General features: G+C 38.1%; 2 protein-coding genes and 1 long non-coding RNA gene across 5 annotated transcripts; 1 reads left to right on the top strand and 2 right to left on the bottom strand.

Annotated features, from left to right (window-relative positions):
* Positions 1 to 25,923: 25,923 nt before the first annotated feature.
* LOC113529530 (glucoside xylosyltransferase 1) lies at positions 25,924 to 36,174 on the bottom strand. 3 transcript variants are annotated; one of them, XM_034307700.2, is made up of 8 exons: positions 35,854 to 36,174; positions 34,690 to 34,806; positions 34,236 to 34,431; positions 33,076 to 33,207; positions 32,554 to 32,805; positions 31,931 to 32,054; positions 31,421 to 31,593; positions 25,924 to 28,188 (listed from the first exon to the last, which is right to left on the bottom strand). In XM_034307700.2, the coding sequence occupies exons 1-8, from the start codon at positions 36,024 to 36,026 to the stop codon at positions 28,027 to 28,029; spliced, it is 1,329 nt and encodes a 442-aa protein (XP_034163591.1). In that variant the 5' UTR covers positions 36,027 to 36,174; the 3' UTR covers positions 25,924 to 28,026. The 3 variants fall into 3 exon arrangements, with proteins under 3 accessions (XP_034163591.1, XP_034163592.1, XP_034163593.1); XM_034307701.2 differs by having other exon boundaries at positions 34,690 to 34,782; XM_034307702.2 differs by lacking the exon at positions 34,690 to 34,806.
* Positions 36,175 to 36,250: 76 nt separating this feature from the next.
* yaf2 (YY1 associated factor 2) lies at positions 36,251 to 43,257 on the bottom strand. The gene is made up of 4 exons (XM_026919811.3): positions 43,107 to 43,257; positions 42,724 to 42,849; positions 39,076 to 39,228; positions 36,251 to 38,711 (listed from the first exon to the last, which is right to left on the bottom strand). Exons 1-4 carry the CDS (start codon positions 43,130 to 43,132, stop codon positions 38,456 to 38,458), a joined length of 561 nt encoding a protein of 186 aa, XP_026775612.1. The 5' UTR covers positions 43,133 to 43,257; the 3' UTR covers positions 36,251 to 38,455.
* On the top strand, positions 42,308 to 51,913 carry LOC113530007 (uncharacterized). Its single transcript, XR_003403102.3, has 5 exons — positions 42,308 to 42,431; positions 46,216 to 46,254; positions 46,800 to 46,967; positions 47,429 to 47,490; positions 49,043 to 51,913. It is a non-coding gene; the product is annotated as an uncharacterized LOC113530007 (long non-coding RNA).
* Positions 51,914 to 72,089: the final 20,176 nt, after the last annotated feature.

The following is a 72,089-nucleotide window of genomic DNA, read 5'->3' as shown; positions in this document are numbered from 1 at the left end:
TTTCACTAGCCTTCCTTTATTAAGATTTGTATTTGTAAAAATATAGAAACTTGCTAACACCCACATAAAAGGTCAGGACTGATTTACTGACGGAATGGAGAAAAACATTTTTCCGAAAATTAGTTCACGAAGGTGGATTGAGTGTGTAAATTGAAGCAACTTAAAATGGCTTCCACATAATTACTTCCTTAAGAAACAAAAAACCGTTTATTAAGTCTTAATCATATGTATGTTTCTTGAAATTATTACTCAAAATAATAAAGATGTTTTTCAAAATTATGACTCTTTTTATTACCCTAATATAGTTATGTTAAACTGCATCTAGATGTGAGTGAATGTGTGTGTGTGCATGGTGCCTGATGATGGGCCGGTGTCCCACCCAGGATGTATTCTCACCTCGTACCCAGTGTTCCCAGGATCCACTGAGAGGTTGCTGAATCTGGATGACTGAATGAATTACCACAATACACTTGGCTTGTGTTTGATATTCGCCACATGTCCACACCTCTGGTGGCAACAGCATTTATTCAGTGAAAGCCTGTGAAATCCTCAAGAACAGAACACACTCATGTTTACACCCTTGCGTTCACGCTGTATTTTGAACAATGCTCTTGGTTTGTTACATCATCTCTAATCAGAATTATGTAATTATTATTATTATTGTGTGTGTGCGCGCGCGTGTGTGTAGCAAGTTTTGTTTTTAATCTCCTGGGAGATCTGACCTTGCCACAGTTATAAAGAACATACACGCAAACCATTTTTATTAACCATTTTTCACGTGACGTTATTTATGGAAATATTCTTTGAAAATCATCTGCAGGTCATCAACTAACTCTATGCAATTTATCAGACTGCACTCACCAACAAGTAGTATTTATTTGGGATCATAGTAAATCAAGTCCTGCAAATAAATGGTGTAATTATTGCTTTTGTGCTATAATGTCCTGTGAATCGTCCCCAAAATCATGTGAGTAATGCTACAGTATAACTCATAGTCTGAGTCTGATTGTTTTTTCAGCAGCACTGGTAACTGCTTCTTGTGTTGGTCCTACTCAAAATCAAGCCTACTTGGGATTTCATATTGCCTCCATGTCATTGTGCTAGCTGTGAGTAGCTGAGACTTTTCATCAAGCCCAGAGCAGTGGAACTGGGAATATTGCCTAGGCCCACAGATGGCCCAATCCTCACAAATCTCTTTGATGCTGTGAAAAAACTGCCTGAGGTAAATGAGAATGAATGTCCAGGTCCTCTTATCTTGATTGATCTCCAGACTTTCATCAATACCACAAATATAAGAGGCAAGCCTTGATTAATTTAGAGCAGCTTTGCAGTCTGTTGCAGTGTGAAACATGTCCGATTCAGTGATCACTACTAGACAGGAGTCCATTCACATTCAGCGTGGTAGTGGCACTCAGTGACTCCACTAATTTAGTTTAATGAAACAACACTTCCAGTGTATTGGTACGGCTTCTCAATTAAAAGAAGAATAGGAATTTTATAGTTTTCACAAGCAAGCATCTTACACTGATCCCAGCTTAGGTGGGGCTTGTCTGTATATCAGTAATTTAAAATACTGCTATAATTGATTTTTTCCTTTGTTGTTATTAATGCAGTTAATGGGATTTGTCACACTCTTGCCTACTTCAAATGGAGTCAATGTAGCACCTCTAGCGCCAATGAACATTTGTATTGTTTAAATGGGTGTTGTGCATCACTATTACAATTACAAAATAGTCCAGGAACCCTGCTGAGATCAAATGCCATGAAACAGGTTCATTTATCAAAGAGGCGTTTATACCTATTGCCATTCTTGCAACTTTCATAATCTAAAAAGTTCATTTCTATCATTTGGAATATTATAGATGTACTTCCTCTAATGAGTTAAGATGAACTGTCACATCAAAACAACCCTCCCATCACTGTAATCAATATACGTGTAGCAGACAGTACAAAACAAATGAGGATCATCAGTCATTATAGGGAATCTATCATAGACACCAGTGTTTACCAAATGAACAAACACAAATTAGTCATTTCTTTGTAGTGCATTGCATACAAGGGGTGAACGTTGGCAATGTCAGATTCACAGTACATTTGTAGAAAATGAGGAGAAACATATCTTTAGGTTTTAAACAGATCTGTTTATACTGACTGTGTGAATTATTAGGATTTGCATAGAAACATCTCCCTGCTTATTTACCAGGGTCATGTGGTGTACCAGTCCAACGCTATCTATAATCCTGTTTTTATTGACTACAGCTGGGAAAACCCAGATGAATATTTTTTTGGATTCTCATATATGAATGGATGCCTGCAACTTGAATATCCCCAGACTTCACATTCTCTTATGAGTTTTTTTTTTTTTTTTTTTATAAAAGCCCTGGCAGAAGACATGAGTATATCTATTAATGAGTTGATAGGAGTGGACACAGGAACGTTGCAAAGCCCAGATTCCATAGTGAACATATAATCTAAATGCAAATGGAGCATTCGGCTCATCTCTCCCCTCTGCAGTGTCCTTAGGCAGCAACATTTTAGCATAATAACCTGCATGTTGTTATTAGGCTGTTGGAATTGGATAATGATGAGCCATGATCAAATATTTTAAACTGCATTACGACAGAGCGTCACATCAAGCAGAAGCACACTAGGAAGCCACACGCTGGGTAGTATCATTTTGGTGGGTGGCACAAACACTGAAGGAATGTATTCATGTATTTGTTTGACCATTCATTGTTTCATGGGATTGCAAGAAAATCTGCTAGAGCTGTATGTAACCTCGACTTTGTATGTTGTTATTTATTTATCGCATGTGTATATGTGGGCTGCACCATGGTGGGTAGAGTTGCTGCCTTACAGCTTAAGGGTCACTAATCTGACTCGGTGTTCAGGTTACTGTCTGTGCAGAGTTTTTCATGGTCTCCCCGTGTCCATATTGGTTTCCTCCAGGTGCTCAGATTTCCTCCCACCTCAGAAAAACATGAGGTGGACTGGCTAGGCTAAATTGTCCCTAGGTGTGAATGTGTGTGTGCGTCCTGCCTGCAATGAACTGGTGTCCCATCCAAGGTGTATTCCCACCTCACACCAAGTGTTGCCTAGGATAGGCTCCGGATCCACCACAACCCTGACCAGGATAAAGCTGATACTGCAGATGAATGACTGAAATAAATATATATGTATTTCTTCCATTCATCTTCAGTAACAGCTTCATTCTGGCATATGCACTCACTGGACACTATATTAAGAACACCATACTAATACTAGGTAGATCCCCCACTCTTCTCCCAGAACAGCTTCAGTTCTTCATGGCATGGATTACACAAGGTGTTGAAAACATTCCTTTGAGATTCTCGTCCATGATGATATCAGATTTGTCAGCTGCACATTCATGTTGCAAATCTCCCATTCTACCACATTCCAAAGGTGGATTTAGATGTGGTGACCGGGCAAGCCATTGAAGTATACTGAAATCATTGTTGTGTTCATGGACCCAGTTTGAGACAACTTGCGCTTTTGCAACGTCACAATATCATGCTGGAAATAATCATTATGAGATGGGTAAATTGTGGCCACAACATGGTCAGCAACAATATTCAGATAGATAGTATTTAAATAATACTAAATTGGAATTAAGCAGCCCATGTGTGCCATGTAAACATTCCCCACATCATTACACTACCACCACCAGCATGAACTTTGGACACAGGGCAGGTTGTGTCCATGGGTTCATGCTGTTGGCGCAAAATTCTGACCACATTCTTTCACAGCAGAAATCGAGATTTCAGGCCTGGCAACATTTTTCCAATTCTCAACTATCCAGTTTTGGTGAACCTGTGCCCATTGTAGCCTCATATTCCTGTTCTTGGATGACAAAAGTGGAACCTGATGTGGTCCTCTGCTGCTGTACCCCATCAATCTCAAGCGTTCGTCATGTAGAGCATTCTGAGATGCTTTTCTCCTCACCACATTTGTCAAGAGTGGTTATTTGAGTCGCCATAGCAGTCTGGCCACTCTTCTCTGTCCTCTCTCATTAGCAAGGTGTTTCCATCAGCAGAACTGCGGTCAGTGGATATTTTTTGTTTCTGTATAAACAATAGAGATTGTTGAATTTGAAAATCTGAAGTTATTCAAGTCATAAGCCATGGAGATCACATTTTTCCCATTCGGATGTTTGATGTGAACATTAACTGAAGCTCATATACTGTATATATTGTATAGTATACCAATCATGTGCCAGCAGCACAATGCATAAAATAATCCAGATGCAAGGCTTGTTTTTTTTTTTTTAAATGATTTTTGATACCCAGTGCCACAGTAACTTCAAACTTAACACAATGTCATTCCTGTTGTTTTTCATATTCAGCTTTGTTACAGTCATTCTACAAACTCCCCGTATTTAACAGGCACTCAAGATAAAAAGCACACATCAGGGACTACAGATGGCAAAAACCTGCTAGTTGGGATTACACTAAATAGACACTTTATCAGATAATAAACAAGACTGAAATAACAGGAAAATTACTACTACATCTTGCTCAGTGAAAGAGCCTCAAATGTAACCACAACCCCACTGTCTGTGCACATCATATTTTCTCCAAATAAAGCACTTAGGACTGATTTAAAAGAAAACAAAAAAAGAAAATATGTGGAAAAGAACATGTGAGGACCATATGAGGAGAAATAAATGTTCCCTGATTCCTGTAAAAATGAAAAGATTTTCTTTTAGAAGATCCATGGGAGAGAAGATCTCGAGAGATCAGACTGTGAAAGTGTTCCAGTTACCGAGTCGTGGAACACTTTGAAAAGATGTTCAACTTTGAAATCCCATGCAGAAACGTGTAGTCTGGGGAGTAAGACTGAGAGCAGGAACTACTTCTTTCTGTTTTGCATAACTTTTAAGAAGGAATCACATTATAAACAGTATGCTTATTACCTGTAGTCTATTGATCTCAGTAGAACAGACAATCAGCTCCCTTCAATTTTTTTAGGTAGCTTCTATCTTCATCCAAAAATATATATAAAAAGGAAGAAGCATGTAAGATACAATTCATACCTTATAAAACCCAAATACAGGTGTCACTCTCTTCTTCTGTTTTGTATTTTCTCTGTACTCAGTGAATTAAACTAATGCCTCAGTTGACAATTGATGAAGACGTTATTGAAAACCAGTGCCTTCTCTCCACCAAGCCATTAAAACAGTAGTTAAAAATGGCAGTTTCTCAGCAGTGCCAAAGAGCCTGTACAATTCTTTAGTGGTGCTTTTGTTTATAATGATTTGTTTGCCTGCTTTAAAATGCTGCTCATTAGTGTAGCTTTTGTAGCTTGGCAGCAATTACTTTTCTAATCAATATGAGCATTTGACCTGTGGCTGCACATAGCAGTGATTTTCTCCTCTATTCTTATGAGGTCAACAAAGGCTTATCACAGATAGTAGTTAATGATTTTTTCATGAGAAGAATTCAGTAGTGTTACCACCAAACTGTAACTGCAGATGAAATGACTGTAAGTTAGACTCAACTCAAACTCAGCAGCTTAAGAAATGCTATGATCTTTCACCATCAATTTCAATTAGTCTTATACAATGGATATAAAATATGGCAGGTTTTTGTGAAGTAAAAGAAAGACAATAGGATAAATCATGTCAGATATTTTTCCACCTTTAATGTGCAATTGCAAAGTGTACAAATAAAGTGAAAAACAATCAGAAACCTTTATATTAAAAAAAAGAAAAAGAAAAAACTTACATTAACCTAGTTGCATAAGTATGCACACTCCTAAACTAACACTTTGTTGAAGGACCTTTTGATTTTATTACACCACTCAGTCTGTTTGAGTAAGAGTCTACCAGCGTGGCACATCTTGACTCACTCTTTCTTGCAAAAACAATCTAGATCTGTCATATTGTAAGGGCATCTCCTGTGCACAGCCTGGTTCAGGTCACCCCACAGAGTTTTAGTTGGATTCAGGTCTGGGCTCTGGCTAGGACATTCAAAAACATTGATCTTCTTTTGGTTAAGCCATTCCTTTGTTGATTAGGTTGTATGCTTTGCCTCACTGCCGTACTGAAAGGTGAAATTCCTTTACATCTTCAGCTTAATAGCAGATGTCTGAAGGTTTTGCACTAAAATCTACTGGTATTTGTAGCTATTTATGATTCCCTCCACCCTGATAAAACTTTCAGTTCTGGATAAAGAAAAGCAGGCCTAAAGCGTGATGCTGCCACCACCATGCTTCACCATGGGTATGATGTTCTTTTGTTGATGTGCTTTTTTTTTTTTTTAATTTTGGAGGGACGTCCTGTTCTTGGTGATGTCACTGTGCTGCCCCATTTTCTTCACTTGTTGATGATAGCCTTCACTGTGTTCCATGGTACATCTAATGTTTTGGAAAAATTTTTATACCTCTCTCCTGATCAATTCCTTTCGACAGTGAGACCCTGTACAGACTTTGTAAGCTCTCTGCAGTCCATGGCTTCAGCAGTCAGATGAAACCAAGAAGATGTCAAGAAAATCCTACAGAAACAGCTGGTCTTCATTTGGGGTTAATCATAATAATTTCATTGATGACAGCTGTATGATAATTGCTTTTGAGATTGAATGTGATTAGTTCATTCTGAATACAGCCACATCCCAAATTATAAAAGGGTGTGCACACTTATTTTTCCCTAAAATGTTTGATTGTTTTTCACTTCATTTTTATGCATTGTAATTTCACATTGAGGGTGGGAAAAGTTCTGACATGATTTATCTTAATTTCTTCATCACAAAAACTCCACTGTAAATACTTACGTACTCCTTTTGTCTTCATATATACACTACTTTAATTGCCCCAAGATGTGTTTTCCAAATACAAAGCATTATTCCTGACGACATACAGTTTTCTCAGTTATTTTGTAATCACCTACAGTACTGCACATCATCCTAGACATTAAATTTTCTAAAAAAAAAAAAAAAAATTCCCTACAACATGATTTGAAAGAAGTAGTGTAGTTGTATAGATGCTCTTATAGCTGTATTAAGTTATAAGTTTTATGCTGGTGTAACCCAGGTCACCAATAGTCAACTGAGCTGGGAGTAGTTATTTTAATGAGTTGTGAAGCTGCCAATAAGAGTATTTTGTCTATTGAAGAACTGGCCAATCACAAGTGAGAATGTTGTATAGCGCATTTTTTTCCTTTCTGGAATTCGCGCGCGGTTAGCACGTGCTCTCTCTCTTGCTTCGGCGGGACAGAAGTGAGTGGACGTATTTCAGGTCTCTCCGAATAAAATGTAAGAATTTGATTAAACAGGTAGAAATATTTGATTAAAAACCTAATGATATTCGCCCAGAGACGTTGTATCGAGACTAGAAGCAAAGGTTGATGTAAAAAGAGACTTAAATTGGTTTGGTAGCACGCGATTGCTGAGAGGACGTTTGTTTAACACATATGGCGTGTTAGCCGATAATTAAAAGTGTTTCACACACAAGCAAAAGACATTTTCGATTGGAGATTAATTTCATGAAGTTAGGAGTGAAAGACCGAGTGGAAACTGAGTTCTTTGGAGCTACAAGGGATTAAAACGGTCAAGTTAATCTTTAGTTTTGGTGAGTTAGCAATGTTATTTTATGTGTTAATCTTGTCGTTAACTGAATTCAGCCACATTCACAAGGTTGTGAATAAATCTCAAGTACTGAATTACAAGACTCTTGAAAACTGAGCTTTGAATTCACAATTGTTTGTTTCTTCCTTCCTAATTGTGGTTTGCTTCTGATTCAGTCAAGTGTATTTGTTTTCCCTTTTTTTATTTTTTTTATTTTTTACAAATTCGAGACAAGAAAGAAAAATGTATTAAATAAGGGTTGAATTTTATAATCTTCTGGAATCAAGCTTTCACAAAAACAAAAAAGGGGGGATGAACACACTGAGTTATTGATGCAGGTTTAAATTTTTTTTTTAAATTTTCTTTAAAGTGTGAACAAAGGCTACAACCCTTATTTTATTTTATATTATTTTATTTTTCTCCAGAGTGAACAAAGAAATAAGAGTTATTTAGAAAAAAAGAAAGAGTTATTGTCAAAACAACTTGCACTGAAATAGTTTTTTCCCTTTTCTTTGTTTCTTTGTTACCTATTGTATTGTATTTTTTTTTCCTCATTCCTCTGATTTGGTGCATTTCAATTGGTAAGTCAAACATTTGCTTTTGACGAATAACACTGAGTTGAACATCTTACCGTGTCTGAGTGATTCATTGTTGTTGAGCTCCTTATTCTCCGTAGCTGAACTTCTGACAAAGCTGGTCCATCTTCAGAACCCATCGTGTCTGCAGTACGTGGTGCAGCGGGTTACACTAGCATTGTATTTAAATCATTTTATGTAAGGATCTGCAACAATAATAGCAGATTTGTTGAAACCATAGATTCCCACCTTTTAAGCGATGATGCCAAGCACTTTACATATTTGTGATCCTTTTTTAGGCACTGCAAATATGTGTACACCAGCTAATTCAACATGGCATAGTGTAGGCAGCTAGGTTATTGGTAGTTTGATTATGCTTGTGCTTTATGATGTTTCATGACTAGGAGTGTCCTACCTTCAGATATATAGAATGAGGTGTCAGCCAAACCATATTTGGGGTTTTATTAAATGTAAACCTTCAGAAGTAATTAGATAGACAAATTTTTGGAGTTTGTTGACACCTGACCATCACACCCGTATGTGCTTGCTGAACATCCCATTCCAGATTTATTCCCCTTTGCTGTTATAATAACCTCCACTCTTCTGGGAAGGCTTTCCACTAGATTTTGGAGTGTGGCTGTGGGGATTTGTTCCCATTCAGCCACAAGAGTGTTAGTGAGGTCAGGCACTGATGTAGGGCGGGGAGGCTTGAGGTGCAGTCAGCGTTCCAGTTCATCCCAAAGGTATTCAGTGGGGTTGATATCAGGGCTCAGTGCAGGTCACTTCTTCCACTCCAACCTTGGCAAACCATGTCTTCATGGAGCTCGCTTTGTGCACAGGGGCACTGTCATGCTGGAACAGGTTTGGGCCTCTTAGTTCCAGTGAAGGGAAATTGTAATGCTGCATCATACAAACACATTCTATAAAATTGTGTGCTTCCAGCTTTGTGGCAAGATCCACATATGGGTGTGATGGTCCCTTAAGGGAAATTCAACTTTTTCCATAGGCTTACAGATGTAGAGGGCAAGACATTATTTAAAACCAGCAATAACCATTGAGTAAAAAAGATACAGAAATAAAATACAATAAAAAGACATGAATAAAATCAAGGCAAAACCATATGACAGCATATCCACCTTATTTTCAGCATTCAAATGGACTCAGTCTGATTGAAGGTTTATGTGTAAGACTGCCAATTAATGTCTCGTAGTTAATGTTAATAGTTATGTAAAGTGACAGTACGGTTGCTCTTTTCACTTTATGGACATAAGGTCTACAGAGGAGCATATGCATACAAAAGTGTTTGGGTTCCGATGCTCCAGTGAAAACTCTGAGATGGCATCAATAAACTTCTAAGAGATTATGCCAATTATTTTGTTACCTTTTTTTATGATGATCATGTCCTAACATCTACATGTCAGACTGCCCAACAAAATGTTAAAAAATCTTAATTAAAAGCTAATGGAGGGCTGATCATTATTTTTATACACAGGCATCCATATGAGATTCCTGTGATAAGCACTACATAAAAATCAGTTCACAAAACCCACTTTGTATGGTTTTATTGATTAATGTAGTGATGCATGAACTGACTTTAAATATGATTTGATTTTTACTAGAATTACCTTACTGTCATTTGCTGTATTTCAGTGTTTTCTAATCTTTGCAAGAGTGTAGGATACTCTTTTACTTAAGCATGTGTACATTCATCCCTGCAGTGCACTGGCAAACAATTCAGGCTGTATTCCTGCTTTTGGCCCAGTGTTCCTGGCATTGGCTTCAGATCCACCATGACCCTGACCGGGATAAATCTTAGTGAAGAGGATTGAATGAATGAACTGATGGATGAATGAATGTGTGCATTCATAAGGTGCTATTTATAGCAGCCTGTTAGCATAATGAGCTGCCCTGCAATGTGATGGGAATAATAATTTGAACAGTTGTGGCCTTTCAGATAAGGTCATATACATTTACATTTACTTATTTAGCAGACATGTTTTAATCCAAGTAGATTTACAATTGAGCTGAGCATTTGAGAGTTAAGGGTCTCATCTTCTAGACTGGTGGTATTATTATGCAAAAGGAAAGAGACTGAATTGATGACTATCTTTGCTCAAATAGCTAAGTGGTAAAATATAGTAAAATATGAAAGAGTTGGTAATAAACTGCAGACTGGTTCACAAAGTTTGTTATTAAAAGTTTTATATGTCCTTAATAATAATAATCTGCTCTTCCATGCACAATCTCTGCATTAATTACTAACGCACACTGCAGTTACTCCCCAGTAACTTTTTTTTAAGTATCTCTAAATAATATTGTTTTCCAATATTACAGGCTTGATTCATTTAGCCATATAGCAAGCTGACATATCTATTATTGATTGTTTTCTTCCTAGTGCTTTAGATACAAACTCTAACTGCACAGGTCATATAACACTAATTGTGTATAGACACAGAGACAAGTGATCAATCTTCTACTGGAGTGTGTATTGTTTACACAGCAGTCAGGGATTAATTAGCCTCCAGACTTTGTGGTAGCAGATGATTCAGATTTTATTGTAAGTACAAAAATGGATATATTTCAAATATGGTAGATTATTTTCGATATTTGCATGTGTAATTAAATGCAAAATGTTTAACTAAAAAAGACAGGAGAATAATAGTGAGATTAAAATGAGATTTCAATATATTTAAAAGACATAAATGTTTATTAAATGCATTTAGTAAACATTACAAGGTGTCGATTCATTTTCCATAACAGCAGCTCTGACATTTGTGCCAGCTGCAAGACAAATCACAGGCTTTTATGAATATGTGTGTGTTCAAATATGCGATTCTTTCTACAGTAACAGCTCATTCACAGGGACTTGTATGGTGGACGCTTCAAAAATAATCTAAGGCTACTAATAAATGGATTTTTAAAAATGTGCAGTTAATTAACCAAGGAAAATGTTTGCTCATTGATATAGTGAAGCTTTTTGTAAGGAGGTGTTTATTTAACGTTTATAGAAGTAGTCTCTAGTGCCAGCACTTTGTAACCAGCAGTAAGTTTTCTGCAACGCTTGAGTCTTCAGGACAGAGGAGTTTGTGGTTTTCTGTGTTTTTGTGTCTCATTAACTTCAACAGAGAGAGCGAGAGAGGCTGGTGAGGGAACAACTGCCTCTAACTGCTATAACATAAGTGATAACATTAACTAATTTGTTCTGTGGATGTTCCACAACATTAAGTGTGAATAGAGTAAGAGCTAAGGAGTACATGTTGTTCATTTAAAAAATTAATAACTGCAATCAACAAGTGGGCAGAGCCACATCACACCACCTTGTTGTTGACTATTTTCCAATAACAGCATGAAGTGTTTTATTCCTTTCTTCTTCCATTTTGTCCTTAAAACACCATGTTACGCCATTCCATAATATACTACAAGAACTAAATTATGACTGAAATAAGAAGTTCCTCAATGCCTTATAGCCTTCATTAAGAAGCTCTGAACTCAACAAAACTATAATATCCAACAAATTTAACATTCGTGAAACAGAATTATTCAGATCTCTGCATAGGCATTTCATACTTGGCTTTCATGCAGTTATATGCATGTCTTTCTTACTGTTTTATCAATATTAAATTTCTTGCTGTCCTATTTAAACCTGAACTTCACGGCAGGTATTATCTCATTTCCACACGCTTAAATGTGTTCCATTATATCCAGAAAAATCTTCCATGATATCCCCAGTCCTCCTGACATTACTTACAATGCATAGAGAGACATTGTTTTGTGTCTTCACAAGGGTTTCGCCGCCATCAGTTGAAGTGAATTCTGCATTTCTTCTGCTGATATGATGCGCTAAGGCTTTTATTGTTGAATGTCTAGACATCAAATAAATCTCTGCGTTCCGTGAATATATGCTGAATGGTGGTTCATTCATTTCCTGTCCATTGCCTTCCTCTTCTGGATGAAATGAGTAGGCGTGGAATATATTACTGATTTCCCTTGATAAAAGGGAGGAAAGAATAACAGATGGCTATTACTAATGCAAAGGTAAGTGTAGAATTGTACGCCCAGTCACAGAAACACTCATCTCAGGCTCTCAGTGGACTACCACAACCATTGACTCCAGCAGGATGCTTCACATTGCCTGTGAAATTCTCAGTGGACGGTGTTTGCAGTCATGGCTTTGAATTCTACCTATAGCAGATCCCTGAAGGGGACAGCAAAACAGATTCTGGACAGTGTTTAAATAGCCAAACATTCCAACAAACCGGGATGTTTTTAACCCTTGGATATGATGTCTTAAGGGACTTTGGGACTTTAAGGAACAAACATGTACTCATGATTTCTCATGGGGCACTGAATGAGGAAATGTAGGTTTAAAGCTCAACCAGATTTAATATCATATGATATTAGATTCACTTGGATCAATCTAATGAAATGTCACAAAGAAAAAACATTGTGTATGAAGTGTGTAATAGAGAGAAACAGTGGGTGATTTCTCAAGAGATGCTTCTCAAATGCACCAGAGGGTCCAGATCAGAATTGATGAGAACCTTCAGGTTAGCTGAGATAATATTGTGGGGTGGCTTTTAAGAGATAATCTTTAAAAAAAAATACAGATGGGTGACAAAGGAAAAACTAGTGGCTCTGTTATGCTGTAAGGGGCATTTTACTGGAATGGTTCTGGGTTTCCTTGTACCCCCCAGAGGGAAGTGTTACTGCAAATCAATACAAAGTTCTTCTGACTGATCACCTTTATCCTCTGCAGGGGTGGAAATATTACACTTAAAAATTATACTTAAGTGAAAGTATACATTATATGTTAGAATCTTTTTAAAAGTGGAAGCATCCAGCCAGAAAAGTCAAAGTAAAAATTTGCTAATATACTCAAGTCTTAAAAAATGAATGTTTTCAACTGATGAAATTAAGTAAATGTCATGTTTTTACGTTTCAAGTAACTATCAAAAACTGGTAATGATTTTCGTTTTAAAACATCTATGCTGTTTTGCCTGTAAATATTCAATATCTGTAAGTTTGCTGGTCATATACATGACAAATGCTACACAGTTTGCTAATTAATTAATCACAGATATAATATATTATAAATAACCAATATTAATCACTAGCTACAATTTGATTTTCCTCCTAGTCAGTTTGTGTTAGCTGCTGGAATAGATGTTAGACTAACCTGGCATTAACGATGCAACAGGTTTTAGCTTAATCAATAATCACCAGTTGCTGTTAGCAAAATAGCAAAACGTACATCAACAAGCTTTTTAAGTTAAGGAGGTAAAGACACCACATTTCAGCATATTGAAACATATTACTGAGGTAGGGCTGAAGTTCCACGCTGCAGTCTCCATATTCAAACACACATGGATAGCTCTAGCTAAATAAAAATGGGAGGAGTAATGTAAGTAAGAGTAAGTTTTCTCTTGGAAATTTGCTGAAGTGTACAAGTATTAAATTTCAATAATACTCAAGTAAAGGTTAAATATGTCAAAATAATATTTATAGTAACAAAGTACAATTACTCAAGTATTTTCCACCCCGATCCTATAATGAAACACTGATGTCTTTCAGGATAACCCCGCTGCCATCCACAAGGAACAAGGGCTCAGTGAATGGATTGATGCGTATGAAAATGATATAAATCATATGATATGACCTTCAGAGTCACCAGCTCTCAACCCAATTAAACAGCTATGGGAGTCATGGTAGACACTGCTCTACAACACCATCATCAAAACACTCTTTTTGGAAGAATTGCATTCATCCTGCCAGTACAGTTTTTCTCTGTTCAAGAGAAAATCATCAACGGGTGTATCAGGGAGGAAGTTAACATTAATAAAGCCAGTCTTATTGCGTGAGAAATTTGATCTCAGAAGCTTTTGAAACCTGAAATTTGAGACCTCAATGTGCACTATCAAGTCCTAAACAATTCAGACTGTGATCCAAAATAATTTCTATTGTGGAATTTTTGACACGCAACATGCTCCAAAAAAAACTTTGATGAGTTACTAAAGTTCACCGCTTTTTTCAGATCGGAAAAAAAAGTTTATCTGTGCCATTGCTAAGAATATTTAAAGAAACAAGATGACAAATGGAAGGATCTAAAACAAGGGAAATATGAGTGAAATAAGAGAGAGAATGATTTTGTACACCTGTTTTTGTACACATTTTCAGTTGGTGACAGATTTGGAGCAACTGCTTTATCCATTAGACTTACTTATAAATCTAAATCTAAAATTAGTCATAAGATAAAGACTTTCATATGCCTTCTGATTAATGTATACATTTTTTAAATTCAGAAAAGATTTTGGCTGCCTTTTATACCCCTGTTTTACATTAATGACATATAAAATACCATTATCATCATGAACACTAAAGGATTTTACTTTATAACTTTGAATTATTTTCAATGGTTAATTTTTGAACAGTTAATTTTGGTATAATGTTCATTCCTTTTTTTTTTAAAACAGTTTCTTGTGTAATAAGCCTAAATTATTATGGCCATAAAAAAACCTATAATAATGTGGATCGTGGCTCGGAAATGGTTTTTATTATAGACTGAGTGCAACTGCAAGGTATTTCACCCCATTATTTATCAAAGCTCTTTTATGCTACAGCGCATTTACAGAAAAAGCTTCGTCTTTTAAAGAAGAGACCCAAACACCATAGAATAATCAGAGATTAAAGTTCACACATGATAGATGAAAATAAACAGCACTGTTTTTTTTTTTGTTTTGTTTTTTTTACAAATACATTATGTGAAAAAAAGTACTTTATAAAAACAAGATTCTACTTATTCATTATTGAAATCCATACAATATTCAGTATATTGTGGTTTTCACATATCAAATGATATTTCCTCCCTAAAGTAATTGCATCATGTTTATTTAAGCCTTCTGTCAAAGCCTTATTGAATATGCATGAGAAGTGTAAGTGAACCCATTTACCATACTGCAAATAGTCCGGACCTCTCTCGTTACTGCTTCCTCTGATGAGCTCCATTATTGTGCACTATTCATAACAGTGAGGTGGACGGCTTGGCCTTCTGAACTTATGTGTTGTAAAAGAGAACACAGTTCCCATTGTCCAACTGTAATTAGAATAAAACCAAGACAGCAGAGCAACAATAGATGGTGCATACATGGAACATAAGCTTTGTGCTCGCACTCCCACACAGGCACACTAACACAATACATATGCAGTCACAGACACACACACACACACACACACACACACACACAGAAATGCTTACTTTTATTTACTATTCTGGTTACAGACGGATAAGCAGTTAGATCCTTTTATTAGCTAGTATATTGGACTACGAATGGTAAATGCTAAAGCAATATAAAATTGTTATTGAAAGCTAAAAAACGAATGGTTTAATTTCACTTGCCTTTTCATAATAATAGTTTACATGCATCATTGCTTCAAGATCTTAATTCTTCTCAAGTTTCTCTTCAGTTTAGTAACTGAAAATGTACCTGAATCATTGCAGTGTTTCATGCACTCTGTATGAATTGTTTATATATTACAAAATATGAATTACTGCTGCATATACTATACATAATGATCTGTGCAATACATAACAGCGGATATAAAAAAAAAAAGTCTACTCTACCCTATTGCAGGGTTTTGCAATGTAAATATATTGGCATTTGGAGCTATACTTTATTCCCTCTCTCTTGACTAGAGCCCCAGTCCCATAGTGTGATGCTGCCACCACCATGCTTCACCATGGGTATGGTGGTGTTGTTTTGGTTTTTTTTGTCTGATAAGCTGTCGTGTATTTTGCACCAAACATATCTTTTAGAATTAGGACCAAAAGGTTCTACCTCTCATCACCATAACACATTTTGAATCATGATTTGAGCTGATTAGGTGCCCTTTTTTTTTTTAAATCTACTGTATGTTGTGTATATACTTTATATTACCCGTGTACCCACAGAGCTTCTAATGCACATGGGTGTAATATTAAATAGAGTCAGCTGCATCAACACTACTATTCTCCTGTGTCTTACAAATTACTGCCCCAGTAAACTAACAGGTTAATTATGTACAATGCACTTACAAATTCAATTCAATATTTACTGCCGCTACGCCAAATGCAACTCGTGGCACCTGTTCCAGCAGCATCGATCTCTCTCCATGGCGGCTGGAGCTTTAAATTCTGTCTATCACAGGTGATGAGATTTCAATTAAAGCAGGAGATCTTTACTGTCAGGGGAACCTAAGCATTCAGTTACTTCTGGGCCGTCGTGCCTCTACTTATTTGCCCAGTCTGTTGGGGCGTGAATAGATTTCCCTTTTCATGGTTTGAGTTCACTCTGAGCTTCAATTAGGTGGAGAGAAGAAAGCCGAGAAATCAATAGTGCTCTGCAAATTGGATCCCAGTGTAGAGTGTCACACATTGGGTTTATTCTTTCAAGAGGCTGCTGTAGGGTCACTTAAATCTCCTAAACTTCATTTTCAAATTAAGTTACTTCAGATATGTGACAACATTTAGACTTCAAATAACTTCAAAGGAAGTGTCTTCGTTCTTCATGAGTTATGTGTCATTTTTGATCCACTGAATCCTGACCTACGGACATACTAATAATTAAACCACCAATTAATCTTCCATCATCTTAGGGTTTAGGTTCAGAGAATCAGCAGATGAAAAAATTGATCATAGCCAAATATTACCATGATGGTGTGTTTGGTAACAATAGTGACTACTGTGAGCAGTTGACAGGGACTTTTTTTTTTTTATGAGAGACTTTTTCTGGCTGGAAAATATACCACTCTGCTGAAAAGTGAGGCACGTGATCAGTTTTTTCACTGTCTCGCTATATCTCGCAACCAAATGAGGCCATGTCCTAGAGCATGCATAAATAATGCTAATGATGCCAACGAGCTGAAGGGAGAGGAGGTGGTGGAGGGTTGTGCAGCAAAATTAGTTATGGAGTGTCTCTGAAATGAAAAGGACGCATGACAAATGATGTTCCTGAGGTGGTTTAGTGTGCTCTCAATCTCTGCTACAAGGCATCTCATCAGATGTTACATGGTTTTGGCTGCTTGATTTGCATAACTGTTATCGAAAGTAGCTATGGACATGTAACCTCATCTCCAAATTCCTGTTACCACTGGCTGATACTCCCATGAATGCCATGTACATGTTGATTAATCAGTGTATTGTAGGTTCATTAAAAAAAAAAAAAAAAAAAAGGGTAATTAGTTTGTTAAACATTAAATAAGCTGACATTAATGTGGTTTATTTCTCCATGGCCATTTGATAAACTGAATATATCTTTAAAGCAGCATGTTAAGCCAACACTGAGATTCACTTACAATTTTGTCAGTACAGCATTTTAACTGGCATTCATAGAAATGTATGAGAAATGTTACTCAGTGTTATTCAGAAATGTTGTCTGTATTACGAGCTGTGCCTGAGGTCTATTTTTGACTTCTAATATCACGCAGAACTAAAGATGCATTAATTTACAACTTGATTATTTGCCTTAATAATGGAAATTGAAAGATACGCAGGTGCTGTCTGGATGTCCTTCACACAAAGTAAATTAGCATTCATCCTCATTCATCATGTTTGAGATACCTGTCATGTTTACTGAAAAACAATTAAAACTCTTAAACGTAAATGGAGGAAAAATGAAGAGTCAGTGCGGCAAGATTATAAACTTTTTTTAACAGGTCAAAATTAAAACCATTAAAGGTTCTTTGGTTGTCCTACTGAACCCTTAAAAGTTCTACACTATAAGGCCAAAGGTTTGTGGACACCTGACCATCACACTCATATATGGGCCTTCTCCATACTGTTGCCACAAAGTTGGAAGCACACATTTGTTTTGAATGACTTTGTACACTGTAGCTTTACAATTTCCATTCACTGGAACTAAGAGGCCCAAACCTGTTCCAGCATGACAGTGCCCCTGTGCACAAAGCGAGCTCCATGAAGACATGGTGTGTGAAGGTTGGAGTGGAAGAAGTCGAGTGTCCTGCACAGAGCTCTAACCTCAACCCCACTGAACACCTTTAGAATGAACTGGAACACCAACTGCACCCCAGACCTCCTCACCAACATCAGTGCCTGACCTCACTAATGCTCTAGTGGCTGAATGAACACAAATCCTCACAGCCAAAATCTAGTGGAAAACCTTCGCAGGAGAGATGGAAGTTATTATAACAGTAAAGGGGGAATAAATCTGGAATGCAACCTTTATATATAAATTTGCATTCTGTGATTAACCTATATACATATTAATTATTGTTTAATGTTTTTTTTTATAACATTTAGACCAGTTTACTTATCATTTTTGTCATTTCTTAAGTAGCCTGGCCTGGCAATATGCAGTTGTGTCTTTTACTTTAGTCATGTTAAGGTACAATTGTCAGGTTCCCATACTGCAAATATATAGTACTTTGCAAAAGGCACGAACTTGACTTCAAAAATAATGAAATGAAATGTTTCTACATATAAAAGATTGACTATAAAGAGTAGTAAATAAAAAAAGGTAAATGAAGTCAGTATTTGCCACAAACACCCTTTGCCTGTAAAACAGTATCAGTTCTTTTAGGAACAATGTCCTGCAAATTTATAAGGAATTCAGCTGGGAGGTTTTTTTTTCTTCAGACATCTTGAAGAACTCACCGTATCTTCCGGAGACTTCGGCTGTCACATTTGCTTCTGGTTCTGCAGGTAATTCCCAACAACCTTCATTATGGTTTTATCTGAAACGTGATCCATTACTAAATACGTATGCTACTTTCTTTTAGGACAAATGAATTATTTCATTTTTTTAATTAATAGAAACCTATAAATTGTTCTTTTCTACTGAAGATAAAACAAACTTATACAAGAAAATTGATATCTCAAAATAGAGTGCCCTTTCCACTGTATTATAGGTTCATCAGCACAGCAACATAAAGCACTGAATGGTTAATTTATTTTAATTAACTGGTTTCTTAGCTTGGCCTCACAATCTATCATGTTGTGACTGCTGCATATTTAAAAATACTGCTCAGAAGCTGATAAGGAATCCATTTTTATCTACTCAAAACTAACTGGTTAATTTGAAGCTTAATCACGAATTAAATGATTAAATGCATCATGAGCTTTTGTGATGACTTTTGACTTGAAGTTGTTCAATATGTAGCTGCAATTGAACCTTTATTCAACCATAAATGTAAATTGCAGTTCTCCACTCATAATACCAAAGATCAAAATCCAAACTACTCATAATATCATTACAACAAAATGGATTCTACTCTAACTAAATTAAGTCTCCAAGTGTTATGAGGACAAGTTCACATTATAATGAGTTAGATTAGTCTAGTTAATAACATTTTGTAATGCTGCTAAATACAGACAGACATTCTTGCATTTTCAGACATGGGATTTGATCTCAGTGAAGAAATTCTTTATGCTTATGTTGACTGACCTTCTTGCAGATGTAACTGAATGTACTTCTAGAGAAGCTGGTGATAGAGAAATGACTTTCTAATTCCAAACTGCACAGATTTCACTTGTGCAGATTGTTCGCCTTTCTCTCCTGGATGTAATTTTGGCCTGCCCGTGTTATGGAAATTCCCAAGCAAGCTGACAACTTTGCAGTTCTGGAGTTTGGTGGAGTTATACGGACAACATAGTCTTGCTGTTGCCAGTGTGTGTACTATTAGTAATGGGGTCACTGTGTTATTGTGTCACCAGGATCCCAGGCAACAGGGCAATAAACAGACCCTTAACACACAGTTCTGCTGCCAAAAGTGCCAGATGTCCTTGGCACCATGGTTCTCAACTAACCCAACAGACGTGGGCTACAGCCAAAGCCATACTTGGGAGAAGTCCTATCCTGCAGAAAAAAAGTGTGTTCAACTAAATGCAAAAAAACATGCAAGAGTAGTTTTTCCCAGTACCCATTTCGGTAAACTAGGGAGTTTTCACACCTCGTCTGAACGCTTAAGTCCGCACCCAGGACAGGTTCCAAATATACACAGTTATCTTAAATATGTTTTGTACCACAGCACAGGTGAATTCTCAAATCTCATTGGTCATAAAATCTCATTGGTCATTCATTACAAGAATTTCTTCCGTGCAGGAGTTCCTGCAAAACAATAAGTTGTTCTCATATCAGATTTTTGCCGTGCAGCCCGGTACAAGACATACAGGGTTTTTTTTTTTTTTCAGTGCAAGCATTTGCACCACAAAGGTGAACTAGTCAAGTCTGGTTTTATACGTCAAAAACCATAATAACCTTTCCACAGCATCACAAAACCTGAAACAGGAAGTAACGTGACATGTTGTAATGTCAAGAACAGGTAGCTTCCATACCTGATGCTTCAGTAGAATTCAGCTAAATTCAATTTTATTTGTATAGCGCATTTAACAATGGACATTGCCACAAAGCAGCTTTAAGCAAACCCAAGACCACCGTTTTCAAGAGGACCAGGAATTGGATCTCTGGATCCCTGGCTTGAAAACGATGTTCATACTTCACCAATCTTACCAAAGTCTGGGCTCAAACGACTGCGAATTGAAAAAAAAAAAAAAACATAAGTGTGAAAACAACCTTCAAGTGCCAGACTTAAAAGGGATTCATATGATGTCTATTTTGTTGAAGTTATCAACTGTTCACTGAGGGAGACTTGAGTGCAAAACTGTCCATTGCAGTCCTAAAGCAATTGTAGTACTAAGCCAGTGTAGCATTGTAAGTGGTACCATCCAGAGTAATCTCATGTATCTTTTGGCTATCCTAAGCAACAGCAGGTGGCTTCCAAGCGATGAGAACTCCAGCCAGAAGTAGGGCATCAGGATAGATCAGGCAGGTCCGGAGAGCAGAAGGGGTCAGGATCACTGATATCTGAGGAGTAGTAGCTCGACAGAGAGAGAGAGAGAAAGAGAGAAAGGGATAGAGAGAGAGAAACACATTATTAGATATAATTATTGTCATGTAATGGTTAAGGACAATGTACATTGTGTGCAGATTGCAAGCAGGGACTCCGGCAAGACTAGCTATGACAGGGAGAGCCAGAAGGTAACACAGTCACCCTGGGATATAAAGTGTCCAGCCACACCACCGTCAAACTTTTAGAACAAATACTAGGAAAAAAAGCACAAAAATCGACTTAGACACATTTAAGCTATTATCCATGTATGAGGCATGGTAATAACTTACTGATTTTTTTTACTGAGGACAAATATTCCTGTCATCTATAATTAGAATCCAAGATTCATAAATCATCCTCAAAACTCACTGGGTTATTTACCACTGCCTCACAAATACAATAAATGTGAGAGCAAATATTGAATCATGATGAATAGTATTGTCTGGGAATATTTGTGTGTCCCATTGATTTCTGACAGTGGCCCCGAGGCATTGGGACTGGTCCACTTCACACAGAACCATTCACCACATAAAAGACAAAAGGTCAATTTAAATGATTGATACTCTTTTGGTGCGGATAATAGAGAAACCATTACTTAAATGTTTTGGATGATGAATCAGGCTGACATTTTCGTTACAATTGAATCATAAACCTCAATGTTGAATGTTTCTCTTATTTTCCTGTTGTGTTGCACATTACTATCAAAGAAAGATATGGCATATAGGCAAAGGCAACAAAGCAATAATCAAAGTCTCGGCAACCCTGAGTGAAGAAAGTAACAATCTGAACACTCATAAATTCTGAGTATAATGTTAGCAATTAGTGAAAGAAAGCACAACAAGGATTGAGTAGTGACTTGTAAGCAAATGAGTAATTTAGCACTTCACAATCAGTGACTTTCTATTCACTGTCATGCAAATAAAGTAACAGATGTTACCCACATTAAAGCTAATGAAGTGTCATGGACTTCATAATATTGTCCATGGGAACATATTGTGCCATGAGTAACATTTTGATAATGTGCTTCTCTTATATTAGTTGTGATTATTGCATGTTAGATACAACAAGATGACAGCAAGATACAGCAAGTTGCCACCTTCTTTATTAAGATGCACAGTCATCACTTGTCTCCCTTCTTTCAAAGTTTCAGCACAATTATTCGTGCTTCAGCAATACAAGCAAAATCTCTTATTTATCTGAAGGAGAGACAGTCAAAAATAAATCGCTCTCTCTCTCTAACAGGTTAGCTTCCTCTTCCATCCCTCTTTTCCCCAGTTACAGCTCAGTCATCAAAGTGACAGCCAGACCAGCATAGTGTGGTGATTATTGTTGTTGATGTTGTTGTTGTTGTTGTTTTTCCACAGGAGAGTGAAAAAATGTGCTGAATTGCCTGTGCAAACATTTAGCAAGAGTACTGAATGAAAACACAGGGGTGGAGCTAAAAGAATAATGCAGACAACTGATTGCCTTCTACAGTCACCAGGAAAACAACACTGATAAAATAGACACAGTTATCTTAAATATGTTTTGTACCACAGCACAGGTGAATTCTCAAATCTCATTGGTCAGAAAGTGTTGATTAATTTTCTGTAACAGCACGGCTTGGACAGAAGTGCCGGCTCTAATTCAAATCACAAGTTTATATCAATGCACTCGTACTAACATGTCGTTATTTCTACAGTAACAGCTCATTCACACGGACTTGTATGGTGAACTCTTGATCTAAGTAGATCTAAGGCTAATAATAAACCGTGCTGTTATTTAACAAAGAAAAACTTCTCATCATTGATGCAGTGAGGCTGCACACTGAAACAGTTAATAAGTCTTCTGGAAAGAGGATTATGTGCTTTCCAATTTCTCAGTAACATGATAAACTGTGTTTTTTCGACTTATTCACATCAAGAGAGAGAAAAGCATGATGCTGGAAAGAGAACTTCAATTAAATGTAACTATAAATGGTTAAAAAGCATGATGTGCCATTCATTAATAAACTGAAACTGGTAATCGTTGACACATTGCTGTGGTAGAAGAGGAATAAATCTTTTTAGGACGTGTTATTATTGGAAAATAGCACTTTGGGTTTGTAATAGTAACTCCGTTTTGCATCTGGCCACATCACACCACCTTGTCGTTGATTATTTTCCTGTAACTACATTCCCTGTTGTGTTTTATTCCTTACATAACTATTTACTTGTTTTTACACCTCTTACACTACATAAAATCAACCATCATCAAGGCTCAATCCCAAATCACTTCCTAATTGCTATATATATATATGCGCCCATAAAATGTGTATTTTGAAGTGAAGTGACTTGTGGCCAAGTATGGTGACCCATACTAGGAATTTGTGCTCTGCATTTAACCCATCCAAGTGCACACACACAGTAGTGAACACACACACCCGGAGCAGTGGGCAGCCATTTTTTTTTTTTTTGCTGCGGTGCTCGGAGAGCAGTTTGGGGGTTTGGTGCCTTGCTCAAGGATCTCACCTCAGTCGTGGTATTGAGGGTGGGAGAGAGCGCTGGTCATTCACTCCCCCCACCTACAATCCCTGCTGGACCTGAGACTCAAACCCACGACCTTCAGGTTTACCTTCGGGTTGCAAGTCCGACGCTCCGGCTCTCTATCCATTAGGCCACGACTGCCCTGCCCCTTTTGTTGTATTTTGTGGCCCGATTTTCACTAAGATTAAAGCAATGGGTGCAGGACAACCAATTATCAAGCACAATGATGTAATCAAGAAACAGCACTATACACAGTTTCATAAGTAAAATAAGCTACACTGTATGGCCAAAAGTATGTGGACACCTGACCATCACACCCCTATGTGGTTCTTCCACAAACTGCTGCCACACAGCTGGAAGCACAGATTTGTCTAGACTGTGTTTTTATGTTGTAGCTTTACAATTTCCTTTCACAGGAACTAAGAGATCCAAATGTTCCAGCACGACAATGTGCACAACGCGAGCTCCATGAAGTCATGGTTTGCCAAGGATGGAGTGGAAGAACTCGAGTGGCCTGCACAGATCCCTGACCTCAACCCCACTGAACACTTTTGGGATGAATGCTGTCTGCGCCCCAGGCATCCTCGCCCGACATCAGTGCTTGACCTATCTAATGCTCTTGTGACTGAATGAACACAAATCCCCACAGTTTTACTCCAAAATCTAGTGGAAAGGCTTCCCCAAAAGAGTGGAGATTATTACAACAGCAAAGGGGGAGTAAATCTGGAATGCGATGTTCAACAAGCACACATGGGTGTGATGGTCGGGTGCCCACAATTTTAGCCATATAGTGTATATGCTGTTTTGTTTGTGCATTTTGAATAGTATTTTCTCTGTTCATATAGGTGGTTGATAATGGCTACTGAATTATCCAACTACTTGTGTCCATAACTAGTCACCACTCCAAAATTTTTGTCCAGTATGAGTACTGATAAACTACTAACAAGACTATGAGCTTCCAAAAAATATACGTATATGCTATATTTTTGTTTAATGGCAGCAGGTACTCGAGCTGGCATGGATTCCACAAGTCTGATGATCAAAGTATGAAACATTTTTTAAATTTTACTCTTCATAACTTTTCTTTGTGTAAAATTTTCCAAAATTCCAATTCTAAATTTTCTGTTTATTTACAGTTTTAAACAAAAAACAAATCTCAGATTTTCAGTGCTCACTGTACGTGGTCCTATTTGGTTCCTGCCTTTTCATCAGGACCAGCGTGATTCTTTTCAACCACCACTTACTTCTGACTTTATTTCAAGTGGTACTGTTTTATGATTCTACAAAACACACCACACTAGGTTAAATTATTCATTTTCAAACAGCCTCAATTATGTAAACTTAGAGGTTATGTGAACAGAGGCTGCCATTTATATACCTCAATTTAATTGACTTCGATTTGACACTCAGGGAAATTTGTGTTCACAGTTTACCCATTCTGGAAGAATTAAAGTGTGCTACCTTATGTGGCACAGAAAGCACAATTACAAAAAACATCCTCAATCAGCCATTTTCTTCCTAAAGCAACTCATCATGTACTCCATCACCAGCTGGATTTTCAATGAACTGGGTCATTTCTCTTCCATTGATTTATTCTACAGTGTGCCTCAAAGGGCCATTGCAATCGGCGTTATACACGAGTGTTAAGAGGACTATCCTATGGGCAGTATCACGTAAAATGAAATAGAATGAGCTTTCTTTGCCCCAAAGAGCTCCAATACATCACCTAACACATCATTATTTCTCATCGGAAGCGGATATTCTGAGGAAATCATCTTCTTAAATGCTTTGACTTCAAGGTATTTGAATTATTCCGGTTTATCCTTCCTCTGCATTTGTATAATTACTTTAGGAAAGCAATGAAAATCCCCCCTTTGGCAAGGCCCCATTTCTGACCAGTAAAGCTGGAGGCATTTAGCATTTATGCTTGCCCTTAGCAGCCCACTGGGTTTGAAAGAGGAGGTGGAAAGCTGATAATTACAGAAAAGCTTATTGTAATTGAGACCTCCCATGAAACTAAAAGCTGTGTTAAATTAATAAGGCTTTGGGTGGGAGATATTTTCACTCAAAGCAGGAGCAGAATTAATCCCTTCCTGCATGGAGAGTCAGAGGCTTGACACACTGGGGATACAATATGACACTTTGGATGAACTTGGATCTACATTTGCTGCATATTTTTCATCTAAATCTTCTACTGCACAGTTAAGATATGAAGTGAAGTGCAGCCTGATGGATGGTATGAAACGAGTGCGTCTAAGAACAGCATGTATTTTATTCTAAATCATAGTTTGGCATTTGCAATGAACTTTTCAGCGTAGTTAGATTTAAAGCACAGAAAAAGTTTTTCCACCCACACCAATCACTTTAAGACCCAGAAGACGGAAAAATAATTAAAAGTGCAATGTTTATTACAAAAATATACTGCATCATACAAACATTTACATTCAGCAAAGGTACCACTATTAACATTAATAAACAATATTCATGATCACATTAAATGACTGCAAATCAAACAATATAAAATATTTTGTACATTTAGAAAAGAATTCGCTGCCTAATATTATGGATATGTTGTACATCAAAATTACACACAGTTATTCAGCAGGCATGGTGGATGTGGATGGTAACAAAATGTCCAAGTTCTGCTGTATGATCAGTATGCACTCTGGTTCATCACTCAATATTTAATGTAGAATAGAGCAAATGCTTAAGAGTTGGCTCTGATTATAGCTAGTCTGTGACTTTCTTTACAGACCCAGTGAATCTAAAATGAAGTTTCAATTTCACGCTTAATCTGCATCTGGAAAAGTGGCTGAGAAGTTAAACAAGTTTTTGTAGCTCCTTTAGTTCTGTAAACAATTCTGGAACACATTTCAGGAACTTTTATCAACAAAGTATTTTTGATAAGAAATCATTTTATAAAGCTGTTGGGTGACCGCTTATCAAGTAGTGAAGGTTTATTTATTTATTTATTTAATTATTAATTGTTATTAAGTGTAAACAATGCCACATGAGACTTTAAGTCCAAGGGAACATAGTGTAGAATATTAAGAATATTGGCATGGTACCAAAATAAGTGTTATATTAAACATTCAGCAAAGTGTGAACAAAAAACAAAAGCAGAAATATGCTTAAACACTGTTCAAACCATTAGAGTTCACTAATCAAAGCTAAGAACCTGTAGGTCTAATATTGTGATGAACCCACTGTTCTGCTATGTTGCTTATTTAAAAAAAAAAAAAAAAAAACACTCTCATGTTTGTGTATTAGTATTTTAATAACTTTTGCTCTTTTATCATCTCTGTATAACACCGGTCAATTTTTTTTAAGATTACAGAGAACTGCTTATGTTCGTAAACATATTAGATTGATAAATTAGCTCACAATCTAAGCGGCCCAAATGGCAATTTTTGGCAAAGGGACTCCCCTGTTCAGGAGAAAACATTAAACACTACATTATAACACCACCATCAAGGCCAATGTTTCTCCCTCTTTTGGAGTAGCGGTAGAATACTGACTGTACCTATATGCCAAATTTGGTGTTTCAATGCTTCACAATCTTTGCATACAATCTCATTTCAAGAGAGAATTAAAATAATAATAAAAAAAATCTTAACAAAAACAATAGGGCTTTTGCACTCAGACCCCTAATAATCTTATTTGGGAGAACACCATTATATGTTTTTAAATACCTGTAGTGTGTATTTATGTACACAGTTAAACAATTATTAACGCAAGATTTGGCCAAGCCCTTGATGATATGGTCATCTGTTAAAACATGAAATCGTTAATCACCTGAAAATTAAGTTGTGACACTAAAAAGTGAATACGAGTACTTGAATACAAATACTTGGTTCTTAATTGACCAGTGAGAGTCAGAGCTTCATTATCTTTTAGGTTGTGATCTCATATCTGTAAGTTAGTAGGCTTAGCTGACGCATGTATGTCATCATTCGTACCTCTTAAATCCAATGATTAGTTTAAAACATTATTGCTCATTTACACAAAGGTTTAGTTAGGCTCATTTTCTAATCATAAAAACCAGCAATCTTACAATAACATCAGAAAAATAAATTCTTATTAATAAAACTGAACTCAAGTCAGCAGACAAATTTTATTTAACAATCCCTGGGTAGAAATAAGGCTTAATGTTTAAGGTGATGAAATTTTACTCTGCATTCCATGCTTCCTAATGTTACAGCCTGCAGTACCAACACATTTATTTAGCATCATCATTAGCTGCTGATTAAAAAAAAAAAAAAAAAAAAAGGGAAACAGGACTGTAGTGAGGAGTTGTTTCTAAAACAAAAATGTTGGACTGTCACATTTGGCTCTTCTTGATTATATGTAAAAGTGATCTCAGTGCCTCATTTCAACCTCCTTTTCATTCATACGGGACTATCAGGACAACCCGATTTGAACCACTGTTCACTTCTCCTTAGCAACACTGTAGATTTGACTAACTCACATGGGCTGAGCTGGATGGGATCATCTTGCATTGTGATTGTCATTCTGTAGGTTTCTGATGCTCTCCTGTAATTTCTTAGTGAAAAGGTGACTGGATCTTCCACAGTATGTATGCATGGTATTCTTTAGTTTCTCCTCTAGAGGCCTAAGTAGAAAATTGATTGCATCTTCTCCAAAGGGGTACTGCAAAAAAAAAAAAAAAAAAAAAAAAAAAGAAAAGAATGTCAGACCTGTTCTACAGCTTTCATCATACAGATAAAATGATTCTGCAATATGACTACAAAGCACAGTGCAAAACCTATTTTAAACCCCATTAGCATTTAGCCCCATAATAGCAGCAGCTTATTATTAAGTTAATTATTATTAAGTTATTATTAATTATTATTAAGTTACTATTAAGTTAAGTAATCCTCTCAAAGAACACTATTCAGTATCTATGAATTATTCAATTACTACAGTGAAACCAATAGGAAAGGTATGTAGTTATGGGAGTGAGTTTTTTAATCTCTTTTAATCTTTTAATCAGGTGCTGGTAGTTGAGGTGTAGAAGGTGAGGTGTAGAAGGTGAGGTGTGGCTTGGCATGGGTCTGCACTGCGAGGGAGGTGTTTGGGAACAAGCAAAAGGAGTAATGCTGACCTGAGCCCTGTTATCACACACATATATTTATGTGATCTTATTTATGTGATCTTTGTCTCTCTGAGCAGTGAGCTGAGCATGTGCGAGCATGACCCACTTACCCTGGGTCTGCTGTGTTCTCTAAACCAGTTTTTCTCAAAGTGGCATCCGGGGACCCCCAGGGATCCATGAAGGATAGTCAGTGATTTTTTTTTTTTTTTTTTAATTACAGCAGTAGAAATCAGTATTATATTTATTATTGTATTCTTAGAGCAATTAGTCTGTTTGACTGGTCAATTTAATTGACTGAATTTAATCCAACCCTCAACAACAAGTAGCCTATAAATAACTATAAATAATGTCAACTTAATAAATTCAAATAAACAAAAACAAAAACAAAAAAAAACACTATTCTATGCATTTGAATAATATTCATGAAATGTATCTGTACAGGGGGGATCCATGGAATTTACTTAACAGGGCCCTGGCTAAAAAAATGTTTGAGAAACCCTGCTCTAATCGATGTATTGCCAAGATTGTTACAAACAGTTAATGTAATGTTTCTCATATTATATAATATCCTGAAGTGTAGCATCACATCTCTCAGTCCCAGCATTTTGCGAGACTTGTTTTCACATTTATAATACAATCCATGCAGTACAGTGAGATAATCACTAGAGAACTAATTACAAGTAACCAATCAACAATTGCATAAAACTGCAGCGAAAAACTCCTAACTAATGACAAGGCAGGAGGAGCTTGGGGGAAAAATGTGTCATGAAAAAGAAAATGATTCAGTAGCAGAGTACCTGTGAAGTGCGCTGTACCCGAGTTGGTAAATATGAAAAGGCAAAAAGTAAAGCTGTTATTAACTTTTGGCTTCTAACAATACTGTTTCTTAAATAGATACTGTTTTTCAAAATATAATTTTTATAATGAGAACCCATCTACAATAGCTTAGGGGTTTGCAGATGTCTTCTGCCCAGATTCCTCCAGTTCTGGCCACAGAAATAAATAAATATAAGGCTTTCTCTATAACTCAAGGTCACAGGTTAATTGCAGTCCTCTCAATTTTCTATATATACCTCTTTAATCTTTTTTTTTTAATAAGAAAGCATGCTGTTATAACCTGCAGAGTAAATAAAATTAAATAACCTTTTTATAGGCCTCATTTGCTTTGTGCTCTTGTTTGGTATGATATCACTAAAAAGTGCAATTTTTTTATTATCGATGATAGAACACACATCATGCCTTGAAGAAGCCGAGTTTACTGTCTCCTATTGATTTTTATCGGAAGGGTGGAGGTGCTGGATGCTGCCTTGCTTTCTCTCAGTCCCAAACGAAACATCGGTACTAAAGATTTTATAGTGCTTCTGTGAGGTTTGGCACAGTAATGGTGGGGTCTTTTACTGCCAGCTGAACTCCTGTCTCTGTTAGTGTGTCTATAGGGAGTATATGCTATCATGAGATACATGGTGGCCTGAGGCCTTGTGCACTCAGAGACAAGGAAGAAGAATAGGAGTACAGATTTGGTGGAAGAAGGTAACTGGAAAAGGACACTTTTAAACCAAGTGTGGCAGACGTTAGGTTACAATATCACGGCTATTTTAAAGCTACTCCAAACTTCACTGCGATACCCCCCCACTTTTTTTTCTGTAGACACTCTGCATGGCCAAACAGTGCATGTGGGCTTGGCCTGCCATACACACAGCACTCAGTTGAATCACGGGCTTCAACTAATGACAGACCTCATTTAGCTAATGGTCCAAAATGCTTCCTCCTCTGTCAAGGGCAAAGAGGTCTTGCCTGGCCGTAATGACCAGAGACACAGACTCAGACTCTTTCTCTCTCTCCCTCTGCTGATAAAATGAACAAAAAGATTGACCACTCGCTACAAGACAAAGGGAGAAAAAAGTGACTCCCCAAACCTCAAACCCTGACGAATGAGGGAGGGATATGCTGAGGAAGAGAAGGAATGGAGAGAGGAAGAAGGGAGCGTTGGCTTTAAAGATTAGCGCATTAGGAGCGATCGTTGCCCCTGATGAGGCCGACAGAGATTAAGTCCAGAACATGATGGCGCTGGCAGGCTGGCAGTCTAAGTTAACAGAGCTATTGATTTCTAGCCCTCAGCTACAGAGCAAACGCTCCCACTCATTCCAAAGCAAATCCTCTCAACCTGGGAATATAACCACACAGATGTTAAAGTTTAGAAGTATCCAGAAATCACCATGCCACACAAATTCCAAAACAGGCAGCTGAACTTAGTACTGACAAGACCTCTCTTCATACGGAGGGATAACAGATGATGCTCTATTTGCTACAGTAATATGAAGTTGTTAATGAATTTGTAAAACCCTGCATGGTTTAACGCATGGTTGAGTTGAAAGGGTTGGGGTGGAAACAAGAAGAAATGATAATGTCGAGTGAGAGTTGATGTGGCAGACCAACAAAAGCCCACAGGGCTACAAGCACAGGTGTTCTATCTGAAAAATACTTGCAGGAACAATTCCCGATCCCTTCATTTTTCAGCCCATACTGTGCTTCCATTACGAAGAACAACAGAGCTAGCCAGGCTGGTGCAAGCATTTGCCTGAAGGAACTTCAATATGGCCTTTTACAAATTAACCACATTTAATTAGGTTTTAGCCTGCTTTGATGCAAGCTTGCATGATGAATAATGAAAAAGCATGATACTTCGCACTCATGTTATTAAACAGTACAGCTATGTAAGAATCTACACATTTTTTTTTCATGACACTGTTTGTGAAGTTTAACCAGATTTTTTAAGCAAGAGCTTACTTTCTGAATGGCATCATAAATGGCTCGGAACGCAGGCTGTTTGTCATCATGGTAAACACCTCGATTGCCATGGAGAATGTAAACCCCATGTTGCTCAGCAGCAGCGCAGTTGCTGCCGTAGATGCAGTGGTCTGGGCGGTAGTTCCAATGGCACGGGAACACAAACAGGCTTTCTGTGGGGCATTTAATCAGTAGTCAAATGACATGCGTGTGTTTATACATCTGTCCTAAGGTGACAGGTGCTATTCAAGCATTGCCTGAGGAAAGTTGCGTTCTTGCCATCTAGTGTATACATCTGTTTACAGTAATTTGGAAATCAATAATTAGCTTAAGAGTGGCAGTCTGATACTGAGTCTGAGACTGATAATTACCATGCTATTTTCTGTCCCAGATTAGCAACAGGTTTCGGTGACAAACTACATCTGTAAAATGCATAATTCAATTTAAATAGCAGCAGCTTGTTAAAAAGTTGAGTTCAAGGTTTACACAGTACATGTGATGATAATGTACCTGGATTGTAGTGGAATATGATGTTAAGGAGGTCTTGGTCCCCCCATGTAATGTTGAGCTTGTATTTCTGTAGTAGTGGCATAAGCAACTCCGCCCATCTCAGGTGAACTGTTGTCATATCATTCTGTTCAAACGATGCAGAAAAAAAACTTTATCGATCCTTTTTCAGAAACAATGTCATAGTAAACAGTGTTTACTCCAAAACTGTGATTTACAAACCTAATTAAGTTTTGTAGTTTTCCTGATAGTGATTAACATTTGGATGATCTGAGGAGCAGTGAGCATCACAAGCAAATAAAATACACAGCTTTTACTTTTTTTTCATCATTATTTTGTGGGCTTCTGGCTGAATTGACAATGATATGTCTACATGTTTTAAATTAATTTTGCTTCTTCCTATTTAAAGTAGGAGAGCATGATGAAACACTTTCAACAGTGAGGAAATCTGAGAATCTAACCAGCAGAATAACAGTGACCTCTGCTGGTGGAACAATTATTAAAATCCCTGTTCTCATCTTAGATGTGTCTTAAAACACAAAACTGGCTTCTTTAATCTCATGTACAAATGACCAAAATAAAACCAAACACACAAAACATACAAACACACACATAACCTTATGTACCTTGAAGCGTTTGGCTCTGATGCGCGTCATATTCATAAGCATGACTCCAGAGTTGACACCAGTTTTGCCATAATATGGGTGCCGTGCAAAACGGTTATACCAGGCGATTCTTGGCTCCTCGTGCTCAGGTGCCATGGCTGCCATGTGACTGCTGTTAAACTGGGAGAGAAAGTTCCAGATCTGCTCTACTGGCTGCAGGAACAAGATGTCTGTGTCCACGTAGAGCAGAGAATCCACTTCAGTTAGGATCAGCTAAGAAAAACAAAAAATACCAGCAATGTTCAACTGCTGACCTCAGACCAGTTTTTACAAATATTTTATTTTTTAGGAATACAAGCAATTCAAATGAGCTGCTTAATCCTTCTGCTTAATTCAGCAGACATGTGCAAAGGTGAACCTGATCTGTATATGTTTGCATAATCTCTGTTCTTGTTGTCTTCAAGCAGACTGAGTGGAATGAAAGAATGATGTCTAGGTCCACACCCAGATCACCAGGATTGAGGGAGGAAAAAATATACTCACAGGCAGGAAAAGCCTTTGGGAAGCACAGGGTTTAAACAGTCTCTTCCATTCCTTGGCATTATCACTGGGGAAGGTGATGGGGTAGGTAGTGTAGTTAAATTTAGAACGGAACCTTACTGGCCACGACTCCAACTGGCAGAGAACAGACACAGTGACAACACTGAATCATTAACACATCCTTGCACAACCAAATTAGATTTTTTTTTTCTCTTTTGCCATTTTATATCTAGATCATAGAAAGTCCTACGGTCCACTGATAGCAAAAGATGAAGTAAGACTACGGTGGCACTCATGAACTTTTCAGAGAAGCTCCAAAGAAAATCTCTTTGTAGTTGAAGGCTAACCAGGGTTCATATTTTGGTACATCTAACTTCTATCATATCTGCTCATATATGAGAAAGATATATATATATACACATATATATATTAGTTTTGAGAAAGATATCTATATCTATGTATATATCTATATATATATTTTTATCAGTGAACTAAAGTGAACTAAATAAATGAGGATGAGTTTTTCTTTTTTTCTTTTTTTTTTTTAAAAGAACATTCTGTAATCAGTAATTTGGGATAATTCATTATCAAAATAAGCACTATAAACACCGGGTGGATGAATTTGCCCGAAAGACTACACATACTGTATGTCATAGCTTGACTGAAATGTCATAGCTTGGATGTGCATGTCAGCATTTCACACTAGGTGTGGTATTCAAAGATTTGTGCAAAGCAAGGTCTACTAACAATTTGCTTATTGCATTCAAGTGAAGTTGATCTGAACATTGAAACGACTGTTCCTGAGGGTGCATGGTGTGTAAAACCTACAAGATAATTTGCTCTTGAATTTTTTTTTCATCTAAATAATTATTTAGATTAAAGTTGAGGATTTTACTTCAGTTACAGTAGCTCCCCAGGTAAAACTAAACATGCTTGAATAGCGTTACGATAATTACTTTCAGCCCAAAAGAAACTGCAATTGTCTAAATAACCTCACATATGAAGACATGTATTTTAACATGACTACAGCCTGAAATTGCTTTTACACTGTGCTTTGTTACAGTCAATCATTTGCCTGTTAGGGTAAAGTCTGTCTGTTCATCTAAAAACCATTTAAAAAAAAAAAAAAAACACCTTGAGAGAAATGTAAGCACTGAACTCACAGCATCTCTGAAGCCAGAATGTAGGTCATCCTCAGCAAAGATGTGAAAGTGTAGAGTTCTGTGACTAAAGAGAACCGCAGACTTCAGCATGGTGAGAGTCTCCTCCAGCCTGGGGCCACATGCCACCACCGCCAACCTGACTGGCTCAGCTCTGTCCACCTCAAGCACCACGGATGACGTCTTATCCACAGCATACCTGCAGAAGAGCACAACACAGACGAGCTGGTGAGCTGGTGCATATCTAATTAGAGATGGTGAGATGACACACAAGTTGAAAAGAAGATCAAGGGCCATGTGGTCATTCCTTTCAGGTAAGGTGCTTAGCACTGATGGGGAAGGACAAGAGACAAACAAGATTTTGAGGATACCTGGATTAGAGTTCAAACAAATGTCAATCTAACTTTGATGGCTATAATCTAAACTCGCAACCAATGTTCAAGTCAACCCATCCTACCTACGAGCCGACTCCATAAAGCAGTTCTTTCCACAAACATCACGGGGCAGTCTCCAATAGGGATTCCAGTGTGTGACAGACATTGACTTACACCTGACAGAACGAGAAAAATAAGCTCTACATCAGGCGTGATGTAGAGCACTTCAGAGTTTAGTGCTATACCTCATCTAACACATCTGATTCATCATCTATTTATTTATAGTTGCACTATCCAGTGTCACCCAGATGAGGATGGGTTCCCTTTTGAGTCTGGTTCCTCTCAAGGTTTCTTCATCATATCATCTCAGGGAGTTTTTTCTTCCCATTGGCGCCTCTGGCTTGCTTATTAGGGATCAATTCATACATTTAAAATTTATATCCTGACTTTATATACTTCTGTAAAGCTGCTTTGTGACAATGTCCATTATTAAAAGTGCTAAACAAATTGAATCTAATGACCAAGGGGATGAAGTTGGTGTCCATATTTCTCTAGGGCTTCTGCCTTCCTGGATTACAATCTGACACTCCTTTCTTTAACAGCTCTGCTTCTCATAAGTCCATTAATGGGCAAAGCAAAGCTTCATAGTGAAAGATCTGGTCCAGACCAAACTGCCAGCCCACACACTCACTAGGTTTGAAACAGAAATGCAAATACAAACTTGAGGTGCATGTATGGTGACAGAGCTGTCATGGTAATCGTGGTGTTGACAAGCATGCAAGAATAACTCAGACTATATATAGGATAGACGTTTGCAAATTTACTGTAAATGTGTATTAGTCTGTGTAATACAGTGTTGGCCAACCACCTTACTGTCCCACGTCTAATTTCATGTGCTGTGTTAATTAGCTAGCTGTGTGCACTTTTTAAAACTCGCCCAAACTACATATACATATATCATTAAAGTATATTAATAGGTAAGATTACGTGCAGCATGCCAGCTAAACAACTGAGGAACTGGCTACATGTTAGCATACTAGATACTAGGTAGGCTAGCTAGCTAACCATTGCTAGACAAGTTCTGTAAAATAAGATAAGATAAAATAACATAATAATAATCTTTTACTGGGAACCAGCCTTTACTTCCGACACAGTTCATAACTCCGGTATCTTTTAACAGCAAGAGCAGATACAGACTATATGCTAGGTTATGGTTTGTTGGTAGCTAGCTAAGTGGCTAGCGGTACCTGTGGTCGGAGTGAGGCTGGCTGAGGCCTCCTGCCCGCGCGCCTCGCTCCGCCAGCGGCTCGCGCCACCCGGCCTCGGTCTCCAGAGAGGACGCGAGCTGCTCGAACACGTACAGCACCGACACGAACACTGATATCACACACACGGATACAAGGCGAACGTGTCGACGCATTTTCTGAGCACAAGAAGCAGTGAGACTGAAAGTCACGTCATGGTTGACGGCTCTGGAATAAACGTGTAGCTAACTACGACGCGAGAAGTGACCATCTCCTAGTCCTACTGGAGCTTAGGCCTGCTACATTACTGCTAGCGCATTAGCACACTGCTGCACCAGTGCATTCACCACAGTGTACACAAATACAACACCAGCACACATGCACACACAGATGCCTGGAATACTTTAGAATAGTTTGTCTTTTATTTGGAAATGCAATATAAACCTTAACCAAGAAGAACCACAGTAAATTTTAATTACTTGAGATTCTTTATAAATCCTTTATGCGAAATGTATAAAGGATTTCATATACTTAATCCTTTATGAGAAACATGGCTTTTCTTGAAAAAAAATAATAATAAAAATAATCTAAGCACTTTAAATTCAAACTGCTTCTTTACAGACACAAGAAACATGGAAAATAGATCTACAGTTTCCTATCAAGCAGTCTAACCAATATAATTATCTAAAAAAAAAAAATTGCTTTTAAGTTCATATTGCAAAAGTGTGAGTTTTGGGGAACATGAGTAAAATGGTCTGGGGTTAACACACAGTGCAGTGCCTATAAAAAAAAGGACACTCCAACCCTTTTCAGCAACATCCAGCATGAATGCAAGAATGCACACCTGCTTTATATATCTGTCTATAATTGTATTTTAAAGACAAATGCTGATGATGGACATACAGAACACAATGATGGAAAATCCCTTAACACCTCAAGGTTTACAAGCTGATCAACAACAGTAGGCCCTGTGAAGGAGTTCTCATTTTACGACCTTTTATAATCACTGAACACAGCTTACACATGTGCAGTGTAGTAAAGTGAGAAGCAGTATAACAAAATTTATAAAACTCTGTGGCTGTCATTTGATAAAGTAACTAGCAAACAACTTTCTCAAAACATGAAAACAACTCCAGGTACTGTGTCCAATCATTTATAACCACAAGTCATTAATTAAAACTAGGGATGCATCAATACCATTTTTTTTTTCAAACCGCATACGAGTGCATGTTTTTGGTACTCGTGGTCATAGCAATAACTGATATCAAAATGAGTAACCCACTTAGTATTAATCAATCAGGGGCATCATGGATTATTTTATTTAGTTCTATTCATGTTGGTTGCTGCTGGAAATTAACTTCTTGTGGCGAGTTTTATGTTTAAATATCTTTAATAGAGGGCGTCGGACCTGTGCACGCAGATTAGTATCAGCCAGAACGGTCATTAAAAATGAGGGCAAGGTGCTGTTAATTGTGAATGACTTGCAAGCATGGTGTAAAACTTGGCGAGCGAGGGGAAGGAAGTGTGCATGTCTCAGTGCTCGCAGAACTGAAGTGCTCTCATGTGTGTCAGTTTCTCTGCATGCTCGCTTCACTGCTCCACGCTTGCGAATATCGTTGTGTGTGCAATCCACTGTACCCTGCGGGTATTTTTAATGATCACGCTTGCTGACGCTGCTCCGTGTGCACAGGTTGGCTACATTTGCACACTGCTTAAATGACACAGCATATTTTATCAGGTTACTTGTACTGAAGGAAGATGCTGTTGTTTTGATATTTTTACAGAGCACCATTTGTAGTCTGTTTTGCTTTAAGCATTAAATCATGAAATAAGTCCAGATAATTATCTTTTCATATTCTCTGTTCATTAGCATGGCAACGTACACTAGGCTTCCATCCCATAGTATCACATGGTATTGGATGCAGATACTGGAGCATTTTTACAAGTCTAAGTAAATGAGCATGGTATCAAACCGTTACCCAATACCAGTATCAGTACTGATGCATCCCTGCTTAAAACTCTTCACATTTATGTTCTGTAAACTTTCCACTTTTGTGAAACTCATACCAAAATATTCCTCATTAAAGAAAGAACAATACCAATAATGTTAAACATCACAATATTATGGCCGTATACTCTATTAGTGGATCTCAAACTCAGTCCAAATGTTTGTGTTTTCCTGGATCCAAGACCACTGACCCTGAATCTCATCCAGTTTCTTTCTTTCTTTTTTTTTTTTTTTTTTTTAAATTACCAGTTAGGTGAGAGAGAGCTCATAAAGTACCACTTGGTACATTCTCTTTACTTCCAGAACACACATCAGTAACTGTCTCTGAGCCAGCAAGTTGTTCCATGAGTTTAGAAAGGATGAGATGTTAATTAGAATAAACAGTCCCTAAAACAATATATTCCTAAATCACACTGATGGTTGCTTTACATGGGCAGTATTATAACATCTTGCTACTCAGCTGTGACCTTCCTATGATCTTAGTGCAGTGACTGTTAGTGGGGAAACTCCAAGCCCCATCCAGTCCAGTCAAAAAAGGAGTGGGGATATGTGCGGGAAAATCTTTGACCTTCAGTAAAATGTCGGGCTTATCAGAGGCTAGTGTGCTTCTCCGTTGACTGATGAGCCTTCACCCCGAGGAGAAGATGACCTGGAGACTGCTCTTTCAGTGTTATCCGAGCTGGATCCACTTTGGCTGCGCAGGTCTGCTGACGTGGCTGTGGAGGAGGATGAGCTTGTGGAGGAGGATAAGGGCTTTGCTTTCTCCTTAAAGTCTGTGATGATGACTGTCAGGTCTCCCACTGTGACTTCCAAGTGCTGTGCACTGCTTCTGTCAACATTTTTTAACCTTGGCCTGTGGACAGCAAAAAAAACCAAACAAAAAAAAAAGTGTTTATAAGTTAATCAAACAGGGGATGGAAAGCATCCACAATTCTAAACCAAATTTGGTGCAGTCTTGCACAATATTTTAATAAGATGGAAAACTTGAAGCCATTTTCCAGTACAACCTATTAAAATCAAAGCACTCCTGAAAATTCCAGTAAACTGACTACTCTAATTGGAATGCAGATGTACTAGTAAGACTTAACATTTTGCCATTCATATTAAAAACAAGATTAAATATTTTTCTGTAACATTTTCTGAACAAAACAATCTTATACTAACTTCATGCTATATTCCAAACACTGCAGGGTCTGAACCCAGTCGAAATCCCCTACCTCATCTTTTTGTGGCTGTTCTTTTTCATTGCTGGCTCCCTGTCGTTTTTGTCCTTCTCCGTCTTTTCCTTCTTCTCTTTTTTGGGTTGTGTGGGTGAAGCAAACTGCGGAGGTACTTGCTGAGCCACAAGCTGCGAAACGGCACGAGGTTTCCTGGAAGAGGGTGTTGGATGAATAATGATGATGACATCATGGAGAGTGTAAAGTCAGGGCTAATGGGGTCATTAGTGGTCAGCACTAAACAAGGGGTTGTATTCCAAATCCCAAAACCTCAAATGCTGGGATCTTACTAAGTTGATCTCTGCTACTGGCAATACAATATACCAAGGGCCAAAAAGTAACTATTAACCGGCTGATTTGGGAAAACCTCTTTTAAAATGGGTGTGTGTGTCCTAATTTTAAGACTTCTAAAGGAGTTCACAAAGTGTTTTAGTGCTAAAAGTGGAATCTTAAAGCTATGACAACTGAAGGATAGTCCAGAGCACTATCTGAAATGGCTGATGCTGGCAACCCACGAGTCAGATTAACATGGTTCAAAATATTTTGAGTAATCTATGAGGGCAGATACGTCACCTACTAGGAGATGCTATGCAGTAGAGTTTTTACATCTCTTTGCTACTTACTATACAGCGTAGATGTGCTGAGACTATAATGTGATTAAATGCTCAGTAAAAGCTCTTTTCAGACCACACACACTGCCTTAATTAAATCAGTTTCTTTTAGATGTTCACTACCTACAAAGACAGGGTTACTGCAGGCTTTCTTTACTTTATATCTAATTACACAGATAGGGTTATTAAGTATAAAGTAAATGCTCTTATACTCTAATTAATTCAAAACATGCCACACATTTATAAGGTGACATTAAACCAAGCACGTATACCTACAAAGTAGTAGCATTTGTTTTCACACATAAAATTAAGGACATTATCATATTTCACCACCACGCAGAGCGCTGCTCTATCAGCCAATCACAAAATCCATGATACAGTCATTCATAGAAATTGAATAAACCACCCCCTGACACATTGCATTAGGAATTCTTTACCGAACGTTGAAGTTACAAGCTGCCACTTAGAGATCCAGTGGTAAGATAAGATTTTTGTGAATATGGCACCATATCTGAAACCTACATGCTAAGGCACTCTTCATATCATGTTTGTTTATTTTTTACTACACAAGCGAAGATGCATGATGGTCCTTTTAACTCATTTCTGTTCCATAAAACCAGCATTCAAGTGCAAGTTATTCAAAAGATAAAGCTAAAGAGAGGAAATCTGCATGGAATAAGTTGGCACCTGGGTGACAGATACCTTTGAACAATATAACATTTAGACTTTGTCAAAGTTTTAAGCTTTGCCTCTTTGCTTTCAGGATTCATGTAATGTATACTAGACAACAAAGACATTATCTGACTGAATGTAATTAACAAATAAGCAAGCACAAAACTGTCAGGTTAATGGTGTGATCATTTCCAAACTTTATAGTCAATCTTTACAGTCCAATCTTTAAGTCAATATAGTTCACATCTCCAGTAGGTTTATCATCATCAGACATACCAATATGCACTGTGTCATATCATATATTTATATTTCAGTAGTGTGCGATTTCTAAAAATAATACAAAATATTAATTAAAATTAAATAATTTTGGAGGAGAATTGTTTTTTAAAAAACAATTTTCATAGGACAGGCATCAAACACACTGTGAGTGTAGCCTTCATCCAGATTCAACAGTATTCAGTGTCTACAGTTATGTTAGGTCAATGATCATGTCTAGAACATGAACATGAACTCATTGAAGACAGATATGGGTCACTTGCAGTTATGAATGTTAACCGTCAAGACAGATACGATCAAACAATTAAAAAAATGGAAAGTGCAAAAAAGCTTGTAATGTGAAAGTAACCTATAGACAATTTCGTGTGACTTGATGTGGTATTTCTATAACAACTATTATTTTAACTACTACTAATATAACTATTATACTTATACAACACCCTCCCACACATCCAGTTCCGACTAAGTTTTTTGCCATATAATGCTAATATTCCTTCCTTCACTCATTCCTCTTCAGTAACTGCTTTATCCTTGTCAGTATTGTGGTGAGCAGTGTTGCCAACTTAGAGACTTTGTTGCTAGATTTGGTGACTTTATAGACTGCTTTAGCAACTTTAATTTTAAAAAAAGAGCCTAGCAACAACTTTTTAAGCACATGGACAGTAACTGTCCTGCACTCAATATGGCTCTCCAGCACACATCACAGCTGCTGCTATACGAGTTAATAGAACAGGTTCACTAGACTCTCACTAGACCACCAGTATGAAAAGACTGACCGAGCTGCGCTTGCGACCAATCACTGATCACCACTGCTTCCCAATAACCAATCACTGATCACTGTCGTCCACAATGCCCAATTACTGATCACCACTGTTTCCCAACAACCAATCACTGATCACCATCGTCCACAATGCCCAATCAGTGAGCACCACTGTTTCCCAACAACCAATCACTGATCACCATCGTCCACAATGCCCAATTACTGATCACCAGTGTTTCCCAACAACCAATCACTGATCACCATCGTCCACAATGCCCAATTACTGATCACCACTGTTTCCCAACAACCAATCACTGATCACCATCGTCCACAATGCCCAATCAGTGAGCACCACTGTTTCCCAACAACCAATCACTGATCACCATCGTCCACAATGCCCAATTACTGATCACCACTGTTTCCCAACAACCAATCACTGATGACCATCGTCCACAATGCCCAATCAGTGAGCACCACTGTTTCCCAACAACCAATCACTGATGACCACTATTTGTCGCACCCTCACACTTCGTTCTTTATTTAAAAACTTTCTTGTTGATATTTACAAGTAACAATAGCAAATTATTCCATCTGTACCCACATTTCCTTCATGACTACTCACTATCACTGCTTCTTTTTTATCTTGATAGGAAGCACAGTCATTTGTAAACACAGAACATTTTAGTCTGCAGTGCCGTGAGTGACCAAAGATGACTTCTTTCTATAAGAAATACACTATAATCTATTACTTTCTATTCTATTATCAAACTTTATTCTATTTTATTGTTTTTAAAAAGCTTCAGAAAACCCTTCTTCTCCTTCTTCATGTACCCTAATGTGCAATTTGCTAGGCTAATGCTCAGGATGAATAAATCGATATGCAAATGAGGCCGTGACGTCAGCCAGCGTCTTTTTTGAGCGTGCTCTAGCAACTTTCCTCTGAAAAGAGTTGGCGACTCTGATCTAATCCGGGAATTCCGGGAATGCTGGGCGCGAGCTGGGAATACAGCTTGGATGGGACGCCAGACTGTCACAGGGTACAATGCAAACACACACACACACACACACACAATTAGAGACAACTTAAAGTATCCAGTGCAGCTACCGGGATGTTTTCGGGAGGAAGGCGGAGGAAACGCACGAGGACTCGGGGAGAACCGGTGAGGCGGAGACGCTACTCACTGCACCGCCGTTTAGGCTAATATTACTAACTGTACTAACATATGAAGACTTTGGCACACTCAAGGTCCAAGTTAAAATAGTACATAAGCTAAAAATGCTAATGAAACCGAGTCGTGGTGGGAGTGAGAGAGGCGGTCGGGCTCTTACCGTGTGGATGTGCCCTTCCTAACGTCGCACATCATGCACTTGAACGCCTCGGCGGTGTTCCTGAAAGTGCAGACGCTACAGTCCCAGCAGCCTTCGTCTGACGGCGGCTTGCAGTGTCTCTTTGGCCTTCAAACAAAACACAAAGACACAAGGGAATACGGTTTTCACAGATTCACACACAACAGAGACATGTGTCAGGCCAGTACCCGCCACAGCTGCGCAGCTCGTGCAGCAACATCGCCTGTTTATGCCGCTAATGGTTGCTGAAACAAAACAAGCTATCCGCCATGTACGATTATGTGAGCGCCCCACGTCTAACGCTGAGTTACAAACAAGCTACACAGCCTCGTTTTCACAGCGCTGCTCACAGGCTGCTCCTTTACCTTGTCGGACTCTTCTTATCGCCCATTTTAAAAGGATGTAGCAGTAATTAAAGTGTATAGAAATTCGACCCTTATACTCCCGCGGCACAACCGCTCTCCAGCTGTCGCGAAAACTCCAGGCGGAAGTCAGTCACGTGGTGCGAGCACGAGCCAATCACGAGGCAGGCTCTAGCTAGTTAGGGAAAGAGTGCAGCGACTGAAATTGGAAATTTCTCTATAGAAATATGTGAGATTTCAAATCCTAGTATCATATAAGTGCACTGTACAGGATACAGAGTTATTATAATAATATAGTCATTTATAGTTAATAATGTGTTTAAAAGTGGCAAAAGTGTGCAAAGCTGTTGCACAGAACAGAAAATGTTTGCTTAAAATAAAATCTTGTTTTTTTTTTTGTTTGTTTGTTTTTTTAAAAAAATCCTTCCAGTTGAATCCTGATATGCTTACTTTTTTTTTTTTTGCATTGGAACTTTTTCAAAAAATTTAAGTGTATTTATGCAAAGCAGGCTTCCTGTAATTAAATATGCATATATTTGCATACCAAATAAAACCAAAAATCCAGTCTTTCAATGTTGCTAGAATTAAAATACTCATTTCACTGTGAATTAAGTTGGAAATGTCATTTCTTAATATATATATTTTTTTTTTCAGTATAAAATCTAAAGTGACTCCAACAATAAACATTTTTAGAGATTCCTCTGAAATATCCTCTTATTTAAGGACTGGAATAAACATGTAATTGGTTCATGAATGCAGATCATCAAGAAACAAGATCAAAGATTTTTGAGAAAAACAGTTGTAAAAATACAATGTGGTTTAATGTATTGCCGCTCTACTTAGTAGGGTTTTTAGGTTTATAAAGGTAATTGTGTTATACACACTTACCTGACACTTTATTAGGAACCTCTGTACCCCAGCTCGTTTATGCATTTATCCAATCAGCCAATCATGTGACAGCAGTGCAGTGTATCAAATCATGCAGATACAGATCAAGAGCTCCGGTTAATGTTCACATCAAACATCAGAATGTGGAAAAATGTGATCTCAGTGCAAGACAGGCTTGTTTGAGTATTTCAGAAACTGTTGATCTCCTTGGATTTTCACACACAACAGTCTCTTGAGATACACAGAAATGTACGAAAAACAAGCAAACAAGCAAGCAAACAAACAAAGAAAAAAACATCCAGTGAGAGGCACTTCTGCGGGCGGAAACACCTTGTTGGTGAGAGAGGTCAAAGGAGAATGGCCAGACTGCTATGATAACGTAAATAACCACTCTTTACAACTATGGTGAGCAGAAAAGCATGTCAGAATGCACAAACCATCAAACTTTGAGGCAACAACCATGCCATGATCAAAGTCACTGAAATCACATTTTCCCCAATCTGATATTTGTTGTGAACTTTAAGTAAAACTCTTGACTTTTATCTGTGAGTTCATACATTGTGCCGATTAGATAATTGCATGAATGAGCAGGGGTACACGTGTTCCTAATAAAGTGGCAGGAAGCGTGAAGCCTTCACCAAAGTTGCTCATTTCCAGATAAAGCAGTGGTAGTGAGTGGAGGAAAAAAAAAAACAATGATTTTACTATAATAGTTTAAGAGAAGACATCTGATAGAGGTAATTTATCCATCCATCCTCTGTGTCACTTAGCCTACACAGGGTTGCAGGGTAACCTGGAGCCTATTCCAGGGTGTTGTATGTCCCAGGAATCAACACTACAACATTCACATACAAAACATGATATTTATTTTAAAGTAGTAACATGTCACGAACATAGGAAACTTCTCTATATAACGTACAGCGCATGTGTGTTTTTGCTACCTAGACCCGGTGAGAAAGAGCCCAACACCTTTAGTGCATCACATGAAAATACACAATGTATAATTAAACAGATAATTTATCACAATGATCTACACAGGGGACTCAGGGCACAAGGCAGGGGACACCCTGGACAGGGTGCCAACACACTGCAGGGTGCGTTCGCACACACACTCTCACACCCATTCATACACTACAGACAATTTGGAAATGTCGGTCAGCCTACAGCACATGTCTTTGGGCTGGGGAAGGAAACTCCTGAAGCATGGGGAGAACATGCAAACTCTGTAAACACAGGGCAGAGGCAGGAACTGAACCTCCAACCCTGGAGGTGCAAGGCAACAGTGCTAACCACTAAGCCACTGTGCCCCCTGCAATCTAGAAAATCTCCAAAAATCTCCTGCAATCTCCAAAATCTATAAAAGAAAATGATTGACGTGAAGAAAATAGTCATTTGTATGTGCAGTGTATAGCCTTAAACATGTCATGAGGCCAAAGGAGTCAATTATGATTTAAACAAAATTAAATGGGTAATTTGATTCGAACAAGTTGACTGTCGCAAAAAGGGTAAACGCATGGCACAGAAAGATTTGAGTTTATACATGACATTACTAAGTTTTTTTTTCCTGTCACTGTGTTGTTATGTTACTGTGAGTGATATCACACACAGACCTGATGTATGCATGTGTCTTATAATACACACAATCAGGGCTGATACTCATCAAAATCCTTTGTAGTCAGAAAAACAACTTCTTTGTTCAGCAGTAAGTGTTGAAGAGCCAGCTGAGAAAGCCTGAATACATTTCAACAGTGTAATGTCAGGATGCTCATATTTGGCGACATTACAAAAAAAAAAAGTTTAGAAAATAGGGATTTCTCCTCTCCTATAGATGGCGACAGCACACATGTGAAGAAACAACAACTTTATACAAAATTTACTGCTTTTTTTTTTTTAATCAAAACCTCAAACCAATAAACCTGGATGATTCAGGTCCTTATTTTTTTCTCTTGTAGTGAGATAGGTTAATACTCTGCTAAACTGCTTTAACTTACAGATAACCTGAATGGTGACTCAGCAGCTGGGGAGTAAACCCTAACCCTATCTTTTGGATAATGTTACCTATCTAAACTAAAATATAGCACAACATTGTTAGATGATAAAGCAGAATTTCAAATGTTACCTAAAGGTTAAGAAACAAAAGTCTTAATATAGTTAGGTCAGTGTTTTACTTGCCAATTACAAGTCAGGTACAGTTGTGAAATCTGCTCTGTATTACTCCCTTTAGCTCATCAGTTGTAAGAAGAGCTCAGCTGCTTAACACAAGGTGAGGCTTATTGGGGTCCATTTCACCCCTCCTGTCACCTGTGTAACACTTGAATATCGTCTTACATGAAAACATATTTCAACAAGATGATGTAGTGATGGATGAAAGACCACTGTCAATAAATACTGCTCTAATTTTTTTCTTAGCTGCAAATTTTGCTTACAAATCATAACACTGTTTAATGATCATTGCATATTTACAAATGATACAAGGGTTTTTCAAGGAAATTATTCCACATAATACAGTTGGGGTCATAAGTTTACATACGCCTTGCAGAATCTGCAAAATGTTAATAATTTAAAAAAAAAAGAGAGAGATAATAGAAATTGCATTTGTTTTTTATTTAGTACTGCCCTGAATAAGCTATTTCACATAACAGATGTTTACATATAGTCCACAAGACAAAATAACTGAATTTACACAAATGAACCAGAAAAAGTTTACATATGCTTGATTGTTAATACTGTGTGTGTTACCTGGAAGATCAACGACTGTTTTTATGTTTTGCGATAGTTGTTCATGAGGCCCTTGTTTTTCCTGAGCAGTTAAGCTGCCCACTGTTCTTCAGAAAAATCCTCCAGATCCTGTACATTCTTTGCTTTTCCAGCATCTTCTGCATATTTGACCCCTTTGCACCGGTGGCTATATGATGTTGAGATCCATCTTTTCATGCTGAGGACAACTGAGGGATTCGTACACAACTATTACAAAAGGTGCAAACATTCACTGATGCTCAAGAAGGCAACACGATACATTAAGAGTCAGGGGGTGTAAACTTTTGAACAGGACGATTGGTGTAAATTGCTATTATTTTGTTTAAAGTTCGTATTTCTTTCATTTAGTACTGCCCTTCAGAAGCTACATAAGATATTTACATGTTTCATGTTTCATACATGAAGACAAAATATGACTGAATTGATCCACATGTGTAATTATTAATTGATGTCTAGTTATTAAATATTATTAATATTGCTTTCTCATAGGAATACCCACAGTTATATAATCAGACAGCCTTCAAAGTTCTATAACTCCTGTAAAAGAAGTAATAACATTAGAACTTATACATTATGCAGTTCATTTAGTTTTTCTATAGATAATCAGATATAAATATACTTATTTATTAGCTATTTAAATCCAATAGATTGTAAACGGAAAACATTTTATTTGTTTGCAGTATCATACCTACAAGAGTACACCATCATGGACCTTTATGAAGAACAATTTATGGAAAGCGCTGTAAGTTAAACCAGCAAGCAATGCTTTTAGTATATTAATTTGTGGTGTATTGTAAGACCAAGTGTTAAGTATGCACAAATCAAATACTGGGTATCAGTATTGGGGCTGATGTTAGTCTTAAATAGCTTTGCATATCTGGCCAGTGGAAGCTTTAAGAGAGTTGGCTCAGTTACTTTACAGAAGACAGTAGTAGATCAGAATCAGGTTTCGGATAACGCTCAGAGATTTGATATTGGTATCGTATAGGAATAGATTTGGTGCATGCCTATTAAATTTAGTAATTAACACATGCTTGGCATCACTTAAATTGCACTGATGATGTGCTAATGATAATCAAATGATGTTTGGCCTCGAGCTATTGTATAGACAGCTACTGTCTAACCATGCACAAATGGCATTCTCTGGAGCTTTCATACAATACATTGCCGCTTCATTGTAAGGCTGAAGGTGATCTGTCTTCAGTCTTGATTGTCTTGGTTTATCTCAAGGTGATAATGAATAGTCATATATTGACTGTACAGACTAGGGATGCATTCTTTCAGGCTGAGTGTGTGTACAAGTTGTCATTGATACTGAAACTGATACTGATACTGAAATGAGTAACCTAATTAGTATTAATCAAGAATGTCACGGAACTTGTTATTTAGCTTTTTTTATGTTGATTGGTGCCATATGCTCCTAGCAAAGAACTCCTTGTTTTTGATGTTATGGCATTTAAACTGTCTTTAAGTCATAAACAGAGAGCATGAGGGCAATCAGACTGAGTTTTCAGAACAGTATGTGGTCATTAATAATGAGCACAAGGTCTTGGGAATTGCACCTCGACTCATGGGCAATGTGTAGACCCTGCTGAGCGTGCATGTCTCAGTGCTCGCAGAACTGAAGTGCTCTCACTCGAGACAGTTTCTCTGCATGCTCTCAAATAGCTTTGTGTGCATGCAATTCATGCCACCTTGCACTCATGTTTAATGACTACACTTGTTGTTAATGCTCTGAGCGCTCAGGCTGGCTGCCCTCATGCCCTCTATTAATTATGTCATTTAAACAACATAAGAGGTTTAATCAGGTTATGTGTATTGTAGCAATATGCTGGATTATCTTCTCTTCATATTTTCACAGAACACAGTTTATAAAACCAAACCAATTTTTTAATGAGTGAATGAGCATGGAATTGAACCAATACCTGATATCAGTACTAGTATTGATGCATCCCTACTATAGACTATAACCAGAGTTTAGAGAGTTTTTTCTTTCAACCATATTGACTTTTTAAGTCAAGGCAATGCTGGTTGAATCTATCCTGATTTGATGAATTATAACAATTATTTCTATGGTTATTCATATGATTTGATTATGATTTTTTTTATCATAGTTATGTCTGTTCCATTTTGTATAAACTAAAAAGAACTACATGTACATTAAATAATAATAATAAAAAAAAAAACACTTGACAATATACTCTCCTGAGCTGTAATTTACTTCTGAGGTGCCATTTAGATTTTAATAAAAATACAGTGACATTCTCTGCTTTTTTTTTTTTTTTTTTAATCAGAGACTGGTGTATATAGTGGAGAGAAGACCCGTCTCTGACTCTCCAGAGAAAGACCATAACTGAGGGAGTGACTATGACCACAGTCATGGTAGACGTGGATATGGTGCAGATCAGAGAGCATATCACAGAGAGAGGGTTTTCTGTGGTGGAGAAAGAAGTGAAGTGACTTACAAAATGGCATGATGTCTTTCATAACATTTTAATGCAGGCTATGACTAATGAATAGGATTATATTAATTCCATTGATGGATTATTCTCAATAACTGGAATGTTGCGCATAGCACATGAAGTCCTACAGCAGGAATGTCAAGCTCAGGCCCTGAAGAGCCACAGCCCTACCGTGATTTTCCCCTTCTGACACACTCCAATCTTTACCTCAGGACTAAAAATTAAATCTGCAGTGCTCTGACCTTCCCGGCCTTGAGTCTTGTAGCCCTGGTCTACAGGAATGGTTTTAATAATTGGTTGTGACAATAGTGGTGTAATGTCAGTGCTCTTCATCTTTACAGGAGTAGTAGTTTAGCCAAAAAAGAAAAATTCTGCTAACAATAGTTACAAGTGGGACATAGGATCATTCTCCTAGGCTTGTATTGTTGTGTGATCATATTTGCTATCAAAACGTCATCACTGTGTTGGGTATGTGCTTATAAGAACTCTACCATACTTGCTAAGGTAAATCTCAGAATCAGAAGTGATTGAAACTGATACACAGGGAGGCACTGATCTAAAATGCATATTGCATCTCGTATACTAGTAATATATTCTACTATATTAGTAATAAATATTAATCATAAACACATTTCTAGAGTTTTAATGAATTGTTATAACTGTTAAAGGCAATGAATACCATTTGTGTTTTATAATGCTGCTGTATTCACATTTTTACTACAGACAGCCTGCAAAAGGACAAGCTCAGCTCAGGTAAATCACATTATTTTGATAGCTATAACTCTGATCATATACAATGGTGGTCTAGCTGGAAATAATAGTTAAAACAGTGGGCACAAAAGCTGTTGAAAAGAAACATTAAATAACCTTATCATAGTGTTATCAATCTTCATGATTATGGCATTGTCATTCTCAGGCATTATTGATGGTAACAGAAATGGGTAATTGAATTAAAACAGCAGCATATTTTTTTCTGGCAATGTGTACAGTATATATCCATTAGGCAATGCCAGACTAAATCCAGCAGAATGAAAAGTGAAAGACTAACTATATGAACATCTGGCATGCTGAAAATGAACATCATGGTCACTTCATATTCTGTAGATATACACTTTATATTTCTGTAGGCAGTACTTGCTTAGAAAACATTGTACAAAGCATGTCATAATAGCTACAAATTTCTAATATGGTGAACTGTAATAATTCAGCCTGGCGCTGCAGTGATTTAGCACCATAGTGTGTTTTCAGTGGCTATTGGTGCCCAGCAGAGGGTAGTAGAATACTTTGTGACAGGACATAATCAGTTTTGAGCTTCTTGAAACATAGACAGTATACTGTGTGTATATATAGGCCTCTCTGGAATGAGTTAGAATCATCTTTTACATTTTGCATGCATTTTTTTGTAGACTGTTTCCTCTGGGTTCATTGGTGGCATTAGTCAAGGTCAGACTTCTTTAGACTCATTTGGACTTGATGTCCAGACTTGTTGCATGGTTTATTCCTCAAACTCAGCACATTTTTTTCACTATTTCTCACAAAACATCTACATAATGGTTGCTGGTGCAAGGGACACACCCATCAGAAAGTTATCACACAATCTCCTTGTCAGTGACTGACGTCAGACCCCCCACATTGCACAACACATGATCTCTCTACCAAACACATAGTCCAGTCACCCGATCTCACTTCTTTCTATTACTTTTGGGCTTAACAGGGTGCCAATAGTTCACTGGCATGGTCTCCAGCTTTCTCCCCCACCCCATTTTGCCCTACATTATTCCCAGTGGAGCCCCGCTAGATACCAGGCTTAGGACAAAGGGCACTACTGTGTGCTCCTGGAGCCAAAATGTTAGGCTCCTGTGAGGTCCAGTAAAGGTAGTTGGGGAGCGTAGAAACTACAGTGTCTAACAGGATGCTAGAAATATTTTAGCCGCTTTTCGATTTCCAAAGTCCATCATAGCTAGGACTTTTAAAGACCAATGCTTCTTTAGTATCTATGTGGTCTCTCTTATTTACTCAGATCCACCCAGTGGCTGATTAATCGCAAAACTTGTCTACGTAGTAGATGTTGACAGTTTTAATGGATCAGAATGATAAACTAGTCCTTGAGAATCTTACCTTTAGAATATTCCCTTTAAGGTGGATTAAGGTGATAGTAATCCACCTTAAAGCATACTATTCAGTAACTACTGTACTTTGATGCATCAGCATGCTGCTTGTGCAGCTCTGTGGAGCGAGCAGTCAAGCAAGCTGTCCATGGGGCTCAGTTTGTCTGAGGGTGATCTGGCTCAAAGACAGTTGAAGTGGAAAGTTTTTTCTGTTATAATGGCTACACCTCTGTGTTATACTGGACATTGGGGATGGATCTTTGGCTGTACTACTTTCAGACACGAAGATGTAGGACATATCTAGGCTGATGTATAATGTGTGCATTTGAAATTTCCCACCAATTTGAACCTGACAGCTCTGACTGTGAGTTACTATTACAGCATTTTCATGGCAACGCTTAGCAGCTCAGGCATATCATGTGATTAAGAAAAGAGCTTTAATGTAGATTTATTATTATTATTACTATAATTATATTCATTTTTTTTTATCATAGTTAATATAATGACTATTAATCATTTTTGTTATGTGTTATTTGGTGTTATTTGTGATTTGCTTTGTGATTCTGGTACATATTCTACACCCATCAGTAGGCTAAACCCAGCCTCCTGGCAGTTCATTATAATCTCTGTTTTTTGGTTTGTTTCTTTTGATGATGATGATGATTATGTTTTAAAATGAAAGATGATGTTTAATTATACGGTTGATAGAAGACATATTTGATTATGAGTAATTCGTGTCAGTTTAATTACACAGGGCTGCCTTTAGAACACTCAGATAACCACTGACTGGCCATTTGTGAGACCTTTTATCCTTGTATGTCATTTAAACTTGTGAAGGATGCAGTATGTAGAGAGCAGTAATTCAGAGGGATAGACTTTTGTATTTATATATGTGTACCATAAAGCCATACTATATATAGTAAAGGGTCCTGATATACTGTATATAGTTAATGGGATTGTCACAGTTAGAAACCAAACACACCAATACAGTGTTTCTCAATCCTGGTCCTAGTGTAGGGGAGAACTAGTATAATTGTAACATTTTTTTGGTCAGAGTTGAATTACTGACCAATGATTTAAATTACAGACTTCATACATTTTCACTGAAACCAAAAAGAGTCTTCTGTTACAACTACACTGGTAAAATGGCATGATTGTAAAATAGCGTGGGTCAACTGCACCACCAATCCAAAAACACTGGAAAATGCAAAATTATTTGTACATCAGGAAAAATCATTGTTAAACCTTCATACGTATTTCTCCGTATGATATGCGTACCTTTTGAGGGTAGCTTGGAAAATATTAAGTAATTGCAATAGATCATTGGATGTCAATCACGCACAAGCAGAGAAGCATGCACAAAACACTCATTTAAAGATGTATTGTAAATACACTCTCCTTTTTTGTTGTTGTTATTTCTGTCTTAAATAGTCTGGGAGCCTGTACAGCAGGTCACACCCATGATTTCTCACAATCTTGCAAACAGAATTAGCTTGCACAAACTTGGAAACCTATGCTAACAGTTAGTCTAGATCTAAGTGTACAATACTGCGTGGATTTCACTTTTTGAGCATGTAAGAGAAAAATAATATTTAGAATACACTTCCGGTTTCAGTTTTATTAAATTTCTTGGCACAAAATGGGTTTTTCACAGACATCTCCAGCAGGAGTGGCTGAATCCACAATTTTTTTTTTCAGATGAACATGAAGAAGTGACACGCTTATGAATATGCACGTTAAGAAGTCATAGTTACATATATGCATTTAGAGAAAACAAGCATTTTATAATTATGTCCTGTCCCCCTGTAACTCACCCAGTTCCACCTAGTTCAGACTTGTTCAGTAGTTGATGATTTGAGAGCAGGAAAAACATGAAAACGTGCAGGATCAGGATTGGGAAATACTGCACTAATATATTTGGTACAGTGTGCACACATGTGCACATACACTCAGTGGGTGTCCTCAGGTGCTTGTCAAGGCCCAAGGCTTTAATGATATTCTGGGCAAAATGGAGCTTCAGTAAGAAGCGGAGTATCTGCTCCGCTGTGGCTTTGTGTGACCTCACATGGTGAATAGTGGATAATGAGCCAAAATAGCCACCCTGTCAGGCACGTTTGAAGTGCAAATTGTTGGCAGACAGCTTCCCTTTGAAGCTTCGAAGTCACCTCACCAATTCTTTAATGGTTAGTACATACACTCACAGAAAACAACCCAAGGGCTTAATTTTGTTGTTAATATTTTATATGTTGGCTTCATGGTAATTATCATTTAATGATCTCTCCAGTAACGACGCAGATGAAAGCTGGATAAAAGCACTCATGATTGAGGCAACCCATTATCCGATTTTTTTCTGATATATTTGAAGTCTTCCCTGTATTAACTTTATGGCCTAAAATGTCAGGTAAGGTACTTTGTTTTTTTTTTGGGTGGAGCAGGTAAAGCTGGCACGTCTCATGGGATAAAAAAAAAAATCTTCTTGCAGATCTGTTCTGGTTGCTTTAAAAGGTATGCAAACCCGGTGCAGGACTGTCTGGGATCTGTCATGCCCATTTGCAGGCGTGCACAGTTGTCCGTCCTGCTGTGTCTGAAAGAGCACTGCTGTTTATTCTGCCTCTACTCAGCGTTTGCAGCTCTCTGTGGCACCCTGTCGCAGTCACTGTAGTGATCTGCTGTTTGAAGTTCCTCATTTCATGCTCTTGTCAGGACAGAGCTGCACAAACAAACACACACCTGTCTTAGTGGCTCTGCACCAAATGACGCTGCAAATAAATGAGTATTTCTAACATCAGCCTTGGGCCAAATCGTGTGATGTGATAGGCACCAGTACTAAGGCCAGACTTATTGTTAGAAAAAGCTTTCTCATCCAAATGTCCTCAAAAGTCAGCTCTTCTGTTAGAGGTGAATGAACTGGATAAAATGATTATATATTTATAATTAGTCCTTACCTTCTGAAGAATTGGGTTTCATTTATTTCTACCTGCAATGCTTTTAACCTAATATGTAAATTGAAACTGAGAGGTTTGACACAGGGCGAGTGAATCAAGCAGGCTCTGTGCAGCAAATGGTGGATGGTGTCTGGAGTGTTTCAGACAGGCCTTAGGTCATTAATGTCCTTAGCCACGTTAAGCCGACTCTTTGGTTTGTGGTCTGAGTTCAGCCACAGGTCGTGGAAACCAGGTGCCATTGGTTCATTTATACCTTCACTGCATTGTTAAAGCCTTATGGCACGTCGTAGAGGCACTGCTAATCAGGCCACCAAATCAAAGGCATCAGCAGACACAACAATGAGCTCTCTAAAACAAGCGCTCTGTTTTACAGCTGTTGCAGAAGATATGACTGAATGCAAATAACCAGCGAAGGAAACAATGACATCCTGGTTGAACGTTATTCAAACGGCTTTTCCATTACACTGAGCGGGTCATGTAGCAAATTCACTTTCCCAGCATGTTAATTAATGACAGAATTTGTTCATAAACCTACAAATAGTTTGAGTTCCATTGGACTGACATTGGAACTTTAGTATAAGTTTAAATGTAAGTCATAGGGCTTGACTCTATCATGCACTACATCTGTGTCCCATCCCATTCGACTGTGTAGCCACATCATGACTATGTGGCCTTTTTCCTGAGAGGCAGAAATGTCAAGAGGTCATCCTTTAGTGTCGCTGACCTCTGGCCCGGCAGGCTCCAACTGCAGTCATGAAAAGCCCAGGGCAAACTCCTAAAATAAACAGTTAAATTAAAAGTAAAGGAGAGATGCAGGGATTATGTTCCTCATTGCCCCCTGCTTAACCTGAATTAGACTGAAGAGCAGCAGTGGCGGAGTCCCGATAACTCTTTCAGATCTCATCTGGAACTGGCAGCACTGGAGCTTTTTAATTAGTCCTGCCTTCTGTAAAATCACTATTAGATTTTAGAGCAGCAATAGCCATAGCAAAATGGATTTTTGGGGGATTTTTTTAATGAAAAAAAAATAAAAAATCAATGAAAAAAAAATGTTTCCTTGACTGTTTTAGATAAAGGAGCCAAAGATTGTTGCTTAAAATGATATTTATAATGTCAAGGGCAGTTTTTAGGAATATATCTTAGTTATATCAGTAAACAAGCATTCAAATCATACATGTCAGCAGTTCAGATTAAAAAGTAAACCCAATCCGATACCAATCCAGGGTTATGTTAGGGTGTTGTATTTCTAAAAACTTTGTTGCATCTTTTGATAATGTGCAACCCTTTTACCAACCATATTTATTAAAGATTCTTGATCATGCTTTGTCTTGTGTGTTGAAGTCTTAAAAGTACACCCACACCCTCACAAAAGTCTTTCCTGTAATTTCTGATTTTTAGGAACAGTGACAGAGTGACCTCTCAACCTACTGACTGGGGTCAAAGGTTGCTCCCTCACAGTTCACTCTCCAAGGCCGTAACCCAGAGAGGAAATGACAGCATGATGCATGCGGTTATGGATCTGAACCAAGGGTATGCACCACAGCATTCTTGAGTAATGACACTGTGTTTGTCGATTTACCTTTTTTTCCCCTTTTTGTCAGACTAGTTATAATATCTAAATTAGTGAACTGTTTTTAACATGCATTGTCATGATATAAGAATGAACATGAGGGTATGAAGTGGAAAGCTTCATTTGTCCCTGTTCATAAGCGTACCACAGTGCAGAATGAGGTGTCCTTCACTGCACATACACACTCTAGTCACGGATACTATCCTGACTGGGGCAAGACTAGAGTTCCTTGTGCCAACAAATCTCAGAAGAGTTCCCTCCACCAAGGTCAGAGGTTTTTAACATGCTCTAACTGTGTATAGCTCTCTGATTTTACATGAAGCAGAATAAAACTGAACTACCTTAAATAACAGGAGACTCATTGGGAGTTATAGTTTATATAAAATCAATTTGTTATTACTGAAATTACTAAGCCCATGTTTCTCAAAGTGGGGTCCATGATTTTTAATGTTAGAAATCACAAGCCATAATTTTTTATCAAAATTATAATCATTATTGATTTTTTATATTTATTAGCTTGTTTGGTTGCTTGATTAATGATCCAAACCTCAGGAGACGAGTAGACCTATAAATAACTTGAAACTAATGACAATTTTAATAACAATGTGTGCTATATGTGGAAAATTCAGAGATAAAATACTCTTTGCTACCAAATAAATAGTCAAAATATTGTCCACATTTAAATAATATGCCTAATGTTTGAATAGTTGAATTAGGTTCATAAAAATAAATCTTTACCAAGGAGGTCTGTGAAATTTATTTATAGTTAAAGGGGTCCCTGGTGACAAAAAGTTTGAGAACCCCTGTTCTAAGCCACTTAGACTTTTATTTTGGCTAGTTTGGCCTGCCACATTGTAATATTTTAAAAGATACTTTTCATTTTAGCACCCCCATGTCATACTTATTGCCTAAGCAGGGCTAGTAGCTACTGTTCAATGGGATGGTGAAATTCTAGCATTTAAGATCTGTTTGACTCATTTTCATGTTGTCTCTGTGCTTACCAGCTGAAAAATGAGTTCTTGTAAAAATACTTAAACTACACAATGATTAACCAACATTCCATTTAGCCCAAATCCTCATGTTCTTGCTCATTTCCTCATAGCACTTTACAGCGAGTATCCATATCAACATGCTCCATTTTTAAATTTGCACATTAGTAATAAAGTGAAGTGAGGCAGCTTTTTCTCAAAAAACCTCCTTCTCCTTCTGTTTCTGGCCTTAGTGATGAGGGAGAGCAAAAGAGTTTTTGGAGTTGTGTATTTGGTTATGGCATCAGAAACCTGAGAAAGCATGTCTAATCTCTGCAGCCCAGCCTGGCTTGATCACCGCTTTTGAATTTTAAAAGTAGGTTAAAACGTAAAAGCTGAAATATAGGAGTATAATCTCATTCACATGCATCATTGCTCTCTCTCAAATGTGTCTAACTGAATGTTTTCCTGATTTTACACACTATTCACAATGATTCTGGACACGCATTTACTGTGAAAGTACTAGGTAATAATATGTGTAGACAGCTGTGCGTGCTGATGAAGTGATTGCAGTAAACTACTACATAAATCCCAGACAGCAGCAGCAATGATGAATTACATTTTGGGACCTCCCAAAGACAGTTTGCACTCTTCTCTGTGTGTGTGTGTGTGTGTGTGTGTGTGTGTGTGTGTGTCTGTGTGTGTGGAATGCTGAACGCACTTTAAGACAGTAACCACTCAAAAGGGAGGCATGATGTGCTGAGGTGAACCTTTCTAGCCATTTCAAAGTTTGACATTGCATTTGTATATACAGGTACATGCAAGTATTCCTGAGTGTTTCAGGAGCAGCATGTGTTCAGGTTTGATAATTGTGTCTGTCTGGGAGCTCTTTAAACCACTCTGCTTGTGTTTCACTAAGCATTTTTTTTCAATCTCAAAAAATGCATATCAATAATCATTGGTGTATGCAACCTATATTGTCTACATGTATGTGGACACCTGACCATATACAGGCCTTCCCCACACTGTTGCCACAAAGTTGGAAGCACACAATTGTATAGAATGTGTTTGTATGCTGTAGCATTACAATTTCCCTTCGCTGCAACTAAGAGACCCAAACCAGTTTAATTATGACAATACACAAAGCAAGGTCCATGAAGATGTGGTTTGCCAAGGTTGGAGTGAACTCAAGTGTCCTGCACAGAGCCCTGACCTCAATGCCACTGAACACCTTTGGGATGAACTGGCTCACCGACTGCACACCAGATCTCCTTGTCCAACATCAGTGCCTGAACTCATTAATGCTCTCCTGGCTGAATGAGCACAAATCCCCACAGCCATGCTCCAAAATCTATTGGAAAGGCTTCCCAAAATAGTGGAGGTTATTATAACACCAAAGGGGGACGTAATCTGGAATGGGATGTTCAAAAAGCACATATGGGTGTTATCATCAGGTGTTCACAAAGTTTTGTCCATATACTCCCTAATATAAAATTTGAGTAAAGTTGATTTCATATTAGATATTCAGTGTTTGTTCACATATCTGCTAGTAACAGCATTTAAAGAGAGCCTGTGAGAGGTTTTCTTTACATAAACTTTTAAAAAAAGAGACACATACTCTGTCTTCTGTCATTTATTTTACATTCATATCATATCGTAAACAGTTTTTCGACTTCTTTAATCAGTGTTATACTTGATACTTTCAATGTATGTATGTAACTCATCATAACTACTGAGAACAATCAGCAACTCATTTACTATTGTTTCCTCCCCTTTTTTGTATGTGACAGCATTATACTTTGAGGAACAAATCCTCGTTGTAGCTATCAAGAACAACTAGCACATGCTAGTTAAGTATTGTTACCTTCCTCTTCTTTGTGTTAGACGTCGTAAAGGAAATACGCTGGCTTTTGTGCCATGGAGGACATTTTGCTGGCATTGTTAGGGTTCCCTTGCCCCCCATATTCTTTGGCCTTTACAGACATGAAATCGTAACCTAACTGAACATCTATGGGAGATTTTGCATGGATGGTTAGACAGCGCTCTCGACCACAAGCATCAGCACCACAAACATGAGTTGAGGGAATATCTTTTGGAAGAATGTTGTTCATCAATCCTGTACTCTTCCAAAGACTTGTACAATCTATGCCAAGGCATTGAAGCTCTTCTGGCAGCTTTGGTTGTTTTTCCCCCTTTAATTTGTACTCCAGTAACTTAATAAACTGAAAAACAAACCTGAGATTTAGTACTTCAACTTGATTCATTGCAGTGTTCTTCCATTTTCATCATAGGTAATACAATCACTCTTTCAAAGTCTAATACTAGACTACGTTTATGTGGCTGGAGTAAGAAGAGGCATACTTATGTGCTGCCTCATCTTCCAGTCTAGCAGCGTCACCCTGCAGTTTGGCATAAATTTGAACCTTTCTTTTGAAGAAGCAATAAAAGTACCAGCAAACAGACGTCGTTCTGTTCCCCTGCCTCCACTCAGCCTGGCTTGCTAGCCTGCTAATTAAGCAACACATCAAAGTAGGCAGAAAATGCCCTAGGAGTTTAGGAAAGCTTGTCGACATGCACCTAGATTTGCTGCAGAACCAGTAAAAAGTGAAAGGCTTGCTGATCATCTGTTTACTTCATGTCTGGCATGCTAAAACACTGATATGCCTTTTATAAACAAGAGGAAGTGGTCATATTTGCCCACACCATACTACAAGCAGTGCAGTGCTATTTTCAAACCAAAATTGTACTGCCATTATCTCCTATTGGGAGCCACTCTTAGCACAGTCAAAAAAAAGGGCAAAATGCATTTGTTGTGAATTATGTTATCCAGGTGGTTATGTCTACAACAAAAATACAATGTGAAATCTAATTGTATAACATTAAAAAAATGGCAGTGCACCTAGCTTCCAGCTCAGAAGTATTTAGACTGGAAATGCAGGAGGGGCGTGTGGGACAAGATGGAATATGCCAAAAAATAAAATGGATAGTGTGGCTGTTCCTCCTCGGATAGCCTAAAGACTGAAATTGCTAAGAACAGTTCACACTCAAGTGTTAATCACTGACCAGTTGAATAACTTCACTTTGATATGATAGACTTAAAATTAAAACTCTAATGATGCTCATACTTCCTTTTAAGGGGAAGAGGATGGGTTCCCTTTTGAGTCCTCGCAAAGTTTCTTCCTCTTGTATACAGGGAGTTTACTCAACCGTTGCCTCTGGCTTGCTCATTAGGGGATAAATTTATTATTTACATCTGGATTGCTATAAAGCTGCTTTGTGACAATTTCCACTGTTAGAAGTGCCATTCAAATAAAATTGAATTGAATTGAATTGAAATAAAAGACTATCCGACCTGACAGCCTTTTACACATTTTGTGTAGGAGCTCCACATTTTAACATTAGATTGTGCTGGAACAAATTATCACTCAAAAATACACCAAAATACAGTCTTCTTTTTTCCATAGTAAGCTCAGGATTGAAGGGGAGCTGTGAGGCAGCTACACTACCCGCTCGTGTTTCTACCTGCAAACCCCAGCTTGCTTACCTCCCATCCCAACAAATATGCAGGAAAAAATTCCCAGTGCAACGACCTCCTCCTACAATGTTCACTATACCTTTCTGGCCAAGAGGGTGTATCAGACCAACCGAAGATCAATTCCTCAGCTTACTCACAGGAAAAGTCCTCAAGTGGGCTACAGCAGTCTGGTATCATGGAGGGGAATTATAGAGTTCCGCACTCTCGCCACAGGAAGTGGATGGAATGAGCCTGCACTTTCCGCCAGGGTTCCAACCAGGAAGTGCTCAGAGAGTTGGCCTGTCGAGATGACAAAATATCCCTCTATTCCCTGATCAATCTAGCCATTCCTCTGGGCCATCTCATCCACAATCGTGAAGTGCACAAGGGGCGGTGACCTGAAACAGACTGTTTGTGCAGATAGGGAATGTCCAACTAAGCCCCGCTGAATGTGAAAAACAAAGAAGAGACAGGCAGTGTTTCTACTGCAGTCATGCCAATCATTTTGTTGCACAGTGCTCTGCTCATGAAAAATCCCCAGTCCAACCCCGTCCCACGGAGAGGACCACCACCTCCACATGTACCCCATGGTGAGTCCATCTCAGTTTCTGTCTCACCAGTCCTTCACACTAAATGTTCAGATGAAACATTCAGATCATGTCTCTGTTCTTCGGAGCAGCAGGAATTTTCATGGACCACTTAAAGATTCCACAGTACCACTTAAAGATTCGCGCCATCGATGGAGGACCCATAGGAGATGGAGCTGTCATGTTATGCACCAAACCCCTTCTGCTCCAAGTCAGCCCTCTCCACCAAGAACACATCTTCCTCATTACCGTCAATGCCAAACACCTCATCCTCCTCAGATTCCCCTGGATGCACCTTCAAATATCAAAAGTCATGGTATGACAAGGAAATCACAAAGTGATCCTCCTAATGCTGTAAACACTGTCTGCACCTCCCCTCCCTTGTCCTTGCCTCAACCACTGTGGAGAGTCCCAAAGCCCAGTCCCCTGTAGACATTCCCACAGAATTCCAAGAGATCTTTAACAAGGCTGAAGCTAGTGGCCTACCCACTCACAGAACCTATGACTGTACCATAAAACTGTTACCAGGTACTACGCCACCACGCAATTGCATTTATCCATTCTCTTTGGCTGAACAGCAAGCCATGGAGGATTATATCCAGGAGGCACTGCAAGAAGGTTACATCCTCCCTTCACCTCTCTGGCATCCATTGCATTCTTCTTTGTGGAGAAGAAAGGGGGGAGTATTTAATCCATGTATCGATTATCAAGGGCTGAACCAGATCACAGTCAAGTAGAGCTATCCCCTCCCGTTGGTGTCCTGAGCCCTGGAATAGCGACATTCTGCCAAAATATTCACGAAACTTGATCTATGCAGTGCTTATAACCTTATTCGTATCAGAGAGGGCGATGAATGGAAGACAGCATTTAGCACCACCTCTGGTCTTTTGCTTCCCCTCGGTCTTCCAGTGCCTCATCAATGATGTCTTAAGGGACATGCTAGGAAAATTCATAATTGCTTACATTGATGACATTTTGATCTACTCTAAGAAGCTTTCACCAGCAGAAATGAAATATGATATAGTAAATTGAGAATTGCTGACGGTGAAGCTCACCCCGGAGGAGTGGTGGCACTGACTGGAGGGAGCAGCCCTTAAGTTCACAATCTTCACTAACCACAAGAACTTCGAGTACCTGAAAACTACCAAGCGCCTGAACTCTCGCCGAGCCCGGTAGGCCTTTTTTCTTTGCCTGCTTCAATTTCACGCTCTCGTACAGATCTGGTTCCAAGGACACCAAAGCTGGCTCTGTCCCACCTTACCCCACTGGAAACAAGGAGCAGTGTCCAGAACCCATACTGCCATCCTCCTGCTTTTTAAGAGCTATAACTTGGGACATTGACAGAGAGATCGCCTGCACACCAGTACAACAAGTCCCCTCCACAAACCCACCGGATCGTATTGATTTGTGCCACCTGACTTAAGAAGTTATCTTATCACATAGGCGCACACGACTCCAGTCACAGGGCATCCTGGCACACAGATGTCATATTACCTGTTAAAGATGAAGTACTGGTAGCCCAACATGATTACAGATATCCATAGATTCATCTCGTCATGTACTGCTTTTGTCCAAGGCTAAGTTATGATGCACCCTCCCAGCAGGAAAACGCATGCCTCTACCCACACCTCAGCGACCGTGGTCCCACATCGCCATTGATTTCATCACCGAGTTCCCCGAGTTGGATGGCAATACGCTCATAGACAGATTCTCCAAATCCCTATGCCTTGTCCCTCTGCCTGGCCTGCCTACCTCTTTCAAAACAGCTGAACTACTCTTTACACATATGTTTTGTTACTTTGGAATCCCTGAGGGTGATCGAGACACTCAGTTCACCTCCAGGGTCTGGGCTAGCTTCATGTAGAAGCTGGGAGTCTTGGTAAGCCTCACATCTGGCTACCATCCACAGGCCAATGAACAAGTGAAATGGGCAAATCAGGAAATTGGATGTTTTCTGAGGACTTACAGCTCCAAATCCAAGAAGATTGGGCTCAGTTTCTCCCATGGGCTGAATATGCCCAGAATTCTCTGTGTCATTCAGCCACAAAATTGATGCTCTTCAAACGTGTATTTGGTTACCAGCCACCCCCATTCTTCTGGAAGGCTAACCCCACAGACTCACCTGCAGTTGACAAATGGTTTAGGTGGAGTGAGCAAATGTGGGAAAATGCACACCGGCACATAGAACAGGTGGCTCAAAGAAACAAGGAATTTGCTGACCGACATAAAGGAGAAACCCCACAGTTTCATCCTGGTGACCACGTATGGTAATCTACCAAAGACATCAGAAACACTCAAGGATACAAGAAGCTCAATGCAAGGTACATTGGAGGGGTGTCTGTCATGCCAGCGCAGGAATCCATCAGAGAATCCACTTCCCAGAACCTCCCAGGTTTTTGCCCTTGTATTGTTGTTTGCTGATCACTTGACCTTTTGCCTGCTCCTGATTACGAGTTTTGCTTCACATTTTGGATTTGTTTTCCATTTTTTTCTAGTAAAATTCTAAACTGCATTTGTGTCCGTTTCTGACTCCGTCGCATGATAGACTTCAGGAACAGCAATGGTGTGCACAAATGATCACGACCAAGGAGCAGGTATTAAATTTGCACAAGCCTTTTTCTGTGATCTGAATATAAAATTTAAAAAGAAAAGTTTGAACAGAACACACAATCATGCCTACACAGTTGTTCAGTGTATCTCACTACCTTTAATCAGAGTTATAGTTGATGTGTAATTATGCATGTGTGTCAAGTTTCAGTTTTTCTTTTCTTTGAAATTCTTTGAAACTCACTATGGGTCATGACAGCAATTAGCACATGCAAAACTTTATTAAAGTATTGATTCCTTCCCATGCTTTGCATATGACATCATTGTAATTTTGTAATTTAGAGTGTTATTGATTGAGCACTGTCATGAAAATATCATACTGAATGCAAAGCAGAAGAAAAGTCATTAAAGAAAGTGATGTTTTTATCGTGCTGATCTGTGTGTGTAAGTGTGTGTGAAGGGTAATGCCTTGTCTTGTGGAAATGCCAGATTTAGACTGCTGCCTTATCAGTCATAGCACAAGTTGCTCACTGAGAGGGAGAAGGTTATCCAGACACACTGCACACCAGCTGGCTAGATAAAGCAGGGATCAATCAGGGATTTACCTTGAGTACCATTCAGCCCCTGCAATCACACTGCAGAAAATGTGACAAAACCCTCTGTGTGCAAAAATGGATTGTAACATTGAAAAAAAGCTTTTGGGCACGATTTAATTTTTTTTTTTTTTTTTTTTTTGCCTTTGGAGGTTCCTGGAAACATTAACAGTGTTGCTGTGTTTATTTATAAAGACATACTGAAGCTCTGAGAGCACAATATTTAAGAGTCTAGCTCTTTCCCTAACTATCACTGCCTCAGCTAATAGCTCTCTTGCATTAGACTGAAGTTAGGTCATGCTCTTACCCTGGCGTGTTTTTCACAGTTGAATTATCTGAAGGTGGTTTCAATATTCTCTTCCAAGAGTGCCTGCCTGGAATTGTGCTCTGTTCTGCATTGGAGAGTTGAAAAGATGAATAGCTTCTCAAAGTTTACATAAATCTTTTTCTCCTGCCTCTCACACTCTGGAAGAGAAAGAGAGAAGAGAAGGAAGAGGGAAGAGAGAGACCACCCAGCTCCTGCTTTAGTGAATCTCAAGATGAATCCTCACATCTTTCACAATAGGCTGCTAAGGTATTTCTTAACATTTACAGACAATTCCCACAATCATGTGAAACTTGGACTGCAATCAATTTTATGTGTTTTGGTATATTAAACTTAAACTTGCAGGTTAAGATTAATTAATTAATTGTTTGTGGCCTGAATATTTCATTTGCACATGCAGTTCTAAACCACAAACACAACCTCTAAATTTCCGAGCTAATCAGTGCCCAAATGCTTCCAGCCTAAAGTGTTTTTAATGGAGGAAAACAGGTATTTTATGCAGCAGAACCTCATAATTCTAAGATTTTGATTGGACTCATTGTCCTAAAGCTTAACTTTTTCTTTCCTTTAGTATCTATTCTTTGATGTTTAAATTCAAAGACCTTGCATCTCACAAACTAAACTTTTATTATTTCCTAGAGAGTTTGGAATGTTTCATCAATAAACATGGTCAAGAACCACCTACTTTCATAGAAAGAGGCCATTTACAGTCAGGTCCATAAGTATTTGGACAATGACACAATTTTCGTGATTTTCTGGAGTTCCAAGCGTTGAATTTGCATTTGGTAGCTGTTCATGGGAACTCTTACTATGCGGTCCAAAGAGTTGTCAATGCAAGTGAAGGAGGCCATCAATAGGCTGAAAAAACAAAGCAGACCTATCAGAGAGATAGCAGATAGCAGAAACTTTAGGAGTGGCCAAATCAACAATTTGGTACATTCTTAAAAAGAAGGAACGGGCTGGGGAGTTCAGCAACACCAAAAGGCCTGGAAGACCACAGAAGACAACTAAAGTGGATGAATACAGAATTCTTTCCTTGTTGAAGAATAACCCCTACACAACATCTAGGCAAGTCAAAAACACTCTCGAGGAGGTAGGCGTATCATTGTCAAAGTCTACAATCAAGAGACATCTTCATGAATGTAAATACAGACGGTTTACCTCAAGATATAAACAACTGGTAACACTCAAGAACAGCAAGGCCAGATTAGACTTTGCTAAAAAACCTCTAAAAAAGCCTGACCAGTTCTTATGCAAGATTAATTTGTACCAGAATGATGGGAAGAGAAGAGAATGGAGAAGGAAAGGAAGGTCTCATGATCGAAAGCATACCACATCATCTGTCAAACATGTGGAGGAGGTGTTATGGCATGGGCATGTATGGCTGCCAATGGAACTGGGTCAGTGGTGTTTATTGATGATGTGACTGCTGATAGAAGTAGCAGGATGAATTCTGAAGTGTATAGAGCTATATTTTCTCCTCAGATTCAAATGCTGCAAAGCTGATTGGATGGAGCTTCACAGTACAGATGGATAATGAGATAATGAGATAATGAGAGAGATAATGAGAGTTCAAATCCCAGCACCACCAAGCTACCACTGCTGGGCCCTTGAGCAAGGCCCTTAACCCTCAGCTGCTCAGTTGTATAAATGAGATAATTGTAAGTCGCTCTGGATAAGGGCATCTGCCAAATGCCATAAATGTAAATGAAAATGACCCATACCACGAAAGCAACCCAAGAGCTTGGAAATGGTATGTTCTTAAATGACAGAGTCTGGCACCTGACCTCAACTCCACTGAGCATACTTTTCACTTACTGAAGACAAAACTGAAGGAAGAAAGACCCACAAACAAGCAGCAACTGAAGGCAGCTGCAGTAAAGGCCTGTCAAAGCATCTCAAGGGAGGAAACTCATCATTTGGTGATGTCCATGTGTTCCAGACTTTGGGCAGTCATTGACTGCAAAGGATTTGGATCCAAGTATTAAAAATAATAATAATATTTATGATTGTTAGTTTGTCCAATTACTAATATTTTTGTTAAACTCTTTGAATTAAAGCTGAAAGTCTACACTTCAAGCACATCTTGATTGCTTCATTTCAAATCCATTGTGGTGGTGTACAGAGGCAAAATTATGAAAATTGTGTCACTGTCCAAATACTTATGGAACTGAGTTGCAGAAGCCGGTGTAGCCTGTCAGCATTCCCACGATGAACACATTTACTCACCACTAGCTGCTTCATGTAGAACTCTTTAATAACTTTTAAAGACAGAATACCCTGATTTTTTTTCAGTCTATTGTATCTTGCTCGGAAAACCTCATACTGTCATAATGTTTGTGTTCTTGCCTGAAAAACGTCAACATTCTGAAGCTAGTGGATAGAAAAGTGTACAAAAGATATTAGACCTTGTGTGGCCTGTGGGGGATTAGTGAGACCCTAACCAAAAAGTGCTAATTTGCATATGCTCGCTGGTAAACTGTGTGTGCAGTTAGTAGTCATGTTGTGGGTAATTAGGTGTAATTAGGTGAGTGATATCACATGCAAAGAAGGGGGAGGAAACAATAGTAAATGAGTTGCTGAATGCTCTCAATAGTTATGATGAGTTGCATACATATGCGTAAATATGTGTCAAGTATAACACTGATTTAAAAAAATGTTTAAAATAAGATATGAGTGCAGACATGAATGTGTCTTCCTGAAAGAAACCTTTTCACCAGATCCCTTTTAAGTGCTGTTGGCACTGGAGGTGTTAAGATGCTGTGAAGATCTAATATGAAACTAACTTTACAGCATGGAGTTAAAAAAAACTTTTTGAGCTACTGAGACATAATTTCAAGGAACTCAAATATAGTGAAAGATTTATTTTGACTTCAGATGGAAAGAACAAGCTTATGCAAATTTAATACCTGCCCTTCGGTTATGTTAATCTGTGCATGTAATCACTGTTCCTCAAGTCAGTTACAGGGTTAGTGTATTGCACTGCAGAAGCCAAATTAACCTTTAATTAAAATAATCTCTGCATTAAGACAAACAGCCAAAACGCTGTTATTTTGGTTATTTAAAAGGTGCAGTCCTCTGTAGGTCATATTAGTAAAGCTTGGACGATTTTGTAGGTGTTCTCAAGTCTTTTGTTCTCTGATGCTTTTGGAAAACAAAGCGTTTGCTCGCTGTGTCTATGTGCTGATGTTGTTAGCAGGATGAGATGTCAGGGTTCACAGTGGAACAGCCAGAGGAGATGAAGATGGAGTATCATGGACAGCATGTAGAAGTGCACAGGGCTTATGTCATCGCAAACAAAGCTCTGGAAATTGAAAAGGTAACAGTTTTTGGCATTACACCGATTTACTGGCAGAGAGTAGAGCCTTTATAGGAAGGTGCCTTATCTTTGTGGAGAAGTGTCACATCACATCAATTGTATAGATATGATATGATATGATATGATATATGATATGATAGTGGCTGTAAATGCTCTCAACTAACTACTAGTAGTATTTTCAAAGAACAACAAAACAGAATGGCAGCAAACTTGTTTTAAGCTAATAATTTATGTAGGCTTGTAAGTATTTATATGTGTATTATAAGTATTTATATATGTGTATTACATGTGTCAATAGTGTTAATAGTTGAGAACGTCTGTAGTGTATGAGTGTGCTTTCTGCTTTTCCTCTGTGTGCATGTGTGTTTTCTAATCTCCGGAGAGAGTCCTGATTGTAGGATGTGTGTATTTCCTGCTCTAATAAAGATATGGATAATCTTAGATCACTGGGCAAACACAAACACAGGCACTACTCTCTCATGAAATCTGTTCTTGGTTTAGTTTATGGGATGTCTTTGGATCTATGATTTAGTTTTTCATACATTGAGTATCAATGGATACTAAAATGGATCATTTTATTATAAAATCTTATTTAGATTAAGATTGGCTTAGTAGAATCTCCTGTTGATGATGGCTGGGAACAATTACCCATACTTTATTCATCATTTCAATCAGCCTAGACAAAATACATCCACTTGGCCTATTATACTCTATTGAGCACTCCTCATTTCAGCCTCAGTGATTAAGTACCTCTTAATATTCCCTAATGTGTACCAGCCCTCAAATAATTATCCCCACTTCCGTGATTACTCTGGACCCCTGCTTGCTTGGGCATTCGTTTGTACAGAACTGCCCTCCTCTGTGCAGTGTTTTACAGACCAATCCCCTCCACCTCTTCCCCCAAAACTCGGGCCACATAGAGAGCTTTGCATGTTCCAGTGGAACTCCTCATTGCAGAACCCAGCTTGTGTGGCCATGAGTTATCAGCTCTGGAGATCAGGTCTCGCTATGTCTAGGTTTGGGAAAAGAAACGATGCCTAACCCTGCCACACAAGAGCAGGGACATTAGTTTCCTGTTTGCTTAAGTAACAGTGGTAGGCTTTTAGCCTTTAGCACAAATCACATTAAGATAAAACCTGAATATCATTGTTATAATTACAGACCAAACAGAGTGAGCTGCTTCTCAATTAATTATATGTATATATTAATTAATACCGGATTCTTGGTGATATAAATCATATACAAACACACATATACATATACTGTATATATGTATGTACAGTACTGTGCAAAAGTCTTAGGCACATGCAAAGAAAAGCTGTAGAGCAAAAATGCCTTCAAAAATAATTAAATTCTACATTAGAAATAAATAGTATAAAGTACAGTAAACAGCAATAAATAAAACCAAAATATTTGGTGTGATGACACTTCGCTTTAAAAAACTTAGTAGTCTCAGGTACAATGTGTGCAGTTTTATAAGGAAATGAGCTGTAAGTTACTGAGCATCTTGCAGAACCAGCTACAGTTCTTCTGGAGATTTTGACTGTCTCACTCGCTTCTTATTTTTGCAGCAAAACCCAGCAGCCTTCATTATGTTGTTGTCTGAAAAGTGTCTCTTACATAATATGCTGCTTTCCTTACTGACGTACAAACATTTGTCTGTAACATTTAATTTTGTGCTGGAAAACTATTGTTTGGAAATCTAAAATATTTTGTACTATTTTGTACTCTACTCCTGGGCAAAAAAAATGGGCCCAGCCCAAAATGGCAAAAATATTAAGCTTTTAAAGGTCTTAACAACAAATCATTGGTTAGGAAATTAGCAAGAATTAAACAAATAGATAAAGAAACTTAGTATGGAATAGCTTTTCCCTTTGATTTCTTTAAAAGTTTAAGCCTTATGGCTCTTGATAGGCTCTGCATCAGGTGTGGCAAATATATGACTAATATTTAAAAAAAAAAAAAATTCCAGAAGATATTCTTTTGGAAAATTTTGTACACCCAGACATGTTAGTTTGAATTTAAAATCTAACAATTCAATCATTATCATGATTTTTCCTTTGTGTACAACAAGACTTTATATTGTATATTATTGAATTTCCCTGTTTCTAGCTTTTCCCCAAACAGTTCACTGCAGCAAAAGTGCATTTGTTTAATTCTTGCTAATGTTCTGACCAATTATGACCAAAAACATAATATATATATACACAGTCAGGTCCGGACGTATTTGGACAATGACAGAGTTTTTGTGAATTTGCCTTTATACACCACCACAATGGATTTGAAATAAAACAATCAAGATGTGATCGAAGTGTAGACTTTCAGCTTTATTTTAAGAGGATCCACAAAAATATGGCATTTACCATTTAGGAATTACAGCCATTTTCAACAAAGTACCTCCATTTTCAAGGGCTCAAAGGTATTTGGACAAAGTGACATAATTGTAAATATAACCATAATTTTAATACTTGGATGAAAATCCTTTGCAGTCAATGACTGCCTGAAATCTTGAGCCCATGTTCTCAAAACTCAAATTCTGAGTTTCCTCCCTGGAGACGCTTTGCCAGGCCTTCACCGCAGCCACTGTTGCTGCTTGTTTGTGGGTCTTTCTGCCTTCAGTCTTGTCTTCAGTAAGTGAAAAGCATGCTCTATTGGGTTGAGATCAGGCGACTGACTTGGCCATTGAAGAATATTCCATTTCTTTGCCTTTAAAAAGTCTTGAGTTGCTTTCGCAGTATGTCCAAATACTTCCGGACCTGACCTATATATATATATATATATATATATATATATACACATACACAGACATTTTTTAATGGAGTTCCTCAGATGTGATTAAACCGTGTTTAATCACTGCTGTTGTTTTTTATGACGCTAGGATGGCAAGGGAAATCATTTGAAATTGCACTGATTGTTCATTGCCTTCAGCACTTTAAGACTTTCAAACAGCTTTGAAGTGGCGGGACAAGTTTTTTGGATGACGCAACATAATGTGTAGGCCAGGAGAGAGAAAATGCAATCAGGAGTTTGTCCAAAAGGGATTAATTATAAAAACACGCAAACATAATCAGTTCTGATCATTCGAAATATCTGCAGTCCACATTCCATTGTCTTACACTACAAGTGTTAGTTTGACATCTTGCAACCATTTCCCACATCTAAATAATGGCAAGCTGTCTTCACATCCCAGCAAGAGAAAGGAACAGTGTTTATTCCAAGTGGAAGTGCATGGATGTTAGCATAATCATGTGTAATAGTTTTGATCTGCAACAGATAAATTCCCAGATATGTTTCTGTGTCTCAGTATGACCTGGCAGAGAATTAAAAAATTTTCCTCCCTGTTGTACTGTTTTCCTGCTTCATTCCATCATTTTTAAAGTGTTTATTCTTTCTGTTTAAGAAGTATTTACACTATACTGGAACAGCCTGAAACAGTGCTGGCTTAATTTTAGGAACTGGGACAAGAGTAGAGCTGTAACTGTTGTAGCTGGAGGCTCTGAGGAGAGTCCTCTAATTTAGTCTCACGTTATAATTCTTGAAGAAGGGTGGGATACTGTTGTTGCTTCTCTTGGCATGATTAAAAGATGATGTGCAGACAAAATAAGTTGAGTCAAGGTTTAATTTTCCAAAATATAATGTGGCTGGCTTTTCAAGCAGTTTATTTTTTTTTCTAAAAGAATAATCTCTACCCAGTCCTCGTCCTGCTCTGTCTCTCCTTAGTTATTCTCTCCCTGTCTGCTGGCTGAGCTGGGGAGTTCACCTTCCAGCCCTTTGTGATTAAACTTGGCCTTTCATGTTGGCCTCATTCTATCACAGTTCTGTATATTATCTGTGTATTTAAACAAATCTCCCAAATTCCATTCTTCTTGCGGTTAGCTAATGGGTCGCAGTCTTTCTCTGTCTATCCTCTCTTCCTTTCTTCTCTGTTTTTCTTTTTCTCTTTCACTCTCATCTCAGAACAGCTTATTCTTCTGTCCCTCTGTGCACATTATTGTTCACATTGTTCAACTCTGATTTGCTCATTCCACCTCGACCAATTCTCAAAAGGAATATTATATGTAAGTAAATTCAGTTTAGCTCCAAAGTACTTCATCTTAGATATAATATTCCTAAAAGAATTTAATATGCACTCGCCATCCACTTTATTAGGAACCACTGTAGCCCTGCTCATTTATTTATTTATTCAATCAGCCATTCATGTGGCAGGAGAATAACGCATAAAATCATGCAGATACAACTCAAGAGATTCAGTTAATATTCACATCCAACATCAGAATGGGGAAAAATGTGATCTCAGTGAGTTTGACCATGGCATGATTGTTGGTGCCAGACGAGCTGTGAGTATTTCAGAAATATTCTGTGGGCGGAAATGCCTTGTTGTTGACAGAGATCAGAATGATAGA

The sequence above is a fragment of the Pangasianodon hypophthalmus genome, chromosome 9 (genome assembly GCF_027358585.1).
Source record: "Pangasianodon hypophthalmus isolate fPanHyp1 chromosome 9, fPanHyp1.pri, whole genome shotgun sequence".
Taxonomy (NCBI): Eukaryota; Metazoa; Chordata; class Actinopteri; order Siluriformes; family Pangasiidae; genus Pangasianodon; species Pangasianodon hypophthalmus.
The sequence above is the reverse complement of the archived record's forward strand: the minus strand, read 5'-3'. Positions and strand labels throughout refer to the sequence as shown.

Coding starts and splice junctions, on each gene's coding strand:
- LOC113529530 (XM_034307700.2), bottom strand. CDS start 36,026: ATGCGTCGACACGTTCGCCTTGTATCCGTGTGTGTGATATCAGTGTTC. Junction 34,807..35,853: donor CAGCCTCACTCCGACCACAG/GTACCGCTAGCC, acceptor CGCCTGATGTAG/AGCTTATTTTTCTCGTTCTG. Junction 33,208..34,235: donor ATTCTGGCTTCAGAGATGCT/GTGAGTTCAGTG, acceptor GTTCTCTGCCAG/TTGGAGTCGTGGCCAGTAAG.
- yaf2 (XM_026919811.3), bottom strand. CDS start 43,132: ATGGGCGATAAGAAGAGTCCGACAAG. Junction 39,229..42,723: donor AGGAAGGGCACATCCACACG/GTAAGAGCCCGA, acceptor ACCCTCTTCCAG/GAAACCTCGTGCCGTTTCGC. Junction 38,712..39,075: donor AACAGCCACAAAAAGATGAG/GTAGGGGATTTC, acceptor TGCTGTCCACAG/GCCAAGGTTAAAAAATGTTG.